The following is a 72,089-nucleotide window of genomic DNA, read 5'->3' on the forward strand; positions in this document are numbered from 1 at the left end:
GGTGGGCCTGTTTTGAGTCTATTTCTTACACTTGCTGTTTTGCCATGGGAAATGAAGAGATTCACTGTATGAAAATTCCAACCATTATTCATAGAAAGTCTTAGATGGCAATAAAATGAATTTAAACTACTGTAACAAATACTTTACTACAACACATATCCATTAATATGACTATAAGGGAACAAAGCTTCTACATTTAAAAATTTTTCTGGGGAATATTGATGGGATCCAAATTCATAATTAGGGCAGAAACAGACTATTTATGAGAAATTGCTGATGATACATCATCAAATATAATGCTACATCAGCAAAGGAATCTTGTACCACATTTCCATTTTTTAAAATATATTTTCCTTTAATGTTTAGTATCAGTGTCAACCATTTTTGTTCCTAGTAAACCTAGAGCAAGTTTTTCTATATCATTGCTGTGGAATGCTTGGCAACTCACATCTTGACATTATTGTAATTCTTTTTTAAGGCAGGGATTGTGAATTTCAGCCTCAGGGGTATTATAAGGATGAATCAGTTTATATAACAAATATTTTATGTATACATCTTTCAGTCATAAAATACATTGCAAAGTTGAACTGTGCATGAATAAAATTTGCTCTTTTTCTTTTCTCCAACTATATGGTGGCATAATAGCTATTTTACAGATATGGTGGGGAGTTATGCAACAACAATCAGGAGAAAAAAAACTACTCTCTAATAGCCTGGCCAAGCAGACTTATGTAGCTTCTAAGAAACTTCCTTTTTTTAGTTTCCTCTTCCCATAACTCCACCACAAGAATCGCACACAGTAGAAAGTCTAAGACTGTACAAACTAGTTTTATGGTGATATGGAGAAATCTTTGTTCACTGAAAAATACTGATGGCAGATCAAACGTTGCGTAGGGAGATGTCATATCATTTCAAACATGTTCTACTGGAGCTCAATCACTTCTTAATCTAGATTGAGAATATCAAATCATTGAGCTGCTCTTTGAGATGATAAATTCTTAAACCTACTTAAATATTTTTGATGACCCCATACATTTTTCTGTCTCCGTTCCACAAATTATCTAATAACATGATATTAAAGATTGTTTCCTCTCATTTGAATGTGACCATTTCTATGATCAACTGAAGAGATTTACTTCCATGTTTTTAGGTGCACAGTGGCATTACCATTTGATCTCCTGGTTTTAGAGACATAACTTTGCTTTCTTTTTAATGGTACCCAAAGAGCTATGTATGCTCAATCTGAATGCTCTTAATACATGATTTATCTGTGGTCCTCATTCCTTTTACACTCTCTATTTTTATAGTCTGCTTTCTTTCTAAAAATGTATTTGTAAATTACATTGATCAACTTCTAAAAACAGAAAGTTTGGACAGAAATATTTCAAAGAACTTTCTTCCACCTTTTATCCTCCAATGTGGTTGGTCTATGTCTGGCTAGAAAGTTCTCCAATATATTTGGAAGCTCCCAGGTTCTAAACGATAGATATAAATGAAGAAGGAAATTAACCATTCTCAATTCTTATTTTATTACCTCATTTTTCTTCCTTCTTTCTTTCTTTCTTTCTTTCTTTCTTTCTTTCTTTCTTTCTTTCTTTCTTTCTTCTTTCCTTCCTTCCTTCCTTCCTTCCTTTCTTTTTCTTTCTTTCTTTTTCTTTCTTACTTTCTTAGTTTGTCAAACATGTACAAGATAGCAGGTATGAATATGAACATGGACATGGACATGAACAAAGGAAATGAATACAAATAAATGGGGATAGTAGGACAGGGACGGTAGGCACGCTGGTGCGCTTATGCACGCCCCCTTTACGGACCTCTTAGGAATGGGGTGAGGTCCATGGTAGACAGTTTAAGGTTGAAGCTGTGAGGGTTTCAGAATGTAACAACAGAGTTGGGTAGAGCATTCCAGGCATTGACCACTCTGTTGCTGAAGTCATATGTTCTGCAATCGAGTTTGGAGCGGTTTACCTTGAGTTTGCATTGATTGTTTGCCTGTGTATTATTGAGGTTGAAGCTGAAGAAGTCATTGACAGGTAAGACGTAGCAGACAATTTTGTGTACTATGCTTAGATCAGACTGCAGCTGGTGCAGTTCCAGATTGTCCAAGCCCAAAATTTCAAGCCTGATGGCATAAGGGATTCTATTCTGAGTAGAGGAGTGGAGTAGTCTTCTCGTGAAATACCTCTGGACCCGTTCAATGGTATTAATGTCTGATATACAGTGTGGATTCCAGGCAGATGAGTTGTATTCAAGAATTGGTCTGGCAAGGGTTTTGTATGCCCTAGTTAGCAATACAATACTTTGTTTTTTACTTCCTCCTTTCTGGTAATACTTTCTGTTCTTCTACTAGATCTACTGTTTTTCTCTTTTCTTTTATATATACATTTGTTTTGAAATCTTTTTTTTTTATTCATGGTGAACATTTTATTCTTGGTGTATTCAAAATGTGGACACATTTTGTACATTTCTCCATGCTCTCCTGTAGCACAAAACTATTTCTTATTCCTATCATTCAAAATCTTTCCCTGCCAGTCTTGCACTCCGCTTTTAAGGCAAAAAGTCTTCAGTCAAATAAGCATAAACAATAGTGCATAAATTGTAAATAACACGTAAGTAATTGGGAATGACATAGCAGGAGCCACTGGAATAAAAGGCATCCATCAGTGGAATGGAGACAGAGCAATTTCCAGTTCTAGCTTATGTTAACGCTGCCCATCCTTGCAACCCATATTCCTATCACTATGATCTACAAGGTTGGAATGACGAAGTTCAGGATGAATTTAGGAGAAAAGATAGATCACTAATTATGACTTCCCAAAATGTTGAGAAAAATATACCTTCTACTCATAGGACACTGTTTACATACATATTTTATTGAAATATTTTTGTTCAAACTAATTTCAGAATTGTGCCATTACATGTGCAGCAAAAAAAGCAGCTGTGTAAGACTTTCTAGAAGACAGATATAAATGAAGAGGCCAATACAGAGTTCTGGGGATAGCTCCTTGAAATAGCATAAATCTTCCTAGGATAAGGATCCATCTTTCCCATTCTAGTACTTTCGTTTCCTATAAAAAAATGCTAGTGTAGCCCTATGTTTAGTTATTTTCATATATAAACTACTACTTCTCCCAAGTCTGCATAAATATAGGAAAGGCATGTGTATAATAATACTCCATGAAAGAATGCAATGTAGGCATACAGCAGTAAAATTGTGAAAACAAGAAAAAAAAAAAGGATGGTGGGAAAGACCCAAGGAAGTGACAGTCTGAAGTGTAAGTTCTTTAAAGTAGCAGGTGAAATGTATGGTGGAAATCCAGTTCCTTATTAATAGAATTTGTGCCAGTAGCTGTCACATCTTTTTTGAAAACATGTGACATTGCTTCTTTTTTATGATTTTAATTGAAGAGGTGAATATATATATATATATATATATATATATATATATATATATATATATATATATTGATGCTTTTAGGAATTTGAGAAATTGTTCTCTCTCTCCCTCCCTCCCTCCCTCCCTCCCCCCCCCCCCTCTCTCTCTCTCTCCTCCCTCCCTCCCTCCCTCCCTCTCTCTACCTGCATGCAAATGCACAATAAACATTTCAGTTTATTGTTAAGTAGAGGCATGTATGGTTATAAAATATGTCCAGGTATGCCCATATTTCCCCTTTTGGATCTGTACAGTATTGCATGGGGAGACCAAAATGAAAATTAAAGAAATCAAAAATGAATGGTGAGTGAAAGGCAACACTTCCATTTTTTGGAAAAGCAATTTATTTGGAAGTACTTGTCATTGCTGATCTTTAGTCTAGGATTATCTTATTATCTAAAAATATCTCCCCAGGACCCTGAATTGTTATCGTGGGTTATTTGGTCCTTTTCTCCATATAAGCAATTTCCTATAGTTCCCTGTAAGTTAAAAGAAAAGGCCCAGGAACGCATAAAACTGAGAATGGAAACATTGAAAAGAAAAAGCAGTAAGGAAAGTAATGGTGCAAGCTATTTGTTGGAATGAAGAAAAATAACTTTGCCACATGACATTAAATGGTCTCTTTCTTTTTTGTGCATGCAAGATTTATTATTCCATTTATTCTTAAAACAAACCAACCATAGGCATTTACGGTTGGAATTTTAAGTTGTAGAGTTTAACAGAAGTCTGGCTGGCTGGTTTCACAAGGCATCAGTCACACTTTCCCAGTGTTTGCTGATATAAATATAAAAGCTTCAAATTTAAAGGATAAATAAAGCAACACTATTATCTAAACAGGGTAAAATATAACATCCTTGTGGTTTGTGGAAATTTTTGATGTGCCTGCTGGCTTTTCAATAAAAATCAATTATGCCTTAAATGTGAGCGGTAGTCAACATACTACAGACTATAAATTCAATTTCATACTCAGAAATATGGATTAGCTGAACTAGATGCCCTTCCATTGATTTCGGAAAGCAAAAGCTGATAAGGTAAATAATAGTAAGAAGCTCTCTGACACTCCACATCAAGTTCCAGATTTCCATATTATTTTTTGTAAGAACTTTCCAGTCACCATAATATCCTCCTTGTGAAATATGTATGATGAATGAATATTATACGGATTGCTGATTCATCTCTATTTACAGAATGGATATTTAGTTTTTGTAATGCAAGGTGGGAACGGGATCAGAAATGAATATACTTATTTCCTCTCACACAGTGGAAGGCATGTTTCATCCCATCTGAATAAAGCCATGGGTAATTACAGAACATTCTGATTAAGCTCGTGTTATTTAGACTACACTCTCCTATAAATAAAGGCTCTGGAGAATAGCACTGCAAAACAGCCCCACTCGCTACAATATAAATTAGAAGGAAAAGAGCATAGCGTGCAGTAAATTCAACACACAATCACCTCTGCACTTTATACTGAATGTCTTAAGAAGGAAAAAAGAGAAATGTTGTGGTTTCAACGAGAACAACTATAACATATAGCCACTTAGAAAGCGGTTTTTCTACATCCAGAAAACATTTCACATAAAGAGATGGAAAAGAGAAATGGAAGCTTGGTAGGAAGGAGAATTAAGAATTATGAAATCCCAGGGTTACCAGAACAATAGTTTTAAAGAAGAAGATCACATTGATAAAAATATTTCTCCAAAGAGCTCCTGAGTAGCTTACATTCTCCTCAGAAAGACCTGTGAGCTTGCTTGCATCCTTATTTATTTATTTAACACCCTACCACAATCAAAATTACTCTCAGTGCTTTACAAGGAATATAAAGATAACAACATCCATGGTCACACTGGAGAGCTAGTTTGGTGTTTTTAGTTAAGGCATCAAACTAGAAAGCAGTAGACAGTGTGTTCTAGTCCAGCCTTAGCCACAAAGTCATCGGGGTCACCTTGGGCCAGTGAGTCTCTCTCCGCCTTAGAAAGCAAGCAATGGCAAACCACTTTCAAAAGCTTGCTAAGAAAATTGCAGTTGCCAGGAGTCAACCGACACAAATTGTCACATTTAAAACATACAGAAACATAACAAAATAATAGCCACAAAGGCTGCAATGAGTCAAAAACAGCAATAAAAATAAAGGATGCACCATATATAAGGCAGGGGAAAATATTCCCAAACTATTCTATTTTCAACAGTTCATTTTAAAAAAATCAGTAAGAGAAGGGCTAGGCCAGTGATGGCTAACCTTTTTGTCCTTGAGTGCCAAAACCGCACACGTGTGCACTACAGCACACATGTGCATGCCCACAACCATAATACAATGTGCCCATGACACCCCCTCTGCGCATGCGCGCGTGATACACACCCCCTCCCCATTTTAGGCCTAGCAGGCCTTCCTGAAGCCTCCTGGGACAAAAAATGGGGCACGGAGGGCATGCTGCACCCTCTGCGCTTCCCCCCCTGCCCCCCCCGCATGCCTATGCTGTTACAGGTGTTATGTCCGCCTTGTACGCAGCTTTATTCCTCTCTAGCACTCATCCCCATTGTTCAGTGATACGTTTCCTGCCTCTCTAAGATTTACCTCTATTTGCTCCTGTGAGGCACTTCCTGTTCCTGTTGGATGTATATAGTTATATTCTTGATGGCTTGTATAGTGTTTTAACTGCATTTTGATTAAAGAACACTGCTGCAGAGACCCGAAAATCAGCTGGCCGGCAGGAGGTGCAGAGCTCAGCTGGGGCAAAGGCATGCCATAAGTTCGCCATCATGGGGCTAGGCTGATCTACCCTAAGTAGCTTTTCCATTGCATTGGTGCTGTCACAGAAAAGCAGTACCCTCTCATTCTAGCTGTCCCTCCCCCCCCAAAAAAAATCCCAATCCTCTCAAATATATAGGATTACAGAAGTTTCTCTCTCGTTGTTGTAATATTTGGGATGGTCCTGGTGGGAGTAAGTGGTCCTGCAGGTGCCAAGCCACGAAAGGCTTTATCTGTTAAAACCAGCATGTTAAATCATATTTGGAAACCAACTGGCAAAAAGTTCAGGGTCCAGAAAATTGGATTGCAGCTTGCACATATTTAGAAGTGCTCCTTATGGTTACCACAACAGTAATTATCACTTTTTTGAGCCACTGCAGAAATATCAGAGATCCTTAATAAGATATCTAGGTGGAGATTATGCAAGTGGAACAAACACAGAGCATAATACAGGAAGAAGAAATTGCTCAGGGATCACTTGAGATACATGAGCCAAGTACCAATTCTTATTCAGGTAGGAAGGCATAATGAGAATAATAATGATTAGATTTTTAGGATTACTCTGCAAACAAGTGGTGTAAGGATCAGAAACTATTGTACATTGTTAAAACATTATTTGAGTGATTAATAATTGTTTAAATTCCGGTTCAGATGATAATGCGATACTTATAATATGTCATTAATTTGTTGCTAAATATGAAGGTATGTTAGACAGATGGCTTTCATTAATTAATTTTTCCTTGTAAATTAATGTCTAGAATGCTCTGTGCGGAATTAAGAGACCTTTAGTGCACTTAATGAATAAACCAAGCAAAAGCCTTTCACATTGTGTGTTACACTGTAACTAATTCATTTTGCAGAAAACTACAAAGCATTGTTTATAGAAAAATCATTCATATAGGCTACACTTAGAAATTTGCAAACATTTGTAAACAGCTCTCACTCTCAAGGAAAGAGGAAAAATGCTATTAAGCAGGTGTTAGAATTTAAATGACATCTCATTAGTGTTTCTTTCTATGCATAGAGACAAAAAGAAAACATAAACTCAATCCCCAACCCTTTATCTAAAGGCTATCCATGTGATATCAATTTCTTTCCTCTCTCTCTTTCTGTGTATACAAACACATGCATGCACACACACACATACAGAGAGAACATTTAGTACATTAGTACATTTCCAATATTTAATTTTTTTAAAAAAAATTAAATAATTAGGCAATTCAAAAGTACACTGAAATTAAAATCCCAGAGCTTAATAGTTGATTGCTGCTTCTTATATATGAATGAGGGAACAGATTCTAAAGCAAATGTTGGCATAATGCCCAACATATGTTTTGGACTATAGTTCCAAAAATTGTCTAACCAATTTTCAGGTTGTTTTATAAGATAGATAGATAGATGATAGATAGATAGATAGATAGATAGATAGATAGATAGATAGATAGATAGATAGATAGATAGGACAGACAGACAGACAGACAGACAGACAGACAGACAGACATCACAAAGTACACTATGCATGGAATTTAAGCCTTTAATAGTATTTTTAAATTAATGTAAGAGGTTCTAAACCAATTGCTTTAAGAATCCATATCCTCTCTTTTAGATAATTTGAAAACTGTGGGATTTGTAATCTTAGATTTTTCCTACTTTGTTGATGTTCTAAAACTGCTTCCTATTATCTCAATTGTTGTCATTTTCTCTACCTGTAACATATCTGGGCATGAAAAAGTTGACTGTGGTAGACAACAAAAATGGCATACACAATCAAACTGAATACAACCTTGCTTACAGGAATGAGCACACTTAGAAGATTGTTGCAATTAGCTTGTTTGGAAGGCTGCATTACATGGAATAATTAAGTAGATTGTGATATTTAGAATTAAATACACAGGAAACGTGTAGTATCTGAATGACAAAAACCTATTGAACTAAATGTATGGATTATCTCTCACTTTTTTTTTAGAAGGTGTATGAAACATTAGCTTCATAAATCTCAGTCTTGCCTTTTAATAAACACCTTGACTCTATGTGCTTGTTTGTGTACAAGACTTTTGGCTTGTATCGTTTTTATTATCTCAGCACCTTTTCATTGCAAACATTGAAATACCAAAGAATATATTGGCTCTTTGAAGGGAGATTATTATTAGCTGTACCCATAGTTTATAAACATCCCATTTGAAGTTTTACTTTGCATCAACACACAGCCCCTAGCACCTTGGCATGTCCCCCTGCTATGTACATTGATACCTTGACACAGTTTGTATTTTAGCTTCTTCCATGACAATCACTCTAGTATCACTCAACACTGTTTTATTTAACATAACGCTACTGTAGTGTTCATAAGTACCAGAGAAAACCAGCTATATACAATAGAAAAGATATTCAAGAAAGGCACATTGCCAAGACCTCTCTCTCTCCCTCTCTCCCTCTCTCTCTCTCTCTCTCTCTCTCTCTCTCTCTCTCTCTCTCTCTCCCTCCCTCCCTCTCCCTCTCCCCCTCCCTCCTCCACTCTCTCTTCCCCCTCTCTCCCTCCCTCCCTCCCTCTCTCTGTCAGCCCTCTAGGGTAGCCCAGATAAGAAGCACATTCAAGACTTCTAGTGCTATGCCCATATTATAAGGCTACATTAATAGAATCTTGAAAATCTGAAAGTACTTCTCTCCCCCTTGCCACTTTTTCAGTCCAAAGAACTAGACAGAGTCCTGTATGAGATGATTACCACACCTCTATTCCTTCTGTGTTTCTCAACTGCCTCTTATTTGACCACTCTTCAGCTCTTCTTCCTGTCTCCCAAGATCATTCCCACATACTATTATAACTCTAGAACCTGAAACTCTAGTGAATTAATTTGCAAAAGTTCTCATTTGGTCAGTTTTTTATGCTTAGCTATTGTTATATAGAGCAAGATCTGATGTGTATGGAAAGAATCTGCCAGTTAAGCTCTCTATTTGTGATGGCAAACCTATGGCACGCATGCCAAAGATGGCACACAGCACCATCTCTGATGGCACGCAAGCTGTCGCCCCAGTTCAGCTCTGCCACGTATGCGTGCGTGCAGTTGTGGGATTCAAGTAATTTAACAACCGGTTCTCTACCCTAATAATTTCTTCCAACAACCAGTTTGCCAAACTGCTCGAAAAGTTAACAACCAAAGTGGTGTGAACTGGCTGAATCCCACCACTGCATGCGCGCCTCCCACTGGCCAGCTGGCCTTCAAGATTCTGCTGTGTATGCGTGGGGGGTGGAGTGCATGGGGAGGCCACGTGTGCATGCGCGTGGGGCAGGGCACACAGGGGTCACGCATGCAGGTGGGGGGGCAGGTTACATGTGGGGGCATCATGTGCGCATGATGGAGAATGGGGTGCATCCAAGGTGGTTGCATGTGCATGCAGGGGGCAGGGGCGTGCGGTGAGGGCACGCGTACATGTGCAGGGGGTGGGGCGCTTGCGGGGAGGTACGCATTTCATTTTGGGAGTTCAGGCATACACGCTTCGGGCACTCGGTCCAGAAAAGGTTAGCCATCACTGCTCTATACAGTAGGTACTTTAATGTAGGGAAAATATGGAAAAAGAAATTCTAATGTAACATGTATCTCTTATGGGACGAATGTCATAAAAAATCAGGCTAGCTGCAGTTTGTAACATGAACCACCAGTTACTATGGTGATGAGTCCATTAAGCAATGTTAAAAACACTTTTAGATCTTGAAAGAAAACAAACAGGCATTAAGTTTTAAGCCTTGTGAATTATCCCCTCCGGAGCTGAACCACCTCAAATAGAGGAGGGAAGAATGACACAGAAATCAGTAGTGGGAGATGACCAATGGCGCAACATAGTAAGAGTATCTGGGATTCTTCAGTTTGGTTGCTCTCCTTGTCCTTGTGACTGTATTGATTCTTGAATCATGTTCTCCAGCACTGCTAATTTAAGATAGATACGTAAGAAAAATTGTTAGTATGAAAGAATTTGGTCTCTGGGCAATTAGAAAATAAATATGTATGTCTCCACCATCATATAAAAAATAAAAAACCCACAACAAAGTAATTTCAGTCACTGAACCTGGCAACTTCTCTACTAAAGCAAAAGTCCATTCAGAATTGCATTCCAACTTCCCATACTTGGGGATTTTGTCTTCCTGCTCTCTCCTGATCAGGTACAATGCCTCCAATCCATTAAAGTTCAGTACCAGGTCAGCTTTTCCTGATCTGATGAACATTGTTCATCAAAACAGTATCTTCATGATTATATGATACTGAAGTTTCTGGGAAAGCTCCACATGTTGTAATAAGTATTAATAATATTTCTTGATGAAAACATACATTGTTTCAATATCCTGTTAATCTACATCAGGGGTGTCAAACTCAAGGCCCAGGGGCCCACGGGATGCTTAGATCTGGCCCACAGGACTGCCCTGGAAACAGCAAAGGACTGATCCGCGTTGTCTCTGCCAGCGAAAATGGAGCTCGGCAGCCCATTTTCTCTGGCAGAGTGCTCAGGCCATCACAGGCGCCTCCGACATGAGTGGCAGCAAGCTGGCCATGCCCACCCTGGCCACACCCACTCTAGCCCTCTGTGGTCAAACACAATCCTGATGTGGCCCTCAATGAAATCGAGTTTGACACCTCTGATCTACATACACCAACTGCAGTGTAGTTTATTCATAACATTGATTTGTCTCTGTACATTAAAAATTTAAATTGCATACACACCCAGTTATGTGCACTGCCCATAGTTTCTTAAAGGGAGAAAGGGTGGAAGAAAAAACTGGCCCAAAATGCCCCATGACCAAGTGCCCTTATGACAGAGAAGAGGCTATCAACAGAATATGAAATTTGTTACTGATTTGGGATAACATTCACCTTGTTGGCAGCGCTTCTTAGATGATTTACAAATAATCCTTATGGTGAATCCATTTTTAACTTTCACCTTAAGTAAAGGGTTTAACTCTCTTTGTCCATTAGAACTGTGATTGTTTCTTTAAAACGGGATATGATGAAAAACATGTTCTTGGTAAATTTATGTTTACTTGAAAAACAAGGCCACATCAAAACAAAATCAAAGGGAAGGGCTCAGAACAGAGATTCATCTCAGATTCCCTGGTGGCACTGAATCAGTCCAGACACATGAAGTAAAAGAAGAAAAACATCATACCAAAAAAAAAAAAAGAGAGAGAGAGAGAGCGAGACACTCGTTTTTCAAGAGTTCTAAATCTCTCTCGGGCTGTCACAGTCCTTGTCTGACCCTCAGCATTACAATGTCTCAAAGTTCCCTGGTGTCACTGGGCTCTGCCTCTTGATGTTGGATGGATATCTGTCAATTATACTCTTCAGAATACTTTGATGTGGCCAGGTGTGACCTAGCTCATTACCATACCTGGCATGAAAGCATCCTTTGTATTAACATTTTGATAATAAGGTTTATTCTTATCACATGCACTCTTGCTTTTGCTGGGCTCCTGCATGCTCCATGCTTAATTTAATTCCATATTGCACTGCCTACGTTTTATTTTGAATTCTTTACAGCTGCTGTTAGCAATTATCCTTTCCATATACCTCAGAGAGCATTAAGTTCATTTTTTTTTGCAGGGGGTAGCTTTTTCTTAGCACCCAGCATAAATTATCTTTCACATACTAGGATTCTTTCCTAAAACGGTGTCCAAAACATATAAAAGATGTTTTCACTAATTCAGCAGTGTGGCTACATTTTGTAAGTATCACACATACAGTACATACCCTCCCACACATGCCCAAAAACCTACACCAAGGGCCCCAAGCTTTTTGTACAGAAAGGTACCACATTTATTTTCTTCACAAGTAGCCCAGAAACTCACTTCCGCTAAATGTAATATCATAACAGTAATAAATTTGCTCAAAGCAGAACACAGCAAAATATAAAGCTTAGAAGTCATCCAAAACACCCTTCTCTCGGTTTTGAATAAATATAATGTGTTTCACAGTGCTACTCACAGGTTCTGAGTCCAAATGTCACAAGATTAAAGGCAGTTTCTAACAACTCTCTAAAGCATGTCTCATTCGGGCGGCATTTTCTTCAAAGCAGCTTGCTAAAGAGTCTTTAGTGACAAAGTAGCCCGCTCTGAACTTCCTACTGAGAATTCAGCATCTGTTACCACCTGTCTGAAAACAACTACACTATGCTTGACAAAAAGTGCCAGATTTTGTTGTTGCTGTTGTTTCTTATACACCTCCTAACTATCTAAGGATCACATCTAATCTCTGTTGTACCTTGGATCCTTGCCCTATTTAGAATCTAGCAAGGAGAAGGAGTTTGAGCAATCTGGTTTCAAGTTCCAGACCAGAGCCAGAGGCAGCCAGGTTTAAACCCATTGCTCCGTTATCTGTAGCCAAAATTTTCAAGGGGAAAAAGGCTGAACCAACTTGCCAATTGTGTCATGAGAAAAACTCAAATGAGATAAAGATGACAGAGCATGCTCCATGACAAAACTCTCTTAAACGATGAATTGTTGCTCTATGTATGGTTTGCCAAAAACAAAACTTTCTGATAAACAGTGTGCATAGATAGTTAATGATAGATAGATAGATACAGTAGATAGATAGATAGATAGATAGATAGATAGATAGATAGATAGATAGATAGATAGATAGATAGATAGACAGACAGACAGATAGATAGATAGATGATAGACAGGCAGGCAGAGACTATCTTCAAAATTCATTTGAAAAGGATGCCCACATTATACTAATATAATGTACTAACTATACTAACATTATACTAATATGAAATTCAAGTGAGTGAGAATTAAAAAAAACTATCTTGAGTCACTACTATCCATGGCATATGGAGACCAAACTTGTCTAATTCAATTTTTTATTATTATTGATATTAGATTACTTGATACCTGTACTACTATACAAACCAACAATAGTTAATGACAAATAACTCCAAAGAGCATTCACTGCTGGTGCTCAAGTAGTAGAATTTGCTCATCATTGGCATGTTCTGAGCCATAATGCCAGGTATTGCATCAGAAGGGCTCTCAAGCCCTTTGGAAATTTAATTTAGAGATAGCTAAAGATACATTTAGGAAGGAAGGAGCAAGCAAATAGTAAAAGTGTTAATATTGAGGTCTTGGCTAGACAAGACCTCAATATTAACACTTTTACTATTTGCTTGCTCCTTCCTTCCTTCCTTCCTTCCCTCCCTCCCTTTTTTTCCTATTTTGTTTTATAATCCAGTTAACTAGCTATGCATTAATGAAACTATATTTGTATCCTGTCTTGACAAATAGGGCCAGGTGGGGCTTTCTCTTTCTTTCTTTCTTTTTTTTATATTTTTGTGTTATAATTTTATTCAGGCATAAAATCTGACATTTATAATACAGTTGGGATACCTAAGTGCTAAGACTGGGTGAACTGTATCCATTTTAGAGATTTTTTTTTTTTTATTTGATTTATATGCCGCCCTTCTCCGAAGACTCAGGGCGGCTTACAATGTGCTCAGCAATAGCCTTCATCCTTTTGTATATTTATACAAAGTCAGCTTATTGCCCCCACAACTGGGTCCTCATTTAACCTACCTTAGAAAGGATGGAAGGCTGAGTCAACCTTGAGCCTTGGCGAGATTCGAACCCTGCAATAATTGCAGGCAGCTGGTCTTAATAAGCTTAATAACAGGGTGCCTTAAACCCCTGTACTACCAAGGCTCTTCTATTTTTAAAGATGATTTCCATGTGCTCAAACCTTGGTGCATAAAGAGGGATTCTGGTCCTCAAATAATATTTTACAGAATGAGTGATAATATAATATATTAATTATAGCAATGATGGTATGTTGGTCAGCGACTAGAATCTTAATGGACTCAGGAAGTATATAAAGTTAAATAAATAAATAAATCTCCATAAGGAAACAACATTTTGGCCAGGGTGTTGAAATGAGCCAAGATAAATCAACCTTAAAATAATTTGCAATCTAAGATCACTAGACTAATAGAGCTATGGATGCCAAACTGTGACACATTGTTTGGCAGGAAAGAGTTGGCCATTCTCCCATACATTAACATTATCCTAGATTCCAGAAAATGCATTGCTTTTGTATGGCTAGGGAGCTATATTTCAATTACAATGATGCTTTCAGCTAGCATCCGATAAAGCAAGAATCCTGATGTCAAGGACAGACGTGACATTTAGTTTCCCAACCTTTGAAACCCATTGGTCAAGGAATACTGTTATGGGGGCTTGGTAAGCTACACTAAAGGCAAAAACCTGTTAATGATATCCTCCAGCCCATATATTTTGTAAATGGACCATATTTGTCAAGACGGGATACAAATATAGTTTCATTAATGCATAGCTAGTTAACTGGATCACGCATTCTGCTGTTAATCTGTAAGATATAGGGTTAATATTCAAGAACAAGGGATCTTGGGACCTATGAACAATCATAACCCATAAATTCAGAGTCATCAATAAACCCACTGAGTACACTTACACAGATGAGTAGTTTAACCATGCGGTAAACTCCTTTAAAGGAACAATATTCATTCCATTATTAATTGTGGTCAACAATGGATTTTTGTGAGCAACCTTATCTAATACTTTTGCTGAAATCAGAGTTTTCTTCTGCACCTAGAAAAAGCACATTCATGCTTAAATCTGAAGATGATGCAACATGTTATTTGTACAGAAAGGGAAAAAATCTTTAGGTAAAGGTAAAAGTTCCCCTTGTACATATGTGCTAGTCGTTCCCAACTCTAGGGGGCGGTGCTCATCTCCGTTTCAAAGCCGAAGAGCCAGTGCTGTCCGAAGACATCTCCGTGATCATGAGGCCAGCATGACTAAATGCCAAAGGCGCACAGAATGCTGTTATCTTCCCACCAAAGGTGGTTCCTATTTTTCTACTTGCATTTTTATGTGCTTTCGAACTGCTAGGTTGGCAGAAGCTGGGACAAGTAACGGGAGCTCACCCCATTACACGGCACTAGGGATTCGAACCGCTGAACTGCCAACCTTTCAATCAACAAGCTCAGCATCTTAGCCCCTGAGCCACCACGTCCCTTTTAAAAGAATCTTTAAAGAGTAGTAAATGAGATCAAATTCCACTAGAGGGTTGATCCCCCATCAGACAATTGGAAGGAACCAATAGGAATTGTAATACAATACAGTATTACACTAGAGCAGAGGTCCCTAAGCCACAGTCTGCAGACTGGCACTAGTATGGAGCCTGCCAGGAACTCATCCATGCAGAGCAAGTGAAGCCCCATCCACGCGCATGCAGGATTTTTATTTATTTATTTATTTGTTTCCATTTCTATACCACCCTTCTCCAAATAGGACTCAGGGCAGTGAACAGCCAAAGTAAAAAAACAGAGCGTACAAAATTTAAAAAACAGTATTAAAATAATTAAATATTTTGGCCGTAAATTAAAACAACCCAATTTAAAATCAATTTAAAATTTAACTCAAGCCAGCCCAGCTAGTTGAAATAAATAGGTTTTCAGGGCCCGACGAAAAATCCGGAGGTCTGTTATTGTACGTAACTCTGGGGGGAGGTTCCAGAGGGTGGGCGCCGTCACAGAGAAGGCTCTCCCCCTGGGGGTCACCAGCCGACATTGTCTGGCAGACGGCACCCTGAGGAGGCCCACTCTGTGCGAGCGTACTGGCCGGTGGGAGGCTATTGGTGGCAGAAGGCGGTCTCGTAAGTACCCCGGCCCTAAGCCATAGAGCGCTTTAAAGGTGGTCACCAACACCTTGAAGCGCACCCGGAAGACCACCGGGAACCAGTGCAGCTCACACAGGAGAGGTGTCACATGGGAGCGCCTCATCGCCCCCATAATCCCCCACGCGGCCGCGTTCTGGACCAGCTGGAGCCTCCGGGTGCACCCCAGGGGGAGCCCCATGTAGAGAGCATTGCAGTAGTCCAGGCAGGAAGTGACTAGTGCCTGAGTGACTGTGTGTAGAGAGTCCCGATCTAGAAAGGGGCGCAACTGGCGTATCAGGCGAACCTGATAAAAAGACCCCCTGGCCATGGCCGTCAAATGATCTTCTAAAGACAGCCGTGCGTCCAGGAGGACGCCCAAGTTACGAGCCCTCTCCGTGGGGGCGAATGATTTTCCCCCAATAGCCAGCGATGGCGTCAGCTGGCTATATCGGGACGCTGGAAGCCACAGCCACTCGGTCTTGGAAGGGTTGAGTCGGAGCCTGTTTCTCCCCATCCAGGCCCGCACGGCCTCCAGGCACTGGGACAATAACTTCAAGGGCATTGTTGGGGTGGCCTGGGGTGGAGATGTACAGGATGCAGTCAATGCGTGAAACCATGCCCCCCCCAGTCCACAGAATCGGTCCATAGTGCCCAAAAGGTTAGGGGCTTCTGGATTAGAGGACACATTATGAATAGATGAAAATACCCACAGCATAAAAGGGAATAATAGAAACATAGATAAAGGAGGGGTCCTTGGTGCTCTCTGTGCTTGATTGTTTTCTTGCAGATATTTCATTACCCTAACTAGTAACATCATCAGTGCTAGTGACAGGGCCTTTCCCACTTCACCTTTGCTTTAACTGGTCATTATCCCATGAATAAAACAGACTTAGAAGAGTCTGACAAATGGAACAAGGAATTTCATTGCAACATTGATTTCTACTGTGTGGGGAAAGAACTCAGCTTCAACTGGTTCTTCCCCCAGCCATTGGGTAGGGTGAGATTGTAGCATGATAGATTTGCAGACTGCTAACTCTGCAACCGCGTGAAGTTACAACAACCCAGATCTAAAGTTCTGATGGTTACGCTCCCTCTCCCCCCCACCACAATCATGTGTCCCCACTTTGGGTGCTCAACAACATGGCCACATTTATGGCTGTTTGTTTCCCATGGTCCCATGACCATGTTTTATGACATTTTTGCCAAACCATTTTCAGCAAAATTATGTCATAGCGAACAATGGGTTTGTTTAATAACCATAAGTGTGACTAATAACCATAGTCACACTTACAATGCCCTGATTTAATGACTACAAACAACATCATAAAATTGAGTTGGTCCCAAAGTGGCCCATTTTATGATTGTTACAAATTTATGATCGAAATGGACAGATTCCATTATCGTTGAAATTTGAGGACTAACTACAATATACATAAACCTATGGGGAAATACCCAGAGAGAAGCAACCTATAAAATCTCATGAAAGTATGATTCCAAGGTTTGCTAAGAATCAGCAAATGAATATTATGACATCATTACATTAGAGAGGGTCCAGAGATGTTTTATTAGGAGAGTTCGCAAATCTTCTGCTCGAAATAAAATTCCCTATACCACCAGGCTTGAAATCTTAGATCTACAAAGCCTCGAACTACGTCGTCTATGTTTCAGCCTATGCTTAGTTCATAAGATTATTTACCAAAACGTTCTACCTGTAAATGAATTCTTTAATTTCAATCATAATAATACAAGGGCCAGCAATAGATTTAAACTCAATGTAATTCACTCTAATCTTAATTGTAGGAAATATGACTTCTGTATAGAGTAGTAAATGTCTGGAACAATCTACCTGATCCTGTTGTTAGTCTCTCTAATCCCCATACCTTTTACCGTAAACTGTCTACCGTGGATCTTTCATGTTTCTTAAGAGGTCCTTAAGAGGGCGTGCATAAGCGCACCAGTGTGCCTACCATCCCTGTCCTACTGTTCCCAATTATATGTAATCATTCTATGTGTTTATGGCTATGTTTTGCCAATTTATATCCTTTTTTTTTTTGTGCCAAAAATTTTTCATGTATCCATGTCTGTGCCTACTTTGTTATTTGTTTTCTTATTTGTTGATAAATAAATAAATAAATAAATAAATAAATAAATATTATTTATTTATTTATTTATTTATTTATTTATTTGTTTGTTTAAATTTCTATACCGCCCTTCTCCAAATAGGACTCAGGGCGGTGCACAGCCTAAGTAAAAACAAAGCATACAAAATTTAAAAAACAGTATTAAAATAATTAGATATTCTGGCCGTAAATTAAAACAACCCAATTTAAAATCAATTTAAAATTTAGCTCAAGCCAGCCCAGCTAGTTGAAATAAATAAGTTTTCAGGGCCCGACGAAAAATCCGGAGGTCTGTTATTATACGTAACTCTGGGGGAAGGTTATTCCAGAGGGTGGGTGCCGTCACAGAGAAGGCTCTCCCCCTGGGGGTCGCCAGCCGACATTGTCTGGCGGACGGCACCCTGAGGAGGCCCACTCTGTGCGAGCGTACTGGCCGGTGGGAGGCTATTGGTGGCAGTAGGCGGTCTCGTAAGTACCCCGGCCCTAAGCCATAGAGCGCTTTAAAGGTGGTCACCAACACCTTGAAGCGCACCCGGAAGACCACCGGGAGCCAGTGCAGCTCGCGCAGGAGAGGTGTCACATGGGAGCGCCTCGTCGCCCCCATAATCCCCCGCGCGGCCGCGTTCTGGACCAGCTGGAGCCTCCGGGTGCACCCCAGGGGGAGCCCCATGTAGAGAGCGTTGCAGTAGTCCAGACGGGAAGTGACTAGTGCCTGAGTGACTGTGCGTAGAGAGTCCCGATCTAGAAAGGGGCGCAACTGGCGTATCAGGCGAACCTGATAAAAGGCCCCCTGGCCACGGCCGTCAAATGGTCTTCTAGAGACAGCCGTGCGTCCAGGAGGACGCCCAAGTTGCGAGCCCTCTCCGTGGGGGCGAGTGATTCGTCCCCAATAGCCAGCGATGGCGTCAGCTGGCTATATCGGGACGCTGGAAGCCACAGCCACTCGGTCTTGGAGGGGTTGAGTCGGAGCCTGTTTCTCCCCATCCAGGCCCGCACGGCCTCCAGGCACTGGGACATCACTTCAAGGGCATCGTTGGGGTGGCCTGGGGTGGAGATGTACAGCTGGGTGTCATCAGCGTACTGATGGAACTCCACCCCGAAGCCACGGATGATCTCACCCAGCGGCTTTACATAAATGTTGAACAGAAGGGGCGAGAGGACCGACCCTTGTGGCACCCCACAAGCAAGGTGCCTCGGGGTCGACCGCTGCCCCCCCGTCAACACAGATTGCGACCGGTCAGAGAGGTAAGAGGAGAACCACCGCAGAACGGTGCCCCCCACCCCCAACCCCGCCAACCGGTGCAACATGATACCATGGTCGATGGTATCAAAAGCCGCTGAGAGGTCTAACAGGACCAGGATAGAGGAGCAACCCCTATCCCGAGCCCTCCAGAGATCATCCACCAACGCGACCAATGCCATTTCCGTGCTGTGCCCAGGTCGGAAGCCGGACTGGAGCGGGTCCAGATAGACAGTTTCATCCAGGTACCGGGGAAGCTGTTGTGCTACCACACTCTCAACAACATTCGCAACGAAGCGAAGGTTGGAGACTGGACGATAGTTAGCCAAAACAGCCGGATCCAGAGAGGGCTTCTTGAGGAGGGGCCTCACAACCGCTTCTTTCAAAGCGGCCGGCAGGACCCCCTCACTCAAAGAAGTGTTAACAATCTTCTGGAACCAGCCTCGTGTCACCTCCCGGGAAGCCAGTACCAACCAGGAGGGACACAGGTCCAATAAACATGTGGTTGCATTCAGCCGTCCCAGGACCCTGTCCATGTCCTCGGGAGCTACAGGATCGAACTCCCCCCAGATAACACTCTCAAGACCTGCCTCAGTCATCCCGTCCGGACATACCCAGTCAGAGGCCAGCCCTTCCCGAATCTGAGCGATTTTGTCATACAGATACTGCACAAAGTCCTCAGCTCGGCCCTGCAAGGGGTCATTCCGCGCTTCCAGATGGAGGAGGGAGCGGGTCACCCTAAACAGCCTAAAATTTTTCATGTATCCATGTCTGTGCCTACTTTGTTATTTGTTTTCTTATTTGTTGATAAATAAATAAATAAATAAATAAATAAATAAATAAATAAATAAATAAATAAATAAATAAATAAATATTACTTTCACGCAGCTCTGAAAGAAACTCTACTGCCACTGTCTTTTCCAGCAGCATACAAATTATTAAACATTGTGTGTGTGTGGAAACACACACACAGATACATGAGAAGTACAATTAATAAACCTTTCAAAAATGTTCTTTACAACTCAGCAAAATGTCACATACCCTCATATTCAATGCCTACAGACTGGCAGCGAAAATCGCAGATGGGAGATTTTAAGCTAGAGAATGAGTAACTATGATTACTGCCTCTCAAAAGAAAAAGAGCAGGCCTTAGGTATACAGATCAAACTAACATAGTTTACTTCCACAGTGTTCATGTATTTATTATATGTCATGGTTATAGACTGTATATGATGTATGTCACATCAAGGTTGTTAAAGGAATAGCCATAATAATGCAGGTTTAGAAAACAGTTATAGCCCATCTTCCCCCTCCTAAACAATCTTATTTTGAGATGTTACAGTACTTTCAATTATGTAATGGTAAGGCAATTGAGAATATACAAGTTAACAAAGATCTGCTTGGAATTCACAATTTCAAGTTTCAATTTCATTTTGAGACTCAAGATTCAGAAGCAATGAAAACTTTTATTCAAGTTCAGATTCAAGATTCTGTCTGGTAAAAGATCTGCGTATAAGCTATAATGAGCTAGTATTAAAATGCCTACAGCTACTTCAATTGTTGGCTAAATGAGATGAAAATAGTTGGATTGGTAGCCACTTTAGAAGACATTTACTCTAAAAAGTTTCAGCTGAGTAGCTTCAAGTATTTCACTACATTTTTTTTAAAAAAGTACTCCTCCTGCACTTAGGCAGAAATAGGAATAACTAAAGGATAGAACAGCAAGTCTCCAAACTGCCCAGCAAAGTACTTGTGAAGAACAATGCAAAAAGTGTTCTTTTCCAACTGAAACATAAAAACTTTCAAGAAATTTTTAAAAACTTTCAAGAACTATTTAAAGTTGACTATAGAAAATGGGATAAAGTCTTATTCTAAAGGATTCAGGAAGAAAATGCCATCTGTCATCAGAGCAGGCAATTGGGAAAAGAGGTGCTAAGCCTATGAAAATAAATGTTAAAAAAACCAAACAGATAGAAAATTCCCTTCTCAAGTGACTTGTAAAGAGAGAAAGGGGAAGTTTAGCCCCTGTCTTCTGCTTTCTTTCACAGGAAGCGTAAGGAGATGGGTGTCCTTATGGGCTGGCTCAAATTCACACAAATAGCCTCATAATCAGAGACTGAGTTGGAGATAAAGCAATCTGGGGCCATTTTAGAGCTAGATGTAGATTAGAACTGGGGTTTTCTTTTATGGAAAATGACTCGAGATGTTGTATGTAACTCACACTTATTCAATATTATGGAGGGCTCATTTATCAAGTCTCACTCATTCAATATTAAAAAGAAAAGCAAGGGATGGAAAGGACACCATTTTAATAAATAAATAAATAAATAAATAAATAAATAAATAAATAAATAAATAAATAAATAAATAAATAAATAAAGGTGGAAAGAATGAAATGTCTGAATGGAAGAAATGCAGGCTTCCGGGACACAAACTACCAGAGACTATATCACAAGTAAAAAGTTTAAAGATAAAAAAGTGTAAACTGAAGAAAAAGTAGAAGAAAGTACAAAAAACTGATCTGAATACGTTCCTTTTCTTCCTTATGAATTTGCTTAAATCGGCAGAAAATGAGACAAACACCAAAGTAAAATATTCCCTCAAATATTCTGATAGGCTGAGATAATATTCTTCATTGACTTACTGTTCATAGTATCAGACAGCACATTACATCACTCAGTGTCCCCCCCCCCTCCTTCTTTGTCTGTACAGCGTATGGAAAGTTGTGCCAGCATTTTGAGGCTTTGCAAAGCCATAAAGTCCATTAATGCTCCTAATCGCCTTTGAGTTTGTCTGAAGTGATTCATAGATCCATAGTACTAGGAAAGGCCCTTTAGAATGAACCCAACCTATTGGTCATGGAGTAATCCAGATTAAAGCAAAATTACTTCCCCGCCTCCTTTTGAAAACATCAAGTAAAGAAGAGCTCATTGATTCCCTGGTAATTAATGCCTCTGTTCAACTGCTGTTACTGTTAGGAAATTTTTCTTAACCTTCAAATAGAAATTGTTGTCCAGGAACATAAATCCAGTATTTCATATTTATCTTTTGGGATAGAGAGGAATTCTTGGCCTTCTTCTATGTAACATTCTTTCACATTGATGGATGCTGTCATATTGCTCTACTCATCTTTCTTCTTAAGGCTAAACATCCTTATTTCTTTCAACCTTTGTTCATAAATCTTAGTTTCTATCATCTAAGCATCTTTATTGACTTTATCAGTTGGCCCAAAACTTTGGATCCGGTATTCAAGGTTTCTTTCTCCTTTTCTCTCCTCTATTGAAATTGTTTGCAATTATGAACAAGCACTTTTATAAAAGACTGGCAATCCCTAATGGATTCTTTGTTGAAAATGAAGAAAAAATGAATTAGTGATTCTTCTCATTGATTGTTCCTATCACCCATCTCCTCCCACTTATGACTGTATGACTGTAACCTTGTTGCTGGTATCCTTAAGATTTATATTGATTGTTTCCTTATGACTATCATTAAGTGTTGTACCTTATGATTCTTGATGAATGTATCTTTTCTTTTATGTACACCGAGAGCGTATGCACCAAGACAAATTCCTTGTGTGTCCAGTCACACTTGGCCAATAAAGAATTCTATTCTATTCTATTATGGATTTGCTGATTGCAAAGGGTTGAATATGGGAAGAATCATATTGTAAACTTAAAGAGGGAGGAGAGATAATGAATTTGTTTGTAATTGCAGTAAAGAGTGGAAGAATGCACACTATTTTATATAACTTTTCTTTTTTTACAAGCACTGTCTTTTCTATTTCTTCTTTTATCTATGATTTTTTAAATTTCACTCTCTATGATTTCATGCTTGTCTTATGTGAAAATTTTATTAAAAATTATTTTCAAAAAGGAAGTTTTTGGAATGATGCTTTTAATATTTTCTTTTTATGTACTCTTCCTTGGCTTGGACTCTTTTTCCCTATTAATGCCTCTTGTCATGGAGTACTCATTATTATTCTTAAATTCATTAAAATCATGTTCTTCAACTACAGCTAGGCTTAACTTTAGTGTCTCCTGCATTATTTTTCTGTCATCAAGTAAATCTTCCCTACCGGTTAGCATCAACTCAAGATATCTGATCCTCTCTTGTGTTCCTCCATTTTCTCAAAGAGAAAGCTTTGAAGAATTTTTAGCAAGACCTAATAAATTGTGTAATATAATTTCTCAGACATTAGGGTAAAACTGTCCCATCACTGCTGCTTAATGGATGTTTAAGAGATCTGCAATTTTCTTGTGAAAAAATGATCCACATTTTTTCCATAGCATCTGATTTGATTCAAAGATACCTGATTCAATTCGATAGTAGGGATTAATCTGGAGATCTAATTCAAAGGAGTGATTCAAATATATTTAAAATTTGTTTGACCTTTTAATACCTCCTACAACAACACTAATAAATAGTTTCCAAACTTACTTTCAATTCTTTAAAATTCAAGTGTTGATATAGGTTAGATTAAAATATGGCGACTGGTTCAAATGTCTACCATATTAATTTTCTGACTAGTAGAGTTCAAGACTGTTAGATCCAGATGGCAGAAGTGGATCAGCCAATCCTCCTATGATGTGTAAGCTTTATACTAGCTGCATGGACCTCATAGATTCAAGTTTTCCTAATGGCTTCCATTTGGCTGCTGTCCTGTTGGTCTTATATAGCTCAATCTCCAGAAAGGAAAATTACAGCTATTGTATCTACTCTTAAATGTTACAATTATGGGTGCACATTATATAAGGGATGAACCATTGGGAAGAGAGGGAAAAAGGAAGAGAAGATGAGATGTAAAACAAGAGGGATTGGAAACAGTGTGAATAGATAGCTGAGGAATATATTGGTGTGTGAGGAAGAACAGAGGAATAGAGGAGAGAAAGGATGAAATAATATAATCAAATTTTAAAAAAGAGCATCATCAGCCATTCAGTCGCGTCTGACCCTCAGCCACTCTATGGATAAGCCCTCTCCATGCCCCTCTGTCTCACACAGCCTCCTTCAGATCCGCCATGGTCATCGGAGAACAAACAAAAAAGAACAGTAAGAGAGAAATGATAATGAAGATGGTGAAGATGATAAAGAAGTTGAAAAGAAAGAGTTCTATGATAAAGGTAGCTAATGTCAGCTCCAATTCCAACATAACTGTTAAATTATACATCCTGACACAAGTGAATAAATGCATTCAAAATATCATGAAAAAAGAAATCAATGTCAGTATCTTTCCATTACTTGTTTAAACAAACAAGAAAAGTAATTTGGTAGTATTTGTTTGGTATAAACTGTTAAGACACAAACTTCCTATTTTTTACCAGACAGAACAATCGTTCTTCAAATGTTCGCAACAGTTTGGATTTCTAAGCAGAAGTTCAGACTTGCACTATTGCATTAAAGCATTTTGCAATTCAACTCGAAGCTCAAATTAAGCTCTGCCTAATTTCAAGCGCAAAAAATATCACCCTAACTGTTTACGATGAAATTATACTAGAATGTTTGCCGGTGTTATTCATGTGCCAATTTAGTAGAATAGTTTGGTGGAGGAGGCGGTTTGGTAGCTTTTTGCTATAAACAAAATAGCCTTTTAAACAGGCTAATGTTGTTTCCATCACATAAGCTGGCTCTGTTTTCCAGCTTCAAAGATTTTTCCAATGAAAATTCTACCATCACTGCAGAATATTACAAGGGCAACTTTCCCCATACCAGAACAGTAGGAACATCTTTCTGAGCAAGTCCTTCAGCACTTCACCTCTGGGGTTATTCTCACTAACATTTGGTTTTTTAAAACAGCTTAGCGTGCAATTCCAGCTTCTTGTTCCCAACCCAACTCTTGGTTCACCTTTCAGCCCTGGTCGCTCCTGTGCTCAGACTAATAGAAATATTGTCACTCACTGCCATTCAAATCGGCAGAGACGTCTCCCCTGCCACCCCTCCCCTCCTATTATTTTTAAGAAAGGGCAAACTGGTTTATATCGAGAACCATCTGGGAGGCTGTCTCTCTAGGCCATCAAACTCTCCCATCCATTACAGAGAGCCTCTCCTTACCTCCTCTGCATGACAGCACAATAAAGATGACATACTAATTCAATGACTTGTAATTTCACTTGAGCAAAGACAAGTGCTGTGGCTTTTTCTTTTGTATTTTGCTACCATATCAGCGAAGCCAGCTATGCAAACACAGCACCGGGAAGGTTTTATGACAACTACTGAATGAGAGGGGGCGGGGAGAGGGTAGGTGGCTCCTGATTGTTGTTGGCTTTTGGGTTTTGTTTTAAGAGTTCTTGGCTCTGTCATTTTGGCTCTGTGCTACTAGCCATCGCCACTGTGACTGGATTTGATGTCAGTAGCAGCTAATTGTTCCAAATAATCTTTATCATAGGGATACACCAGGGAGCTGTATATGTGGAGATAAGCTGCAGAGTGATAATACACCCTATCTTACTGATCTCTAGACCAAGTGTTTTTGCTTCTTGCCAAAGACCTCTTTAGGTTTCCCTAAAAGAATAAAAAAATAAAAAAATAAAAAACAGCTTAATCATTGTGCCAACAATAGCATCTAAGGGGATGTAATCAGCTTCCTACGATAATCTTAGCAACACTTGAAAGACATGCGCAAAAAAAGCAGTAATTGAAGCAGTTGGTTCATTCTACCACCTGCTGTCGAAGTCACAGATTAATCTAAATGAGGTTCCCCCTTCCTATGAAGAAGGATGCCGGGTACTTTGCAAACTACAAAGAAGGTATATTATACAAATGTGTACAAAATAATAAAAGAAACAGTTCATTAAATGGCAGAAGGAATATTTGGTCTCTAGGGCTTACTCAGCATTTTTTTTAAAACATGACTACACTCAGGGTATCAATGACTCAATGACTTCTACCCAAGCTTTATTTCTGATTTAAACATACCTGAAAAAGAAGGGATGGTATTGAAAAGTTTTAATATAAAAACCTAACAGTAGAGTTAGTACTTTGATTCTCTCTCCCTCTCTCTCCCTCTCCCTCTCTCTCTCTCTCTCTCTCTCTCTCTCTCTCTCTCTCTCTCTCTCTCTCTCTCCCTCCCTCCCTCCATCACTGGCATCCCAGTCACGTACACTGATCCTGACTCTAGGAGGGGTCTACATAAGTATCGAATACCATTTCTGGGACATCGTTGTCACATTGATTAGCATGATGCACTCCAAAGCATCTTCTTGATGCTGCAATCCCTCCACGTCATATTTCTTTGATATGGTTTCAGTATCCTGCTGGGTAAAATGTATTTCATTGTTGTGAGGACATTTCAGGCAATAGGTACTCGAAAGCAAGGTGCTTTGAAATAGGCAAGGTGGAAATGAACAGGTGTGGTAGAAGAAATATTCTGACAGGTCAAATTTCCCTTTCCCCCTTTTTTAAAAATCTGTGAAGCTTTGAGGCCTCCTACCTTAGGTGACTGGTAGGGAGATAGAATGGACTCGGTGGTGATTAAACTGGAACCAGCTAAGGGGACAGTATTGACAGAATTACGCTAGATGAGTTTCCATTGGCCTGATATCATATGTGGTCCCACTGCTTACTAGGAAAGAGACATATTTAAGAACCACATATTATGTTCTCATTGTTTCTTTATCCTCAATCCCCAATGCTGATTTTATACCTGGGTATTATCTCTGTATTACACTCTAGTACTGGGAATCAATTTACAACCACAATTGACACCAGAATTTCCATTGCTAAACAATGCAGTCATAAAGTGAAATGTCATGTCTTAGTGATTGCAATCCAGGTTTCTGCAGTTAACTGACAATTATGGTTCATTGAGCAGAGGGAGTCCCAGGAAAGGACTGTGTTGTGCATAGACGTGCTACATAGGAGTGAAGGAAGAGCTGGAAGACTCAGCACAGGCAATGCATGAGTTGGGGAGCTTCAGTGTGCTGCATAGCTGCAGCTGTCCCTGAAAGTCTCAGCCTTCCCACCCGAATCATTAGCACTTATAACCACAGGGTGCTGCAACTCTCCCCACCTGCCTACCTCCATCCTTTTGGCCATCCTGCACTTGATGGTTCTGCTCCACCAAGATGACTTTATTTTATTCCTACTGCTGATGAAGTATGCCTGGCTGGACCCTACAGTATGCCATTCAGCTGCTGGCTGCCTATGCCTTCTTCACTCATGCCATTCCTATCCCAAATCACACACCCCATTCTGAAAATTCTTCAGAACCTTGTGGTCTTCCCCAGATAATGCAAGAACAGATGCACTACCTGGAAAAGATGCATTTGGAGAATTGGATTAAATTCTTTGCATTGGGTAGAGGAAGAGTAATTTGGTGCATTAGCAGCAGGGGTGAAATGCTCCCGGTTCGGACCGGCTCAGGCGAGTAAGTAACAATGGCGGTGGACAGTTTGGAGAACTGGTAGCAAAAATCCCTGCTCCCGCCCCCCATGCCCAGCTGAGCCACGTGATCATCAGAGGCTTTTTTTCTTTTACATGCCTCTGACGAGCCAAGCTTTGACGATCCAAGCTCTGACGATCCAAGCTCTGACAATCCCAGGTGAGTTGCCTGCTGATCAGGCAATTCAGCTTGGATCGTCAGAGCCATTTAAAAGAAAAAAAGTTTTTTCTTTTAAATGGCTCTGACAATCCAAGCTCTGAAGATCCTGGGATTGTCAGAGCCTTTTGAAAGCATTTTTTTACATGGTTTTACATGTAAAAAATAGTTTTAAAAGTAAAAAAAAATTGGCCACGCAAACCCAGTCACATTACCCCCCCCACCAAGCCACGTCCACAGAACCGGTAGTAATAAATTTTAGATTTCACCACTGATTAGCAGGTTTTAAGATTAATAAACAGAAGACTAAAAGGTTAACAAATATGAAAATTGAAGATCAAACAGAACTGATAAATAACACGGATTTTAAGATTGAGAAGAAGGTAAAATATTTGAATACATTGTGACATACAATATGAACTGTATGTTATTTCCAAATAACTTATGTTAAGATATGGAATGAATTTTAAAAAGATATGTTAAGATGGGAGAAATTACAACTGTCATGATTAGAGAGAATATTTGTGATAAAAATGAATGTCTTCCTTAGAATGATGTTTTTGTTACAGAAAATGTTTGTTTTGACAACTGATGGACCATTTAAACAAAGGCAAAAGGATAAATTAAATTTCTGTGGTGGGAGAAAAGAACAAGTTAAATATAATATGCTACAAGATGCAAAGAAGAGAGGAGGATTGACTTCACCTGATGCGAAATACTATTTTGCAGCTTGCGCTTTGGCTTAGGTGAAAGAATTGGTGCTGCTGAGAAATAGAAGGCTTTTGGAGTTAGAAAGACATGACTTGAGGACTGGGTGGCATAGATATTTATGCTATGATGACATCAAGGTCAATGTGGATTTTCATTATGTTTGATGTGTCATACTGAAAATATGGAATGGATGAAATCCTCTGAAGTCTGGTACCGGTTCTGTGAGTCTGCTACCAAGCGTGCGCTACACCTGAGGCGCCTGTGCAGCGCTAAAAAAGGAACATTTAGAAGCCTTCCGAGTCTGCAAAGGTAAGTAGAACAGCAAGGGGGGGGATCCACTGTGCCACGTGATTTAGATTAGCTAGAAGGCAGGAAGTCCAACGATTCTAGCTAATATAAATTGAATGTCACAGCTGATCGTCACCCAGCTGATCATTGGAAATACCTGTTCACCCGAAATGGTAGCATTTTTTACTACCAATTCAGGAGAACCGGTCCAAACCAGTAGCATTTCACCCCTGGAATGGATACAAATCCAGTTTGTGCCTGAAAAGACCTCTGCTGCTCTCAGAACAAGAAGCATTTTACAGAGGAGAAATAATAAGTAAACACTAACTTCTTGTGAGATATCAGAATTTTGTCAAGGGGACTCTAAAATAAAATCAAGAGAAGAACAGAGTGACATAGTTATCAATGGTCCTCTTAATTACAGTTATTAAAAACATTTAAAGTACTCAACATTTATGTTTTTGATTATTCTGAATCTGAATTAGAACTGTATACAAATGAAGAACATGCAATTGATAAAATGTGTAAATTTTTATTGAAATTTGAAACAGAAAAACACATGAAAATGGACTAAAATCTGGGTTATAATATATAGATGGAACAATGGGAAAATATGTGGCTAAAAGGATTGAAACTTACAATATGTTACAATCAGTGGTGGGATTCAAATAATTTAACAACCGGTTCTCTGCCCTAATGATTTCTTCCAACAGCCAGTTTACCAAACTGCTCAGAAAGTTAACAACTGGTTCTCCCGAAGTGGTGCGAACTGGCTGAATCCCACCACTGGTTACAATCTAAAAGAGAAACAGAAAAAAATGAACTTGTGATTATGCAGAGAACACCAAGGAAAGAAGCGAGCTGTTTTGTAATCATAGCATAATTGTACTTATAATATCTGTAAGAAAATCAGAAGTTACTTTTTTGTATCTTTTTTTATTTCTATTCTATTCTCCCTTACTCTTTTCCCTTTCTTGCTCTTTTAGCTTTCTCTTTGATTCCTTTCATTTTCTCTTACTTTCTCTTGGTTTGTGTTAGTTTTTAATTTCATTATACATAAAAACTTTGACTTAGTATATGGTACAGTGGTACGATTTAAATATATTTTTAAACAAAATAAATGTCACAAAACCTGAAAAAGAAATGTAACGTCGTGATGAAACAATTTCCATTCTGATCACTCTTCAATAATAAACATCTGAAAGTTAACAGAACTAGCAAATAGAAAATCAAAAGTCATCTTTTTTGCATAAAGGAGGGACTGAAGTTTTAGGAAGTTTCTCAGTGAAATTTTCTTACATAGAACAGATGAGGAGATGAAGTCACAATTCAAATAGCTACACGTTTTCTGTCCTATACTATGAATACTACATAGTACAAAAGATGTACCTGAAACCCAATGTTTTACCAGAAATAGCACCATTTTCATAAATATCACCTGGAATATTATTATTAATATTATTGTTTTATTTTATTTATTTATTATCAAATTTATATACCGCCCTTCTCCCGAAGGACTCAGGGCGGTGTACAGCCAAAGTATAAAACATAGATACAAACATTAAAATACAGTTAAAAAGATATATATGTGTTTGGCCCCATAATTAAAAGAACAATAACAGACCTATTAAAAACATTTTAAAAAGTGTTAAGCCAGCCCGGCTTGCTGAAAAAGAAAGGTCTTCAGGGCACGGCAGAAGGCACCGAGGTCATGAATTCTTCATATCTCTGGGGGCAGTTGATTCCAGAGGGCAGGTGCCCCCACAGAGAAGGCCCTCCCCCTGGGGGCCACCAGTCTACATTGCTTGGCCGATGGCACCCTAAGGAGGCCCTCTCTGTGGGATCGCACAGGTCGGTGGGAGGCCATTGGTAGCAGCAGGCGGTCTCAAAGATATCCAGGTCCTATGCCATGGAGCGCTTTAAAGGTGATAACCAACACCTTGAAGCGCACCCAGAAGACCACTGGGAGCCAGTGCAGCTCACGCAGGAGTGGTGTTATGTGGGAGCGCCATGCAGCTCCCGTAACTACCCGCGCGGCTGCATTCTGGACCAGTTGGAGTCTCCGGGTGCTCTTCAAGGGGAGCCCCATGTAGAGAGCATTATCGTAGTCCAGGCGAGAAGTGACGAGGGCATGAGTGACTGTGCACAAGGAATCCCGATCTAGGAAGGGCCGCAACTGGCGGATCAGGTGAACCTGATAAAAGGTCCCCCTGGCTATAGCTGTCAGATGTTCCTCCAAGGACAGCTGCGTATCCAGGAGGACGCCCAAATTGCGAGCTCTCTCCGTGGAGGCCAAGGACTTGCCCCCAATAGTCAGTGATGGAGTCAACTGACTATATCGGGATGCCGGAAACCACAGCCACTCAGTCTTGGATGGGTTGAGCCTGAGCATGTTCCTCCCCATCCAGATCCGCATGGCCTCCAGCACCGGGACATCACTTCAAGGGCATCATTGGGGTGGCCCGGGGTGGAGATGTACAGCTGGGTGTCGTCAGCGTACTGGTGATACTTCACCCGAAGCCACGGATGATCTCACCCAGCGGCTTCACATAGATGTTGAACAAAAGGGGCGAGAGAACTGACCCCTGAGGCACCCCACATATGAGGCGTCTCGAGGTTGACCTCTGCCGCCCTGCCAACACAAATTGCGACCGATCTGAGAGAAAGGAGGAGAACCACCGTAACACGGTGCCCCCACATCCCCAACTCTTCCAACCGGCACAGCATGGTACCATGATCAATGGTATCAAAAGCCGTTGAGAGGTCTAACAGGACCAGAACAGAGGAGCAACCCCTATCCCGAGCCCTCCAGAGATCATCTACCAATGCGACCAATGCCATTTCCGTTCTGTACCCGGGCCTGAAGCCCGACTGGAATGGATCTAGATAAGATGTTTCCTCCAGGTATTGTGGAAACTGTCATGCGACCACACTCTCAACAACCTTTGCCACAAAGCGAAGGTTGGAGATGGGATGGTAGTTGGCTAATACTGCCGGGTCCAGGGAAGGCTTTTTGAGGAGAGGGCTCACCACCGCCTCTTTCAAGGCCACAGGGAGGTAACCCTCACTCAGTGAAGCGTTGATAATTCCCTGGAGCCAGCCTCGTGTAACCTCCCAGGAAGCCAGTACTATTATTTAATATTATTTAATATTAAAACTGAATTAATAAGACCCTGTCTTATATTTTTTTTTGAACCTCAAAATAAGCACTTGGCCTTATTTTTGGGGAGTTCTTACTATTTTGGGGCATGAGGAGGAAACCAGAGAAAATGGCGGGGACTGGCTGTACAAAATATTTTCGGGGAGGGCTTATTTTCAGGGGGGCTTATTTTAATGCATGCACTCAAAAGCCCAATTGGGCTTATTATCAGGGGATGTCTTATTTTTGGGGAAACAGTGTATTATTTAGTTCCATGTGTGAAACTGAAATTGTGTGGGCTGGTTCAGTACTGCCAAAATCAGTGGGAGTTAAACTGTGGCCCACACACTTCACTGATTTCAATGGACTTGATGCATTTTCCTTGTTATTTGGAAGTTTGTTTTTAATCCTTATGAATATCATTTGAATGTTACTCCCTTTCCCTTCCATCATGTCCAGGTTGACTACCTGGACTAGTCCCTGCAGTTTTCTTGGCAAGGCTTTTCAGAAGTAGTTTGTCCTATCCTACTTCCTAAAATTGAGAAAGAATAACTGATCTGAGATTACCCAGTGGGCTTTGTGTCTGAAGTGGTACTAGGCCTCCCCAATTTCCTGGTTGCCAGCCTGGTGCCTTAACGACTACACTAGATGACTGTCAAATTAGCTCTAACTATGAAATTATTACTGTACAGGTAGTCCTTGATGATTACAACAGATCTCCCAAAATGTACATATGACCTAGATTTGAAGTTCCCCACACAGTCACGTGATTGCATTTTGGGCACTTAGCAATTGGCCCACATTTACAGCCATTCGCAGCATCCTGTGAACAATGAGTTTCCTTAATGACCACAGATTTGCCACAGAAAACATCCTAAAATTAGTTCAGTCACACTTAATAAACCAAAATGATTTACCCAAAGGTGCTCTTTCAAGAGGCAACTGGACTTTCACTTCTCATCAAAAAAGCTTCTTCTTCTCTGACTGAATGGTAGGGAATGGAAATATGTATACCTCTTGCAGCTGGTCATTTACATTCTTTTGCACTACTCAGGTGACCCTGATGTCACAGACAAACATCCAAGTGGCCTCAACTACTCTCTAAAAAAATGCAAATCACAAACAAAAGGTATTTGTGTTGAGTTGTACTGAGCTAAATAATATCCCAGTATAGCATGATTAAATTCTTAATATAGATTTGAAGAGAGATATCTCTATAACCTCGATATGCTGTGTTACTCATCTTTGAACATCGTTTTACAATGTAACAAGATCTGCAGCTCTGCTAAATTCAAGCAGTAGCTATTAAACAATCTAATATGTAAACAATCATTTACGTCCACTGCAATCCTATTCCTGTCTACTCTCAGGTAATAGTTGTCGTGTTCAACAGGACTTATTCTTATTCTTGAATACAGCTCATATGTCTGGAACCCGCACTGCATATCAGACATAAATACAATCGAGAGAGTCCAGAGATATTTTACGAGAAGAGTCCTCCATTCCTCTAACCACAATAAAATACCTTATGCCACCAAACTCAAAATTTTGGGCTTAGACAATTTAGAACTACGCTGACTTCAGTCTGACCTAAGCATAGTACATAAAATTATCTGCCACAATGTCCTTCCTGTCAATGACTACTTCAGCTTCAACCACAACAATACATGAGCAAATAATAGATACAAACTCAAGGTAAACCATTCCAAACTCGATTGCAGAAAATATGACTTCAGTAACAGAGTGGTCAATACCTGGAATGTACTACCTGACTCTGTAGTTTCTTCCTCAAACCCGCAAAACTTTAACCTTAGTTTGTCTACTGTTGACCTCACCCCATTCCTAAGAGGTCTGTAAGGGGTGTGCATAAGTGTACCAGCATGCCTACCATCCCTGTCCTAATATTCCTTTTTACTTACTCTTTTCATGTATTCAAATTATGTTTATACTTTTACCTGTAATCTTATATATGTTTGACAAATAAATAAACTTAATGTCAGGTTTCGATGCTATCTCAAAATAAATGTATTTCCAAACTGCCGATCTTTGAGGAAATTTTCTCTTTATTGAGCACAGCGATCTGATCCTGGCTCTTTCGCGGTCAGTACTGACCTTTATCCCCCAATCCCTCCCTTTCCGATCTCCAATTCTCTGCTTCTCATTGGCTATCTTCCAAGCCACTTTCCTCATCTCTTCTTCGTCAGATCACAGGAATGTCTCCCCCCCTCCCATCTCCGAGGAGACAGAATCTTCAAAGGGACTTAGTAGGCAAAAGTTCAAGCTTCTCCTCTCTTTATATATGTCAGTGCTGGGATGCTGACACTTAAACATAAACTACAGGATATCTACATTATAAGATTCCAAAAAACATATGCCTGATACCTCTTTTAAGGTGAGAAAGATGGATGGATTCATAAAAGATCATATATCTTTTGACTCTTGGCTATTCCCTTACATCTGCCCCACAGAATTTCTGAATCATACCAAACAACTTGCAGTTGCATAAAAGTGCAAGAATATCCTGTCCTCTTTTTACTTGTAGTCATTCACAAAAGAGAAGTTCAGTGACTACGTTCAGGATTGTCTACATTATTCACGATCACCTCTAGGCTTACTGCCTGTTTAAGAGCAACTAAGATTTTTACTGTTTCAAAAACAGGAGCTTGGGTTGATTTCTAGCAGCAACTCATTCAAACTACTGTACTTCTCCATTACATCAGCTATAGATTCAAGCACTTTATTTTATTTTAATTTTTAAACTTTTATTAATTTAAGAAACCACATAATACATTTATAAATGCAAGTAAAACAATTTACAACAAGCATCATCTTAATGGCATCTATCTATAATATCTGAATTGTTACAATATCAATATCCTGTATTCTTCAGTATACATTATTTCTCTCACCTTATATAATGATATTATTTTATTCAGGCACTTTATTTTTATGCAATTTTTATTTCTTGTGGACTTTAAATTGTCTTTGGTGTTGTATTCAAATGAACTTTGAGTTCTCTGCATCATCCAGAGATGCTTTGCACAAAAGGGTTATATAACTATGTTAAATTAAGACAATAAATATGAAAACAGATTTTAAAAGTACGGGTCACATTTCCCTTCCAAAATGAGTCCCTAAATGCGGCAATAATCAATATATTGATAACAAAGGAAACAAATATAGCTGCAACCAAACTGTTTGTTTTTCAAAAAGCAGATTCACCAAAAACATGTTACCAGACTATATAATTAAATCACATTTAAGGAATAAAATAGCCAAAAGCAGATTAAAAGCACCAGTTTGGTTCAATGGTTAAGGCATCAGGCTACAAATCGGGAGACCATGAGTTCTAATCCCACTTCAGGCATGGAAGCCAGCTGGATGACTTTGAGTCAGTCACTTTCTCAACTCACCTCACAAGGTGATTGTTGTGGAGAAAATAGGAGGGGAAAGGAGAACTAGGAATGTTTACTGTCTTGAGTTATTTATAAAAATAAAAGTGGGATAATTAACTAGCCATGTCTGCCAAAGCAGACTGTTCGGTGACCTGAGTGATACCCTCCAGAGCAGGGGTCTCCAACCTTGGCAACTTTAAGACTTGTGGACTTCAACTCCCAGATTTCCTCAGCCAGCAAAGCTGAACTCTGGGAGTTGAAGTCCACAAGTCTTAAAGTTCCAGAGGCCTTTCAAGCCTGATACAATCGGTCAAGATTGAATTCTATAAGCATCCAAGACAAAATCTTGGGAATGATCACAGGCATTTTTCACCCTCATTTATTAATGAGTTCATGGAGTCCATTGGAATATTTTGAAGTGTTTCTTTCCAGGTTATTTGCCATCTGGATTTATTAGTTGCCATTTATGAGAATAGGTACCAAAAGACCTCATTTCCTACCTTTTGATTGTTAACATCTAACATTGCTCTCCCAGACACTACAACCTCTCACAAAGCCTTTTCGTGTATGCCTGCCAGTCATAGCTCAGATTGGACAGAAATATGGAGCAAAATCTTAATAAATTCTATGAAGATATGAATATGATTGTCATAAAGGTCACACTAGTCCTTTTTGTTCAGAAACAAGGAAAAAGCCTATGACTTGCAGACATAGCATCTGAAGATCGTAGTGTAGGTACTGCATTTTGCACAGACCGACCGACCATACACTTTTCCAAGGCTGGCCTGAGAAAAGGAATTATAGAAGTCAATTTTGTAATGTAAGTTGGTGGCAGATGTTCCTTACTATTTCATAGTATTTACACTTTAAAATAAAATAGATTTTAATCTAGAGATGGAATCCTGATCAAAAATCCGATTTACAGAATCATAAATTAAAAGAGTTCCCATCAAGAGCAACGATTCATGCTATTCTCAACGTCCATCTGATAAAGATTCACATTTGCTGTTAAGGTGAAAGTCTTGCACCAAGTCCAGGCTAGTGCCAATATGGCTCAATGCTGCTTCTTAAAACACTTGATCCAGAGAAAGAAATACGTTTTTGGAGTTAAAAAAATAAATGTGCAATTTATGTAGCAAAAAGCATGAATGGAAGCAGAAATAACACATATGGTTTGCGATAACGTTTTTAAAAATCATTCTGAGTATTTCATAATTTATTAAATATTCTCAATTAAACTGTTCAAGAATGCAAACTCACCAGAGTTAATAACTTCACAGCTCCAAACCTATTGCTCTAAAATTACTTTTCAGCATAAGTTGCTGAAAAGAAAAGCATTTGATCCCTCTACCCCCAGGCTCTGCGTTCATGCGGGAAAAGTGGTTGAATTACGTAGAGGATTATTGTCCAAAGAGCTTCTGCTTCCTCTTTTCTTTTTTCTTTTTTTTTTTTTTTTTGCACCTTGCAATAAAAGTATCTTTTTGTCTGTAGACTGCCACTGACTGGGACCAAGCCAGGATTCATGTAGAGAAACAATCCACTTGGCATCATGTTAACATGTATAAAACAACGCTCTGCCGACAGGCTGCACATTAGTGGCTGAATATTTTTGGCAAAAAGGAAAACTCCCTCCTGGGCAGTATGGCAGTAACAGCCAAGCAGTATTCATTCATGCCTTTACTCTAACTGCACAATAGTAATTAAAAGATTATTGCAATGACATACATCCAACAAGTGCAAAAAAAAAAAAAAAAAAAAGTGCACGCATTGGAATGATTTTTTTTTTAATGAATGAAAAGAACACTCTGCTAATTTAACCATTCAAGATCCTGTGTTGTGAGCAATCGTCATATGGATCTGTGTCCCCATCCAACCCTTGTCTGCTGAGGTTTATAGGATATTTTATGTTAATATTAGTAATAGCAGCTGCCAGCACACGGAACTGCGGAAGAGCCACTATAATGATGCCTTTACCAATGTAAGTATGAAGCTGCTGGCAGCCAGAAGGCTCCAGCAGAGGGCACTGCCATTCTCAGTCTCTGCCCAAGCAGGACTCTGATTGATTTGTTTAACTGTAGAATAGTTATGGCTCATTTAATGAAGCCAATGGGCAGGATATTCTGGACAAGAAAAAAGAACAACCTATTGCTACTTATGTGTTTCTGGATCCTACTGCCCCAAGATGGGAGCTTAGATGGCTATGAAAGGAAGATGAAATGAATTCATAGGTGATTTGTTTATTAATATCTATGAATTACAGCGCCTCCATCTGCCTTGATGGAACAAGAACTTAAGGAAATTGAAATGGGGAAGGGCTTCAATCATGCCCTGTAAGAATTCTCAAGAGAGACTGAATCTCAATTTAGGAAGATATTCACCGCATTTCTATAGTAGTGGTTAAAAAGCTCTAATTTTTTGTTTATGATGTTAAAATGTTATGTGATGTTATGTTAAGATGTTTATGATGATAATGGTATTATTCTTTCAGTTGAGTCCAACTCTTGGCAATTCTATGGGTCAGGTCTCTCCATATCTTCCAATATTGCATTATTTCTTTGAGTTTTTCTATGGTCTGGCTGGTATCAGCTTTGATAGTGTCCAGCCACTGTGTTCTTTGATGGCCTGGTTTCCTTTTACCGCTAACTCTTCCAAACATAATTGCTTTCTCCACTGAATTCCCTCTGCATGACATGGCCAAAGTAAGTGAGGCACAGTTTTGTGATTTTGAAGTTTTCATAGAGAACCAGTTTTGTGCAGCGATTATGGCACCAGGCTAGAAAGCAGATGACTGAGAGTTCTAGTCCTGCTAGTAACCTTGGGCCTGTCACTCTTTCTCAGCCCTAGGAAGGAGGCAATGGCTAAACACTTCTGAAAAAAAACTTGTAGTTATGTACAGACAATTTAAACAATGGATTTGGTTCTCAGAGAAACATTTTGCAGAAAGGAAGGAAGGAAGGAAGGAAGGAAGGAAGGAAGGAAGGAACTTCAAGACAGTCACAAATACATATCAATGCATCTTCATATGCAAGCATCAATATACACACACCTCATTTCCTCTTTAGTTTAGAGCAGAGGTCTTCAAACTTGGCAGCTTTAAAACTTGTGGACTTTAACTCTATGCTGGCTGGAGAATTCTGGGAGTTGAAGTCCACAAGTCTTAAAGCTGCGAAGTTTGAAGACCTCTAGTTTAGAGGATAATATGTTAAGGCTTTGCCTTTCCAGTTTATTCTGTCTGTCTTGTCTCGGAGGAAAACAGAAGAAAAGGAAAGGCTTGAAATTCCTCTTCAGGGCTCAGAAATACTTAAAGGGAAGCATCTTCAAAGGGTGCGGCATATTATAATTGTTTCTCCCTATTTGTCAGAGATATATTGAAAATTAATAAGTCCCCCTTTTTCTCAATGTCATGGTAGTGTTTTAATCTTTTTGGTGCTGATAAAAATATTTGTACTGCAGCTGAGAAAACTTGTAAGACAAGACATTAAAATGATTGGTGACTAAAATAAGTCAAATATAATATGAATGTACAACGAGAGTTCGAATGTCACCCTAAATATCCAGGTCTATCACTAGCATTCTTATATCTGCAGAAGTGAGTGATTAAGCCAGAATTAATGGTGATGACAATAATAAGGATACGATGCTTTAAATACTTTTAGCTGTAATAATTGCCACAGCAAATAGCCCATGTTCTATAGGACTAAGTGCACTATTGAAAATAAATGCCCCACCTGCAAGTTATCTAAATGAAAGGTATTGTGCTTCAGTTTTGCTTATTGTTCTTCAGATTTATGTTTAAAAGCTGGCCAGTCATAAAAGTTTGCTAACTGCTCTAAATAAGAGGTTATCCCGTTTTCCCTTTCTCCCTTGGTATCCCTGGTAGCTTACGGCAGAAGTCAGTTCGCCCTGAAAAAGGACAGAGGAAGGCTACTGCAATGTAGTGCTATTAAGGATCTCCTGGGATCTCCTAAATCAATTGCCAACAAAATTGATGTTTATACTGGGCAAAGTCTTCAACCAGATTATGAAGCAGCATGTATGTGACCACTTGGATAGGAAAAATTAATAGGAGCCAGCATGAGTTTATCACAAATAAATCATACCAAACTCCTTCTTTGATATAGTTCTGACTTAATACCTTAGGGGAGTGCCATAAACATAGTGTCTATGATTATCTCTTTCATAGAACTACATTCATGATAATCCCCTTAATTAAGTGATAACAAATAGGTTAGCTGAACTAACAGATAGCTGAATGATCACACCCAAAGAATACTCATTAATGCCTCACTTCTGCTAACTTCTGCTCATTTCATGTGGACTACCACGGAGCTATATCCTGGGCCACAAGAGTATCCAACATGTTTATCAATAACTTGGAAGGAGTTGAGGAGATAATTTTAAGTGTATGGATGACAAGTGAGATATCTTTGGCTAATTTGAGATATATGACCTGAAATATGTGGTTAATAATTTACACCAGGGGTGAAATCCAGCAGGTTCTGACAGGTTCTGGAGAACCGGTAGTGGAAATTTTGAGTAGTTTGGAGAACCAGCAAATACCACCTCTGGCTGGCCCCAGAGTGGGGTGGGAATGGAAATTTTGCAATATCCTTCCTCTGCCACGCCCACCAAGCCACACCATGCCCACCAAGCCATGCCCACAGAACTGGTAGTAAAAAAAATAATTTCACCACTAGTTCACATGAAAGTGAGATTTAAAAAGAATTAGACAAGTTTGAATAATGGATGGAAATGAAGGGATGGAATAATAGGGACAACATAGCATGCACCTAAAAAAGTAAAGATTTTCCTGTCAGTCATGTCTGACTGTAGGGCACAGTGCTCATCTCCGTTTCTTGACCAAGAGAGCATGTGTTGTCCGAAGACAATTTCTGTGATCATGTGATCAGGTTGGCTATATGCCAAAGGCAAACAAAACACTGTTACTTTCCACCAATGTGATCAGTGGTGTGTTGCCCCTGGTTCACACCAGTTCTATAGAACCGGTAGTAAAACTGGCGGGAGGCTCTGCCCACCGACCCCGACATCATCAAAATGCTTCTGCGCATGCACGCAGCCCCGTTGCAAACCAGTAATAAAGGTAAGTGGACCCCACCCCTGAATGTGATACATACTAATCTACTTGCATTTGCATGGTTTCAAACTACTAGGTGGGCAGGAGTTCACCCCACTGCGTGGAGCTCAGGTCTCAAACTGCTGAGGCATTGCGCCCCAACATGCATCTAAGTAGCTGCCTTGGGATGCAGTAGAATATACTGTTCTGATTTAGTTTGTCCTGGTCAGTCTCCATTTGGAGAATTGTGTCTAGTTCTAGAAATCACAATTCAAAAAGGATTGAATTGGAGCAAATTCAGAGCACAGCTGAGGCGAAGGATCTAAAATCTAAGCTGCAAGGGGAATGGTTAAAGACTCTTGATAAGCTTGAGAGAAAATATTACAGGATATCAGAAAAATTGCCACACAGATAAAGGAGTAAATTTATTCTCCTTATTCCAGAGAATACAACCAGAACAATGGGTTGAAAATATAAAGAGTAAGGTTTAGGCTAGACAGCAGCCAGTGGACGAAGCTGTAGTGTTCTACTTCATGAGTAGCTAGATAATCATCCATTTCAGAAGCTTTTGTGGATGCTACACTGAACCTGGGGTTGGACTAGATGGCCTCCAATATCTAAATTCTATCATACTATATTTGGTGACATTGTTTTATATTTCTACCCACAAGGCTTTTCCTGCAATTAAAAAGCTTTCATTACCAGAAAGATTCCTGCTTATTTTCAAGTTTGAATCAAATTTTGCCCAGTATATAAAAGCACAGTTATCTACTGTAATATGTAAATTTTGTGTATGTTCAAATTAGGTCAAATTTAAACAGAGATTGGGGGGGTGGGGGTGGGGACAATGTATCTACCAGACTATGCACAGTTGTGAGATGTGTAAATAAGGTGATTAAGTATTTCAGAATTTGGAATGAAGGAAAGCATTTAGGTCTGTATACTGAGGCATCTCTTTTCTTTTAGCAGTGAAGTATATCTCTACATCTTCAGAACATATGTAGTATGCTCAGTGATTGAGTATTTAAGAGATTAATTAGAACTTTCTGATTTTAATTATCTGTTTTAAATCTTTGCATCAACAGTTCCTCAAAATGTTCAATTATTTTCTCTTTGCTCTTCATTCCACACACTGGGACTATGTATGTTAAGCTACATTGGAAGACTAAAAGAAATAATCATCTATTATAAAAATGGATATTGCTCCAGCACTTCAGATAAATGAAAACAATTTGCTTGTCAAGATTCAGTATCCGGGGCATCTGTTTGTGGATTTTAACCCTTTACTGGGTCTTTAAAAACTGTTATGAGATCCTCCCCCCTCCTCCCCTTAACAAGCTAATTCATAGCTGCATCAGCAAAAAAGAAGAAGAAACCATTAGGAGGAATGCAAAATGTCTTCTCCAGGAATTATTTAGAAATGGCAAAGACACTTTAATATCTGGCTTTTTTTCCTTGTATTGATGCATCATCATTTTTTTCTCATGGAAATATTTTAGCATGGATTCTGTTTTCCTTTAATATTCTGAAATTCTCCACATCTGAAGTTGTCAACTAGATCAAAATATTGATATCCAGCATGAGGAATACTGCTCAAAAAAGGTACTAATGTGGCATTTAGGGATATAAGGAACACATTCACCTTTAAATATTTTTCCTTATTATTCTCACAGAGATGGATTTCCTCCTAACAATGTAATTTTGTCCTCCTAACAATAATGTAATGAAGTGCTAAGGGTCCCCCACCCCATTCGATTGTGTCCAGTTCTCAGAGACTGCCTGGGCAAGTCCCTGCAGTTTCCTTGGCAGTTTTTTGTTTGTTTGTTTGCATTGTCTCCTTCCTAGGACTGAGAGAGTGTGACTGACCCATGGTCGCCCAGCTGGCTTGGGCCTAAGGTGGGACTAGAACTCCCAATCTTCTGGCTTTTAGCCTGGTACTTTAATCACCACACCAAACCATCTTTCACACTAGGGTTGTAATACAATGGGCTTTAAAACACTGTGAGATTTAGCACAATGTCACTGAGACACAGGGTTTCTTATAATAACCATATTGTTACAAGCAAGCTTATAAATGAACATGTAAAGGAACACTGTCCCACCTTCCTGATCTTCCATAAGGGCCTGAAAACCTGGTTTGCCAATGGGGCAGTGCCACACTGGAGATGATTGATAGACTAATATTTATTGCTTTTGACTTTGCAAGCCACCCAGAGTTGCCTTGTGGCAGGATGAGCAGCAAACAAATTTAATAAATAAATAACAATAACTATTCATCTACACATTGAGAGGACAGTCGTTGTACTGTTAAAATATTGCTGTTGTTTTCTGACCATCAGTCAGATGTCATTTTGCTCATTTTGGTATCAAGCGCATTAAAAACATCATAGTTACTGGCTGAGCAATGCCACACATTAATTTGGATGTTGAAGCATTCTGGCTTTACCTAACCATTCCAGTTGTATTTTCTCTGAAACTTGAAGCAATGTGGGTTGCACAATGTTATTCGGGTTATGGTGAATCTGAAAGGGGTGCTTTGTTTCAGCTAAGCTTTGTTTGAAGGGCCCCTGAAGTGCCTTCTTGTGGCAGAACAGCTCTCCACTGTGAAGAATCAGATCAGAGTGGCTGCATTGCTTTAGTTCGATGGATAAAACATGGCCAATCGAGTGAGATCGACCTTGTCAGAATAGGATGGCTTACATCATCAAGATAGAGTGACACTTCTCTGTCAGGCAAAATATTTCACCAAGGTGGGTCATTGCCAATCCAGACACTCATAATTTTTGCCAATATTTTGAAGTGCATTAACTGCTGGTATCAAGGACTACATCTTAAGGATCTGATATTTTATTTAAATCAAGGCAATTTTTAATAATCTGGACCAGATAAATGTGTACTAATTGCCCAATAAACATATAATTCATAGGAAACTACCTATTCTTAACATGTTATATAAGTACCCTTCATGATGTTGGTGGTGGGGTGTTCCTGGGAGAGTGAAGAAATCCAGGAGTGAGTGACATAAGATGTGAAAGTCGTCCCAGCTGCCCAGTTAAAGCAGTTATTGCTATTGACCAACAGTGATATAGGAAGATGCTGAAGCAGATAATCACTTTCATGACTATGGCAAAGGCGTTATTTTCAGGAGAAAACAATGGTAAACTACACCTGCATTTTACCAAAAAAACCCACATGGATTAACAAATTAAAGCACCCAAAATTAATCTAAATTTTCCTTTGAGTCTTGGGATAGTGGGGCAATGGGGGACAGTTTTCTGAAAGCCTCCAACCTGACCCAAAGGGGGATGTTGAAGCTTTGATAGGGTGGAAATGAGCCATATATCCCGCTGTAGGAAGGTACCTTAGGACTGTATTATACCTCAGCCATTTTGAAGAATACTGACAAGTCTCTATCAATTCAAAGAGCCTAACAATAATTTCATACTTTGTTTTATCTTTATTGCTTTGTAGTGGTTAAGATGCTAGTTTAGAAACTAGGAGACCATGAACTGTAGTCCTGCTTTAGGCATGAAAACCAGCTGGGTGACTCTGGGCCAGTCACTTTCTCTCAGCCCACCTACCCAACAGGATTGTGGTTGTGGGGAAAATAGACAGGCAGAAGCATTATGTGAATGCTGTCTTGAGTTATCCAAACAAAGGCAGGGTATAATTCTAATAATAAAATAAAAATAGATTCTTTTTATACCATTCATCCTCTTGAAAGAATCCTTAAACTAGAACACAAATTAACTAGTCAGAGACATATGCACACATTTATGTTTCTCTCCCTTTTGATCTTTTGTAACTAAAAATGTTAGCAATAATTTCTCAAATCCTGCAAAATGATCTATTTTCTCTATATTTTCAATATGAATTTACATCATACCTTGTATTGGCAGTGTTAAGAGAAATCAGGTGACAACAAAGTTCCATTTGGTAGAAATAAAATCACAAGTTTAAAAAGCACTCTTCTCTTATTTAGTGCATTATCTAATTTCCATAGATTAAAATAATTAGCAGCAGCTAAAAGCAAACATCTTTTATGCAGAGTATTTCAACTTCTCCATTTCAACATTTCTTTGTTCTTCTCAAATAGATGGCACTATTAAAAGTGCCATGCTTAACAAGGTTGAAAAATGCAAGCTCAAGACTTCCTTTTATTAATTTCTATAAAGTAATTGATGCAAATGCTGTTTTTAACAAAGTGGATAATAGTTTGATATATCTGTACACTATAATGAACTCCTAGTTTCTAGGAAATGGCATTTCAAGGCACGTGCACTAACCCACAAGCACAGATATTTTCCTGAGAAAAATTCAATGAAAACACAGACTCATTTTTTTACCTTTTACCAAAATAGTTTACTTCCGGAAAATGAAGTAAATCCAAGTGTGGGTGCTTTGCTGCCTTCTATTTATTACAGAAATCAAAACAAATATTATTAATAAACTTACCCATCGAACAAACTATACTACAAACTACATAAAAAAATCTACACTACTAATTTGCTACGTTACACAGGATATAGGAAGTGGATTTTCAAAAGGAAAAACCAGATGATTGGCAGAAGCATTTTCTGCACGGCTAATTTCTATAAAATCATACACTAAGAGACAATGATTTAAAAAAACCCAAACCTATATATTTATTAAGACTTCTGGCATGTAAATAGTATCAGTGTTAGTATCAGGAGAAGTTGATACATAGCCAGTTATATGTGATCTTCATACATCCTTCTCTGTGCATTTATAAACCTGCACCCATGTGCCCCAGCAATCATTGGAACACTGAATTGAGCAAGAATCTCCCCCCCGCCCCAATTTAGAATAATAAATTACAGTATATTATTAGATTTTTTTAAAAAAAAAAGAGTTTGGAAACAATAAGGACTTAGTTTAATTCTATTGAGATAATTAGGGAGAGGATGGGAAACTATTAAAAAAATGTAAAAGTGTTTTAGACATCAGCTGCACACATTTTGGGGAGAGGAGAGCCATTGAAGTGATAGAATTCAGATAGAAACACATGAACCCAAATTGAGCTGTAGACTACAATGTAAATAACAACCTTGGAGTCGTTATTTACTGCTTGAAAAAGGAAGAGAGAAAAACAAGGAAACTGCTTGAAAGAAAAGCACAGAGAAAAGTGCAAATGTCAGTATTTCAAAATTAAATGAAGCAAGCATGGCCAAATCAAATATTTCTTCTTGAGCTAGCATTGGTCAGTGCTACAAATTATGATCAGGAAGCAATCAACGTTCTGATAACTAGGTAATCTTTCTCACTGGGCATATCTAACATGGGCTGAGAAGCCAGTGGAGACATAGGGTCCCAAATACTATAGAATTTGAAATGAAACAAGAACCTGGTTTCTTCTTCAAATCCCAAATTAGAAATTAATGAAAATAGAGGTTATGAGAAAAGGAGAGGCACAGGCCATTTCCAGCTTTTGAAAACATTTACCACAATTATTATTTTTTTTTAAAAAAAAATATGACATACAATGGACCCTCACCGGTTGAGCTTAAAGTCCAAACCAGTAGCTGTCAAATTCGCTCTCTGATTGGCTCTAGGTCATCTCCTTTTCAAAATAGGATAAATTTGCTGTGAATCCTTAGTGATAAATTGAGTGAAGCCCAGAGGTGGTATTCAGCAGGTTCTTACCAGTTCTGGAGAACCGGTAGCGGAAATTTTGAGTTGTTTGGAGAACCGGTAAATACCACCTCTGACTGGCCCTGCCCCCATCTATTCTTTGCCTCCCGAGTCCCAGCTGATCGGAAGGGAATGGGGATTTTACAGTAACCTTCTGCTGGATTGGGGAGGGAATGAAGATTTTACAGTATCCTTTCCCTGGAGTGGGGTGGGAATGGAGATTTTGCAGTATTCTTCCCCTGCCATGCCCACAAAGCCACGCCCACAAAGCCACACCCAGAGAACCGATAGTAAAAAAATTTGAATCCCACCACTGGTGAAGCCCCACCTACAATTGCAGGAGAAGGATTAATAATTTTTAGGAGAAGGAGGAGGCTTTCCTTAAGATCATCGTCCACCCACATTTTTGTTTCTAAGCAAGCATGCAGAGTGTAAATACAATTAAAGACCAATGATTACAGACTCCGAGCAGTGAAACAGAAGAATATAAAGCAATAGTCCAAGAGTAATTGTGAACATATCCCTGTGAACTTGAAGAATAATTTACAAGTTCCTGACTGACAAACTTAGCCACTATAATTCCCAGGAGGCAGGAAATATATTATTTAAAGGTGCAGAGAATCTATAGCTAATATAGTTACAAATAATTAGAACGTCACTTAAAAGTCTGTCCAGCAAAATGATTTTAAAGCTTTCTTAAAGGCCACTAAAAATGTTAAGTCCTCTTATCTCAGTAGGGAGCACAATCATTCGCATACATATTGTATTTTTTTTTTAAAAAAAAAGCATTGATGGTTACAAGCCAGGTTTTTGGTTTTAGAAGAATTTTTTAAATGCAAGATTCATTGTAATTTTATATTAATTTATCATCTAGATAAAAAGCCAGAAATAATATTGCATCATCAAAGTAGTTTTCTATAAATAAAAATAAGGGTTTTTTCATCTCTGTATGAGCATATTAATCCATTATTCAGATGGAGAGCTTCCCTGTCCTTTGTAATACATTTTACTACCAAGTATCATGTTTAGCTAACAACACAAAAAAAGCAAGGTAAGAAAAATAGAAAAGAAAATGAATAATTTGAATGAATGAATAAAAATCTATTATTCATTCATTCATTCCAATTTATTAACTTCCCAACTCCAAAGGATTCATATATATGCTCATGTGCTCATCTTTTATACGTAGAAAGTGATCATTCAAAGTGGTATAATATTTGAAAAAATAATATTGCTTTTTAGGTTGTGATTTCAAAAAAAAAACAAAAACAAGACATTTATTTTTTTGAAGTCGATGTTTGATGGAATAGAAACTATGTAACTAAAATTGTACCATGAGTACTAATAGGTGGAAGGAGAGCAAGAGATTTTCAAATTAAAAATTCTAATAAAATAATTGTTCTAGGTTCCGTGATGGCGAACCTATGGCACGCATGCCGTAGGTGGCATGCAATAACCTCTCTGTGGGCATGCAAGCCGTCACCCCAGTTCAGCTCCGCCACGCATGCGCGCATGCCTCCCGCTGCCCAGTTGGTCATCGAGTCCCTGCTGCACATGCGCAGGGGGCAGGGCGCATGCGGGGGGCTGCGAAAGCATGCACAGGGTGGGGCATGTGCAGAGAGCCATGTGTGTATGCACAGGGGTGGGGCGAGTGCAGAAGCAGTACACACATTGCATTTTGGGAGTTTGGGCATGCACACGCACTTTCATGCACTCACACGCTTTAGGCATTCGGTCTAGAAAAGGTTAGCCATCACTGTTCTAGTTTAATAGCTAGTGTAAGAATTGGAGACATTTTTGTCTAGACAAACATTACATTACTGATTCAATTATCATGGCTTTTGTAACAGTGATTACATTTGTTTTCCACAATGTATTTTGTTTAAAAAAATTCAGAGTTTATGATCCTTACTCAGTTTTGGGCATAGTCATTAAATATTCCTCATTGATTTCACTGGGGAAAGAATTGAGCAAATATTTAATAGCTACAAAATTCTTACTTTGGCAGAAATATGCCATTGGTTGTTTGCCAATATTATAACTTTTGATTAATTACAAGAAATGATTCCTGCAGGGAGCATTACACACCTTTGCACTGATCTGTACATGGAAACAGATTTAATTACAAATGTCTGTATTGGCTGCATTGCAATATGTTTCCATATGGCCTAGATTTAACAATAAATTTAAGGATTCAATTAATGTGATGTGAATATTATATACTTTTCCCCCTTAATTTTTTTTCAATTTTGTTTATTTTCATCACTGCAATGTATCTACTTTTTATTATAATATTACTGACCTGTTATTGTCTCAATAATTTTAAAAAAAGGATGCCACCAAAGGAAGTGGCATGCAAAGGGGAAAGATTTCACTGATCATTCATATATATGTCTTTTTTACCGGAACTAATTTCAGGCACACCAACTAAACAAATAGTTTATCAGAAATATCAACACCAAAACCATATGAAAATAATGGAGAGTCATCCAAGGGACATCAGCAATATAAGCCATCTTTTAATAAGACTAGACCATTAACTTTATTCTCTCCAGGACTGGAATATATTGGCAACAATCAATATTATAGCCAGCCATGTTCTGATACCATATCATATTACAATTATGTTTAGGGTTGACTACTTCTGTTGTTTAAAAATGCAGCAGCCCAACATCTTGCTGTGGAAATATACCCAGACAGGTTTAAAACATGCAGGATAGAAAGTGCTGGTTGATACCAAACAATATGGAGGTGTTTAGTAGAGAAGCAGAAAAGTTAGTGGGGAGCTTCTCTGGCAGTAGAAGAGCCGTAGGAACTGTGATAACTTATGGAATGGTTGATCTTAAAATCTGAAGTACCGTATTTTTTGGACTATAAGATACAGTTCTCCCCCCCCAAAAAAAGTGGGTGGAAATGGTGCATCTTATAGACCGAATAAGGCCCTGTTTTTGGCCTCACAACCCCCCCCCCCCGGCACGTCCCATTTTTGCCAACAACAGGCCCGTTTTTCGCAAAAATAGGTCACACAGAGGGTTTGGGAGGCCTGCAGAGTGCTCCTGGGGGCTGGGGAGGGCAAAAACATGGGGGGTTGCGTGGGGGGTTCGGGAGGCCAAAAACAGGCCCATTTCACAAAAATGGGACACGGAGAGAGTTTGGGAGGCCTGCAGAGTGTTCCTGGGGGCCGGGAAAGGCAAAAACCTCATCCACAGAGGCCAAAACCTTTTTTTTTTCTTGTTTTCCTCTTCAAAATTTACATTTTATACTCTGGTGCATCTTATAGTCTGAAAAATATGGTTATCTATGATGCTTCTGGTGAGGAATGTATAGTAGATTAGATATCTGTATCAAACTATACAATTTTATTATAAAAAAAACTAAGTTATATTATTGTTGCTGCTTTATTGTTGTACTGTATAAACATCATAGTTAACATTGTGATATAAATTTTAATTATAATTCAAAATAAATTTTGGAGGGAAAAAGACTTTAGTTGTGCAGTTTTTCCTTACTTTAAATCATAAGAATGCTAGGCCGTTCACAGGTATTAAAGATAATAAATCAACAAGAATAAATAGGAACAAGCATGTACAATTCCTTATTATACTAATGCATTAATTGATATAGTCACTAATGGGTTAACAACTAATTCTTTTAGATCTTTAAACATTTTATTAGATTATAAAATAAAATACAAAAGGAAATATGAGTGGGGAGGAAAAGGGGAAAGGAAAGTGAGGGAGGGAGAAAAGAGAAAAAGAGGCATTGACTTCCGACTCCCTCTGTTGCAGTAGAATAAAGCATTAACATTGAACCTTAACTTTTTACTTTTCCATAATAATATACATCAACAACAAATCAATCTAATCAATAAAACCCAAAATCAAAGTTTCATTTTTTTTCTACCTCAAGCACAAAGCCTAGAAGCTGTCTCCATGTAGAAACAAAAGGTAAATTCTTTTCTTTGATCAAAAGGGTCAATCTAGCCATCTCTGCCAACTCCATCAACTTCTGTAACCATTCGTCCATGGTGAGAATCGAACTGTCCTTCCATTTTTGTGCATACAATAGTCTTGCTGCTGTCAACATTTATAAGATCAAAGTTCCATTTTTTCCCCAAGTCTTTTTCCATTAATCCCAAAAGAAATGTTTCTGGTTGCATCTTTATCTTCAGTTTAAGAATTTTCTGTATTAAAATATGAATCTTACTCCAAAATTTCTTTCTGCTATCACATGTCCACCAGAAGTCAGGAGAACAGGGGACCAGTCCACCTATGAGGCGTGGGAACTTGCATGATACACATGTTAAATTCTCACACTGAAGAACAAGTGTACGGTAGAAAAACAGATTTGGTTGTTCTGTTGTTCTGTCTTTGACTCTACAAGTTTCACTTGTAAAAGTCCTGGCTCAACAAATCAAAGTCAAAACAACATGATATAAACAAAATGAAAAACTTTATTTTGCGATTCTTTATTTCCTCCTTCTCACTCTACAAGGCAGCACTTATATTAAAATGTTCTAATCCTGCTTTTTTTTTTTTTAATTTGAACAAACATTGCTCAACTTGAGCTTGCTCTTAACAAAAGAATTTTTTGATTTTGCAAATAAAAAGTGTCACAGAAACCTACAAACAGCAGAAAGAAAGATATATCTTGAATTGCACATTTTCCAGCAAAGCAAGCAATTTATTGCAACACCCCACCTCCACCCCAGTTCTCAGAATTAGTGACTCATACATTTGATCAACTACTTTAAAGGTCACCCCTAAGTAACTCCAATAAAGAATTACCTGGCATTTTTCCATATGGTGACTCTTAGTCCATTTATAGAGCTTGGCAACTATCCTGTGTCGAGAAGATCTTCTTTTCTTGAAAAGCTGTCCAGTCCAAATCCATTTTGACTATAAGGATGAAAAAGAACTATCAGAAGGTAGGAATAGGGGGAAGGATGCTTGAAGGAGCCTGTCAACACTTAATCACCCAAAGAAGAGCTTATGGAGACATATCCCAGTTGCTGGAAGGTGGCTAAGCAATCCATGATGAATGATACCAAAAAGGAGCAGGATGGAATGGGCTTTTTCTTCACACCTATCCCTTTAAGTCTTAGGGTCCCTTTTAAGACAGGCACAACTAGCTCTTAGAAGCTTCAGTCTTTCAAATTAAACTGTGATCCCCCCAAGGGAGAGAACAGAAGTCAGAAAAAAAATACCAACATAAGGTTTAGAAGTCTGCTTGCATAAGATACCTGCAGGCAATCAGTAATTAGCAAACAGAGTCTGTAGGAGCCAGGTGTAGAATTCCAAGCAAGCCAACTTTCTTCTTCTGTTTGGAGATTTTGAACTATCATATTTACAAGCCAGTGTTTCCTGGAAGGGCCTAGTGATACTGAATCTTTTAGCAGGCCTTGAACAGCAGTGCCAAAGATAATAAGGTTCTCCCAGGAACTGCTGGCTCTCCAGCTTCTCTCCAAATGTCTTCCTTTATGGTTTGTGTTCAATTGATCTCTGTAGACTTTTTGACTCCCTTGACTTCACTTCCACTCTTGTACTGAGTAACTGTGACACCTGTGACATCCCGAGAGGAGACTGGTGTTTCCTCTCACCACACACAAAAGCACCTAGGCATCATTTTCTTCACTATAGAAATATGTATTTAATTTCTATTCCAGTTGCTGCACTTATTTCTACTTGGCATCTAAACCAGCAGAATTTCATTTTATGTCTACCTGTGAGTTTTTATTTTATTTTATTTTATTTTATTTTATTTTATTTTATTTTATTTTATTTTATTTTATTTTATTTTATTTTATTTTATTTTATTTTATTTTATTTTATTTTATTTTTTTATTTTATTAAATTTCTATATCGCCCTTCTCCCGAAGGACTCAGGGCGGTGTACAGCCAGAAATAAAACCATGACAATATAAAAATTAAAAGCAATTTAAAACAATTAAATAAATTGGCTGAAAACTCTAATAAAACAACCCATTAAAATAGTAAAATATTATTATTTAGGCCAGCCCTGCTTGTTGGAATAATAATGTTTTTAGGGCGCGACGAAAGGTACACAGGTCGGGAATCCTACGAATCTCCGGGGGCAGCTCATTCCAGAGGGTAGGGCCCCCCCACAGAGAATGCTCTCCCCCTGGGGGTCGTCAGCCAACATTGCCTAGCCGACAGCACCCGGAGGAGCCCCTCTCTGTGGAAGCATACCGGTCGATGGGAGGCTATCGGTGGCAGAAGGCGGTCTCGTAGATACCCAGGTCCCAAGCCATGGAGCGCTTTAAAGGTGGCAACCAGCACCTTGAATCACACCCAGAAGACTAGCAGGAGCCAGTGCAGCTTGCGCAGGAGGGTGTTATATGGGAGCGTCGAGTCACTTCCATAATTACCCGCGCGGCCGCATTCTGGACCAGTTGGAGCCTCCGGGTGCTCTTCAAGGGAAGCCCCATGTAGAGAGTGTTGATCCTCATGGCCATTTTGCCCCAGCACAAGAATGGACCAGTCAACATTTTTTTGAGGACAGGAATGCACAGTGTCATCCTGTACTTACACTCAGCCCACCAAGAAGACAACCTCCACCCATTTCCTTTTGGTATATGTCAAAAGAAAAATTATTTGGCTTGTAACACTCAAGTTCTGCTGTCCAATTCATCTGGCGATTGAACATTGTGCAGGAATGCCACCTTCTCCATCACTGGATGTTCCCCTCCACAGTCATGATTTTTTTTTTAACATTTTCACCAGTGAAACAATGGACCCAACTCTCTCTCTCTCTTTTTTTTAAAAAAAGTTCATTGATGGAACAATAAAATTATGTGTGTATGTGTGCACTCTGTCACTTTCATCTAATCCTATGAAATCCTTCCTTTTTGATGTTGTCCAGAAGTCTCTCTTAAATATGGTGCAGTTTTGAAGAAATACTTACTTTGGTCATGGACATTAAAAATCATATTTGAAGAATAGACTCAATCAACTTCGACAGATCACATGGGCACAGAGGAGTTCAAATCCAAGCTAAGAAAAGGTAGATGGCACTACTGTTTTACTAATTACTATTTTAACTACAAAACTACAGAATCTGCTGTTGTTGTTTTGTAACTAGTGGCTGTTAATTAACAGACCCTGATCTAGTGCTTCTCAATCTCTTTTCCCTGGAGTTGAAGGACTAGGTCTTCCTGTCCCATGGGGAAGCCTCCACATGAGCAGCAAAGTCAACGCTGACTAGGCAGCAAGTTGGCGCCTTGCTAAAAACTTTACCGTTTATAGTTGCATATGCATATCTTTGGATCAGAGCCACTGACTCTCATAATTAAAAAGTGTTTGCTTGTGTGGCATAAATAGCATCTTGCTATACTTTATTCCCCTTGAAAAATTATTGTCATGCCACTTAGCATTTAGACATTTCAATTGCATCTCTTTGTTTAGGTGGGAGAGAAGACCGTGAAGGAAAGCACAGTATGTCAGTGCTTTTTCTAATTGAAAATATCAACACAGTTAACACATTTCCTTTCTCCTTGTCCACTCTAATCTTATTTATTGTGCCTCTGACACCTTCCGTTGCTTTTCTCCTGGCTCATTATTTTAGCTAACATGATTCTAGCGGCTAAAAAAAAAAAAAAAAAGCAACAACTGAAAGCAATATGGTTCCTATGTCATAAGACATGAATTTCATCTGCTGTTCTGTGTCCACATTAAAGAGTGGGTCATCACTAATTATGGATTACACATTTTCATAGCAACCACCTGAAGGTGATAAAACATTTGCTTTTGTCATGGTTCTATTGAGAAACCCTGAGTTGTTAGTTGTATGACAGTTTCTAAGGGAAGGTCAAGTATATGTCAACAACTTGATTTTATTTCACACCTTATTTCCTGTTATTTGTGTAAGCTGTTAATGAAATTGTTTGATCTAAACTGTTTTATCATCCCAGCAGCCTATATTTATTCTACATTACAAAGACAGTTCTGGTTAGTATTATGTAACCTGCTAATCCTTCATTTAACCTTTCCTCTCACTAACAAACTAGTGATGCCCATAGGTATCATAATGGCATATTTAATAGATCACTTTGTTTGGTATATATGTTTTTCACCTAGTTTAAGCAGAGCTGTAAAATCAGCTCTTCCTACTGCCCATTTTTCTAGTACTATCCTAGTAATACTCCTATAGTACAATCTTTAGCAGGTATATGACAGCCAGAAATTCCACTGATGATGTCCTCTGAGAGCTCCATGTTTTGAGACATATGTTTTTTCTTCCTATGCTGTGCAGACCTTGGTGGGAACTAGAATGAACGTCTTATTTTTGAATCAGACAGAAAGTAGGCCAGAATTATTCTAAATTTGCTTTGATATGTGCTAATAGCCTATTTAAGGTAAAACTTAATGAAGCATATAAAAGTCTCTTACTATAGCCCATCTCAATAAAACTTTTTAATCTACCAATGGTTTCAGGATCTGCAGTATCTTACAGAATTGACCTCAATGTTGCATGTGTCACTGTGCTTTATTTCCCTTCCCTCTTTAACTCTGATGAATCTAAGGAGTCTACCTGAATCTCTTCAAAATACTATTTTGCTTCCCAGGATATAGGGAAAGTTTCAGCCCTCTTAGTTCATGAAAGAGTTCTTGCTTATCACCCTCAAGGTTGTCTCCATGACTCTCTAACAGTAGATGAGTCCACACTATTTCTAAATGTTCCTGTTTCCTTAATCTTTATGTTTTATTATGGGGTTGATATAGAGTTTTTTTTTGAAAAGGTCTCTTTGAAAGCTGGAAGTGGATTACTTCTTTATTAACTGCATTGAACTTATCAACATGCCTTAATATTACGGTCCATCTTTTGGGGACTATATCTCAACTGATAGGATATGGCCACTCAAATGCAAAGTATAAATGATCAGAAGCTTTAAAAACGTGTGATAACATTAGATTTTGTGGATTTACAGATCTATATGTAGGTTATGGATTGCTGTCACTTTTTAAAATCATGATCTGGATGACTGGGAATCTCCATAGACAGATTTTATTTTATTTTATTTTATTTTATTTATTTTATTATTTTATTTTATTTTATTTTACTTTATTATTATTTTATTTATTTTATTTTATTTTATTTTTATTTATTTATTTTATTTATTTACTTATTTATTTATTAGTTTGTCAAACATGTACAAGATAGCAGGTATGAATATGAACATGGTCATGAACAAAGGAAATGAATACAAATAAATGGGGACAGTAGGACAGGGACGGTAGGCACGCTGGTGTGCTTATGCACGCCCCCTTTATGGACCTCTTAGGAATGGGGTGAGGTCCACGGTAGACAGTTTAAGGTTGAAGCTGTGAGGGTTTGAGGATGTAACAACGGAGTCGGGTAAAGCATTCCAGGCATTGACCACTCTGTTGCTGAAGTCATATTTTCTGCAATCGAGTTTGGAGCGGTTTACCTTGAGTTTGTATTGATTGTTTGCCCGTGTATTATTGAGGTTGAAAGTGAAGAAGTCATTGACAGGTAAGACGTTGTAGCAGACAATTTTGTATACTATGCTTAGATCAGATCACAGGTGGCACAGTTCCAGATTGTCCAAGATATCTCAGGTCCATAGAAGAAGAAGAAGGGGTCATAGGAATCATTTTAGAAAGGATTTCCCTTTGTTTTCGAGACAGTAAAAGGAGAAGGATTGGTTGCAAGATGTTGTTAATATAAACTTACAATAAAGGTAGAACTAGTATTTATTGTTATACTTCTTTCAGGATATTTAATTGTTTCCTGAATAAGAACTTGTAGTTAAAAACCATGGCTACAGTGCAAGATGAGCTGAAGAGAAAGACCCTGGTGGAGAAAATGAGAGTCCTGAACCTATGGGTAGGAGATGCTAAAGTCACAGCAGTTATGATGACTATTGGTAGTTGGATCTAAAATCTCTCCTAATATGGAGCCACCCGTGCCAAATGTGAATGAAAAATGAAAATGTCCAGAAGGCTTCATCTGGTTCTATGAGTTGCATTTATATGTCTACAGTACATTTTGTCAGCTAGGATCAGTGGTTTCAATTTTTTTTACTACCAGTTCTGTGGGTGTGGCTTGGTGGACGTGGCTTAGTGGGTGTGGCAGGGGAAGGATACTGTAAAATCTCCATTCCCACCCCACTCCAGGGGAATGATACTGCAAAATCCCCATTTCCTCCCAATCACCTGGGACTTGGGAGGCAGAGAATAGTTGGGGGCAGGGCCAGTCAGAATTTTTATTATCAGTTCTCCGAACTACTCAAAATTTCCACTACCGGTTCTCCAGAACTGGTCAGAACCTGCTGAAACTCACCTCTGGCTAGGATGGCTATTAGACAAGGTTCCACAGTAATGAATATAGGTGTTAACAGTAGGCAAGAGAATGAAGAGCACTAAAATTAAAAAGCACTACAAATTTTTTTAAAAAAACTACATTCTAATAATAGGCATAAATTTAACCAAATAAATGCCCTCATATCTCAGTTCTAATAAGATCTTTAAGTACTGTGAATCTCCTAGACTTTTGTCTTGGATCCCATTCCTGACTATATTTCCTGTAAAAATATATATATCCCTGCTCTTTAACGAAAATAATGCTGCTATTTGATAGAAACTGACCAATTTCTATCGTCAAGCAGAACATTTCCTCTGTCACCACCACCATCACCTCCCCTGTTGTGTTCACACACTTCATATTACTTTTGAATGATTTTTGTCATGAAGGAGACTGAACCACAGACATGGAAAAATGCATGTGAAAATAGTCATGAGGATTTCATGAGGTGGTCAGGCACTAGATGACCAAATTTATCCCTACACATTCCCTTTTTTTCCCCATAATAAAATATATAACATACAGGAAACTGTTTTATGTTTATAAAAATGTAATATATTTCTTTCTCTTCTTTTTCTCCCTCACCACTACAGTAGTAATTTTACTTTGCTTTTTATATGGATTGTACTATTGTATACAAGCGTACTCATAGGCAAGGCACAATGGAGGCAACGTCTGTTATTTTCAGCAGAAGGTCATAACCTGGGTTTTATATTTTAAATAACTATTACAATGAAGATGAGGGTATAGCTACAAAAGGAATAGTTATAATTTATGCCTGACTTACTTCAGCAGAATATAGTTTATTTATAAACTGCTTATGGCAAACTCTGTATGCCCCTGTTCAATGCGCGTGCTGAACTGTCTTCTGGTAAATTATTTAAATTACACCTAGCAGTAATTCCTGAGGACTTTCATACTTCATTTTCTCTATTAATATAACAGGGAAAAGCTGCTATGCAAGGATTGCTCTAAATTCCCAGAGTGTGAGTTCCAAACTCTGTATGTGTTGCATTATGCCTGTCAAAAAACTTGTCTTCTCCTGAAATTTATTACTGAAGTCTCTCCACTAGAACTACTCATTGAAGCCTTACGGAAAGCTCATACATGATTTAAGAAGCTAACAGCACTGAAAGAAATAGGTCAGGTTAAAAAAAAAATCTGAATTTAAGCTACCTTCACTTATTACTTATGCAAGATTATGCATAATTTAGCACGCTGCTGAATATGCAAGGACAGAATAATTGTTTACAAAATATTTACTCTGCATTTGTACCTGTGTTTTAGTGAGATAAGGTGATTTCTCAGTACTTGCTAATCACATTAGGAAAAAAAGGGGGATTAAATACATTTTTTGATTGTGCTGATAACTGCATGACATTATATATAAACAAAGATCATGTACAACATTCTTAAATAAGATATTTAGTTCTTTATTCACATTGTATAGCTAAATGCAGGAGGGTGAAAACAACTCGGGGTAGAATTTTTTCCTCTGCCTTATATCATGATCCAGTCATTACCAATTGCAGGTGCTTGAATCACATGCATTTAAAGTCAGATGCTCTGAGATAATAGAGCTCTTTAAGCACCTTACGTATGTGCGATAAACTATTCTACTCACACTCATCCTTCATAAGAAGGAACAGTGGGAACTCCAATATATTAAATTCAGCACTACTAATCAACATGCATAGTGTGGGTACACATTTTAAAGAATAGACATGTGATGCCCTTCTGTACCCAAGTCGTAATCATGTCAACCCTCATATGTCACCATGACCGATGCTATCACATGAGTGCACTGTGTCCATGTGAAAGGAACTCTTGAATTTTCAAGAACTGAGTCAATTTCTTTTTAGCTCAGCTGGAAGCTGCAGTAAAGCTCATCTTTATTGTTTAATGCTGCAGCTCTACAGACCTGATCAGAGGACCATCTCTCCATTTGCATGGGGAGACGCCTTATTGTGCTTCAGGTCTTTCAAGGGGAGAAGTAGCTTGATGCCGTTTCATCTCTTTCTCATACAAACTGCTAGGATTCTTTGGGGCATACAATTAAATAAATGCACACAACATGAAGTAAGGACCTGGAGGGGAAGAGCGTATGCAATTAATTATATTTTTTTTTCCTCTTCAAAGCATGGATAAGAGGATTTTTACTACTGCAAGATCTGTACCAGCTTCCTGACCTTACCTGACAACAAAGACTTCTTGCTAATGAGAAATTCTCAGGACCATTGTTTATTTATTAAGAAAAGTAAAGATACTCATAGGGTCTTTAAAACCTCAGAATAATGTCAGACAAAATCGAAGTGATATTATTGACTTCAAATGAGGTATAATCTGCTCTCCATGACTGAGTGGGTCCCATTCAGGATTGGACAAGACTATACAGTGAGGAAGCAGTTTAAATCCAAAGCAGAACAGATTCAATCCAAAGCTTTCCATACTTGAAGGGACCTCAATTGCCTTCTTTACCAAAACGTGGAATATAAATAGCAAGCTTTAAACCAAGATAAATGGAATCTTCTGCATGATTTCCAGTGTTCTGAGAGAATGGTACCCAAGAAACTACACCTGTACATTTCACCTGGTGGACGTCTCAAGGCCTTTGGAAAATAGAGAGAAAGGAATAGAGAGAAAGAAAAACAAAAGGGCAATAGTGATGGGTTGTCAGCCCTTCAACAGGGCAACTAGAACCGCACTTTGTTGGAATAAGCTATAACAGTGTTGGCGAATCTTTTCGGCACCGAGAGCGCATGCATGCGCGTGCCGGAAACCAGAAGAGCAGCCATCTAGCACTCATGTGTGCACCAGCCAGCTGCTCTTCCGGTTTCTGGCACATGCATGAGCACCAGCCACCTGGTCTTCCAGTTTCTGGCACATATGTGCACACGAAGACCTGGTCTTCACGTGTGTGGGAGCACCAGAAACTGGAAGAGCAGCTGCCTGGTGCGTGCTGCTCTTCTGGTTTCCAGTGCATGCATGCACACTGGCCTGCTGGTCTTCATGCACGCATGTGCACCAGAACCCAGAAGAGCAATGAGCGACGGCTCGCGGTCCCGGAGATATGGCTCTGCATGCCACTTCTGTCCAGTTGCATCCATTTCTGGATCAGGACTCCATGCGCACAGTCACCCACGCCCTCGTCACTTCCCATCTGGACTATTGTAATGCTCTCTAAATGGGGCTCCCCTTGTGGAGCACCCGGAGGCTCCAACTGGTCCAGAATGCGGCCGTGCGAGTAATAATGGGGTCAACTCATCATTCCCATGTAACACCCCTCTTGCGTGAGCTGCAATGGCTCCCGGTGATCTTCTGGGTGCGTTTCAAAGTGTCGGTTACCACCTTTAAAGCGCTCCATGGCTTAGGTCCTGGTTATCTACAGGACCGCATTCTGCCACCAATTGCCTCCCACCAGTGGTGGGTTCCTCCCAGTTCGGTCTGGTTTGGCCAAGCCGGTAGCGGTGACGATATGACGTCACCGAACCGGTTCTCCCCCCCGCCCTCCCACCCCCCCCACCCCCCCACCCACGTTATTCTTACCTTTTATTTGGTCCCACCCCCAATCTATTGCTGCCTCCTGAGTCCCAGCTGACTAGAGGGAAAAAAACTGTTTAAACTCTTGCCGTGGGGCTTCAAAGGGCCGTCCTACAGCTGATCAGTGTTAAAAGCAAACAAATGAGTCGGGTCGTAAGTGCGAGGACTGGTCGTAAGTGCGAGGACCTTCCAGAAATGACTCTGACCAGCTAGCCATGCCCACCTAGTCACATGACCTCCAAGCCATACCCACAAAATAAGCCACGCCCACAGAACTGGTAGTAAAAAAATTTAGAACCCACCCCTGCCTCCCACCGACCAGTACGCTCCCACAGAGAGGGCCTCCTCAGGGTGCCGTCGGCCAAACAATGTAGGCTGGCGACCCCCAGGGGGAGTGCCTTCTCTGTGGGGCCCCGGCCCTATGGAATGAATTGCCCCTGGACATACGAAGGATCCCCAACCTCCGCACCTTCCGTCGTGCTCTGAAGACCCTATTATTCCAGCAAGCCGGTCTGACGGGATAAAGGATTTTAATTGGGTTTTGATAGGGGTTTTAAATAACAATTTTAGCTGGGTGTTTTAAATTTGGCTAGTGATTGAATTATTTTAATAAGTTTTTAAATTTTTGTCTTGTATACTGTTTTTACCATGGCTGTTCACCACCCTGAGTCCTTCAGGAGAAGGGCGGTATATAAATATAATAAAAGTAAAGTAAAGTAAAGTAAAGTAAAAGTAAAGTTCGCCATCACAGGACTATAGTTACAAACCTTACATGTCTGCTGTCTTCTCTCCTTCTCATACCCCAAAGATTCTGGGTATGGGGGGGCTAGTCTGAGTCTCTTTGTAATACCATCCCACCTCTCTGCATTTAACGCATGTTTCTTCTGCATCTGGTGTTCCTCTAGTGACTTGTAGATTCCTTCTCTAAGATCATCTCCCTGGCTCCGTACAAGGATAAATGTAACTACAAATTAGGTATATACTAAGGAGGAAAAAAAAGTTATTCAGAAATCATATAAAATACAAATACACCCAATCATTACAAAAGTGATGTCTCATTAAAGACTTTATAATACTGTTCTTTATAAGCAGATACTATTAGATAATATAGTATCCCATGTGAACATAATTATTTTATGGATTACATACAGCCCCAATTTAATAGCTTTCTTGCACTTTCAAAGTTGAAAAAACATTCTATTAATCTATTTCACACATGGAATGCCACATAATTGGTTTTCTATCAACATGCTTTTTAGTACAACCACCTTTAAATTTCAAGAGGGTTATTATAACTCTGATTCAATACATTAAACAAATATATTTACGGAAAGAAGTGCTCTATGGGGAAACAGGTTCCAGGCCCTAATATTAATAATGTAACAGATTAGAAAGGATTGGATTGGATTGGATTGGATTGGATTGGATTGGATTGGATTGGATTGGATTGGATTGGATTGGATTGGATTGGATTGGATTAGACGAGACCAGACCAGACCAGACCAGACCAGACCAGACCAGACCAGACTAGACTAAATGGAGGATTCAATGAAATCTAGAACATAAAGCAAGATATTCTTGAAAGTCATTAAATAGTTCTGAGTTAGCTGAATCTCTCCAGGTCTTATTGAACTACAACAACCATCACTATGTTTTCCAATGACAGTTCATGGCTGACAACTTGGAGAAGTCACATGTGCTATGCCTAAGGCTTTGGAAGACTCAGGAGACTACAGTGATACTCTGTTCAGACCAGGGGTGGATTCTACTTACCTTTACTACCGGTTCACAACGGGGCCATGCGCGTGTGCTCGCTTCGCTCGTGCGCGCACACGCTCTTCTGTGCATGCCCAGAAGCATTTTCATGACATCAGGATCAGTGGGCGGGGCCTCCCACCAGTTTTACTACCGGTTCTATAGAACCGGTGTGAACTGGGGGCAACCCACCACTGGTTCAGACTATCAATCATACATATCAATCATATCAGAACCATCTCATAACATAAATTAGCACCAGAACCTAATTCAACTATTTTAAAAATATTTTTGGAAAAAAATTAAAAATGACAATAGAAGTTTTGATTTACTATATCCTATCCATGGAGGAGAAAGAATAAGAGAAAGAGAAGGAGGTGAATCAAATGAAAACGAATACAAATCGAAAGCTTGTATTGAGTTTTCATCTGAACTTGCCAATAATGATTTAAAAGGAAATAAAAGATATAAGTAATTGCAATTATGGCTGAGAATTACAGCAAGCAAAACAGAAGACTATAGTCAGATATAGTTTCATCAGAGATGTTTAATTTCAACTCTTCCACTACACAAAGAGCTAGACATCTCTATGGCCTCATCAATGACAACAGTGGTGTCCTTTGACTGAATAAAATCACACTCATACTTAGTGTCACATAAATAACAGAATGAAGTTTCACCGTATATCTAGCAAAATGAACATCTGTGCTCAAAAGCCTGATCCCCTCAGATGCATGTATTGAAAATGGCATGAAATGCTTAGCTGTGTGCTACAGAAAAAATAGAGCCTTTACATCAGTTTTTATCAATCATTATCACAATAATAGATAAAGCTTCAGGAGAAAAACCATAATATATATAGTACACATAGTTCATATAGAATCAGTTTTGTCTAGTGCAGAGGTCTTCAAACTTGGCAGCTTTAAGACTTGTGGACTTCAACTCCCAGGTCTTAAAGCTGCCAAGTTTGAAGACCTCTGGTCTAGTGGTTAAGGCACCATGTTAGAAATCAGAAGACTATGAATTCTAGTCCTACTGTGGACATGAAAGCCAGCTGAGAGAAAGTCACTTTCTCTCAGCTCAGCCCACCTCACAGGATTGTTGTTGTGGGGAAAATTGGAGGAAGGAGTATTGCTTCCTTGAGGTATTTATAAAAAATAATAAAGGGAAGATAAAAGATATTTTATATCTCTATCATCTACTGTATACTAAGGGTGTCAAACTCGATTTCACTGATGGCCACATCAGGGTTGTGTTTGATCTTTGGGGGGCTGGGGTGGGCATGGCCAGCTCGACATCACTCATGTCGGGGAGCCTGGGTTGGACCGAGTACTCTGCCAGTGAAAACGGGCTCCCGAGCTTTGTTTTCAGCTGCGACGGCCTCCTGCAACCCTCTGCCAACGAAAATGGAGCTTGGGAGAGCCATATGCAGCCTTCCCAAGCTCCGTTTTCACTGGCAAAGGCATCGCAGGCCAGGCTGTCACCGTGGGCCAGTCCGTCAGATGCAGGCTGCGGGCCTTGAGTTTGACACCTCTGATCTATACCCTTCCTCCCCGCCCCTTCTCTCAATTCAATTGTCCAGGACCACAAGATCCAGAAGAGACAAGCATCAATGCCTCTTTCACGTTCCTATAAGAAAGAGTTTGTAATTTACTGGATACAAATATCACTGTTCTGCCTGTTTCCCTTAATAGCCAGGATGGGCAAGCATATAAATAATTATGTAATGTGAGGACCCAGTCAAAGAAGCAAATATCAAACTGCAACACTGACCACAGGTACTCTGGTATCTAAATAGAAAATATTGGATATATCATACAAACACTGTAAAAATCAACAGTGTTTCGGTAATATTGAGGAAATCCAGCTGAAGTCTATCTTTTACAGCAATGCCTCTCTCTCATATCAACCTGCCTCACTTTGTTGTTCTTATAGGAATAACATAAAGGGTGAATCCCATGGAAGCCCCCTTGAATGCCTGGAGAAAAGACAAACTAGCAAAGGCAAGCTTATGAAAATGAGATTTATGTGTAAGTATTGCAAATTCGTAAAGAAAACATCCATCAATTAAAAAAAAGAAAAACCTGCAATTTTCATTTCACAGTTTACAACTGATATTCTGTTCACTGATCCCTGCTAAAACAAACACTAATTACAGCATATGTTGGGTTCAAAAATACTGTAGTTTTGATGTTGTTGTTGTTGTTGGTTTTTTTTTTTAAAAAAATGCCTCCAATATTTTCTTATTTTTCAAACCAATTGCAATGAGCACTGCATTGTGCTGTAGAGAAGGAAGAGCTCTTACCACACAGGGTGGTTAAAGAGCATATGAATTAGATTCCATATAAGCAAATTTCTCTCTAAGTAATTTATATTGTATGGTAAACTTGTAGCCAGCGAGAACAGCAAATTAAAGCATTAATCACATCTGTAAAATTTAAGGCCTTCTGCATGCAGGGAAAAAAAAATAAGGAAATACATTTTGTTGTATTGCGAAAATAAATATTCCACATATGGATGCTGCTCTAATTCTTCTCATTACACTGGCAATGAAGATGTACGTTAAGCCCATATAACATTTCTTTCAGAATTAGTCGATAGCTCATTTTAGTAGGTAGCACATATTTTCAAAACCTGAAATACACAAACACACTAGCTGCCACTCCGTTTCCCTTCCATGCTTTCCATTGCTTGCAGCTAAAGCTGGTACTAGCAGCCAGTAATCCACCCCATTCCATTTGAACAACTCTGTGCTGAAAAATTCTAGACAACCTCTAGAGGGCAGCAATCAGAGGTTCTGTATGTCTTTACTACTTTCTGGAGCAAGGGCTCCTAATTATTTGGCTGCCACACCTCCCTTTAGAATAATCTTCATTTACGTACAACTCCTGAAAATCCAAACACTAACATGAACACAAATGAACAGTGAAAACAATATGAATCTTTGGGAAAGGTCTATGACAATTCCCAAAGACAACTGGAGAAGAGCCTAATGCTGGGAAAGATTGAGGGCAAAAGAAGAAGGGGATGACAGAAAACGAGGAGGCTGGATGGAGTCACTGAAGCAGTAGGCGTGAGCTTGTCCATGGGGTCGCGATGGATCGGACACGACTTCGCAACTAACAACAACAACAACAACAGTTCACTATGGAGAACTTGCCACAGCCAAGTTCGCCTGCATCAAGTTGCCATGGCCAACTTGACGCAGGACAGCTCACTGCAGGACAAAACTTACATTAACATCAAAGAAATAGTGGAATAGAATCATTAAAGAAAGGATGCAAAAGAAGGGACAGAATGAAATGTGAATGGGAAAAATTAAAATATTTTTAAAAATTTGTTTTAAATAATTAAATAGATTATTTAAATTATGTTAAATTGCCCGGCAGCGAGTTGGCCATGGCAAGTTGTTCTGCAGTCAGTTGGCTGTGCTGAGTTGGCCATGGCGAGTTGGTTGTGGTGAGTTGTCCCATTCCACTTTCGGAAAGGTGGATTTATTGTAACAAGGCAAGTAAAAGGTTCCTCTAGACTTCCTCTAGAGTCTGCTGCACCTTCGCAACGGAGATACACCTCACAGTTTGGGAAATCTTGCTCTAGTGGTTATCTGGGTATTTATAGGCCAAATTCCACATTATGTGGCGATGGTAGGGAAAAGCAATAATAATCACACCCTCTTCCAGCTTTGATTGGCAAAAGGACTGTAGAGAAGCAAAGGGTAAAATTGTCATCAATGTAGCACACTCATTCTTTTGAGCTTTGCATGCATCGCAGCAAAGAAACTGATTCACACATTGAGTTAAACTGTAATATTATTGGTTTAATTCTATGAATGAACTCAGGCATTAAGCTTGTGAAACAAATCAAGTGATGATCTGTGAAAGAGTATTGGACAACAATTATATGTATTTGTAAATTTAATTCATTGTTCACACATTACTACTCAGTCAAGTTCCTTGGCAACTAATATAGGAAAACGGTACTTCTTGAGAATATAGTGAAATTTTGATTTAACAGATCTTCATTTAACGGACTTTGGATGCAACAAATTTACATCAAATTTGTATTTGTATTTCATCCTGAAATAACAAACAAGTCCATGTTTATGACGTCTACTGTACAATTGTTGCAATTCCATAATTACCAAGTTTACATCATATGCAATAATTTACCTCTTTCTAGTAATGACGTAATTGACATTTTACATCATCTGCACAAATGTAGGACAAATTGCACATGACACATATTTCCAAAAATGACATATATACATCAATTAAATAATTACACAAATAAGGTAAATTGTAGCAAATGACATAAAACCCTCAATTACTTTATTACATGACTGACACAAATTACATAAATTGCATCAATTACTTAAATTCTGATTTAATGGACATTTGGGTTTGACAGACACTCCTTAAATGGCTCATTAAATTAAGCTTTTTCTTTTGCATTTATTTTTGACGTTGTCTCCACCAAAGCCTTTCTGCATATGCTAACAAATATAAAGATGCAAGCTTAGATATTTCTAATATAATTTGAACAAGTCTTGTTTTGTAAAATCAGAAGCCATTTCACATTTTCTTTTGGTCGTGATTTAAATTTAAACTCTGTAAAATACAATAAAATACAATATTCAGGTTCTTTGTATCAGATGCATAATCATCAAGTTGTCTCATTATTAGACATGCAAAGAACTGGCTGCTAGCAAAACTTTGAATTCCATAGAGTTCACTTTTGAATAAAAATCATTTCGAATCTGCAAATGTCTTTCTATCCTTATGTTGTGCACACAATCATCACATAATACTTGGTAATTAAATCTCATTTGTTCCTTAAGGGGAGCGTGTTTTACATGTGCAGGTCACTATAAGGAAAGGTCATGCTGACCTTAATGATAACTTCCCCTAATATGCAAATACTGTATTTTTGGTGGGTTCTTCAAGATTTTTACTTGCACTCCAAACCCCATTGTTAACTTTGACATCATATAAATTTGGAGGAGGAGGAAAGGAGTAAACATTGGGGGGAAGGAAGAATGTTAGTGCAGCAAAGATTTGAAAAGAATCCCTTTCTCAAACAATCTGGATTTCTTTTTTTAATCAGATCACGCTGTTGTGCACGCAGAAAAATAAAAGTTGCCTCTAAAGAGTCTCTGTGAACTTAAATTCATAGGGTATAAGAGCATGTCTGGATTTCCTGCTTCCGAAATACTGTGAAGATATGGGAGCCATGAATAGTATATTATTTAAATGTCTGTATTAAGCAGAACCCTCTCTCTGCTAAAAATGGAGAAAAAACAAACAAGTCATATTCATCAAAGTAATTGTGTAGGTACTTTCAGTACCAAAATGCCTAGAATGAAAGATTGAACTGCTAACGGCAGCGGTGACAGCCATGAATCATGGGAGGCTACTTCGGGGCCTTTACCACCATAAAACAAAAGATGTAGATGAAAAATGCTGCAATTAAGTGATTTGATTCCTGCCCCCTTTTTCCTCCTGCATTCGTGCATGGCTGCACAGCAAAGATTGATGGGAAAAATTACTCTATGTGATCTCTGACAGAGCCTTGGAACAATTCTATAAGGGGGAAACATACAAATCAAACCCGCTTTTGTGTATTCAAACAAAATAATACATATAAAGCAAATACTCTACCCTATATCCAAAGCGCCCAAGATTTGCATGCACACATAAATTGTGGCAAAATGCTTCTGCTATCAAAATCTAACTCATGGATTTTCCACCTAGTTGGGTAATGGTAGTATTTGTTTTTAAATAAATATTCTATCGGTGCCACTGAGTGGCATCCTAAATATGTTTGTTCAGTGAAAAAGAACAAATTGCAGAGACAAAAAAATTGCAGACAGGAAATGGCATTATTCCATCAATATATTAATAAAAGTGTATGAAATAAGATCACTACCATAAAACTTCCTTTGCAGATTATCTGGTGCCATCGTTACTGTCACTTAAACAGACATTTTCAATGGTTTGCCAGTGACTGTATAAAGAGTGATAGAATGGAAGATTTGGCACTCGTGATACGGCAAAGCTATAATACCTTTGGTAGTGTATACTTTAAAAATAAAATCAGGGCAATGCAGAAAAAAGCATTTCTGTAAAATAAGCAAGCCCTGGAAATGCTAATAGAGAGGAATAGTCAGGCACCATCTGCTTGACTGAAGTTATGGGACTTTTATTTCAGAGAGAGAGAAGAAAAACTAACATTGAAAAGTAGTGATGGTAGTGTAGAAGGAGAATGAAAAGTGAAGAAGATGAACAGGAGAGAATTTGCTGATTTTGTTTTGAATGCATACAATGGAGTCGTTCTATTAAGGAAAATAATATTTATTGCATTATACGAACAACAAAGTTGTGCCGGAGTAGACATGCTAAGGTATTGGTAATTAGCAGAGTCCTTTTGTAAAATTATTGGCACACACTATACTCAAAGAAATTAATCTTTGAAATAATAGAAAATATTTGTAGCTCGGGTTTTAGATTTTGGCAGTGGTTTGCTCTCCAAGCTTGTTTCAATTTAGTTTCTGAACATTTCCTTACCAGACTAGGTAACATCATCAGCAGGATTGTCTTGTCCTATTCTCCTTAGCTTATAAATTATACATTTATACACTTGTAATGTTACCTAGCCTGGTAATGAAATGTTCAGAAACTAAACTGAAACAAGCTTGGAGATCAAACCACTGCGAAAATTAATCTTTGTTTATATTTCCGTATATTTCGTAAATCTTTGTTTATATTTCCTAAATTTTAAATGGCCTACATCAATCACTTCACATCTTCTATGACAAGTAGAGAAAAAAAAATCAAAATATTCACAACATTTCAGTTTATGTATTAATTTATTATGGTCCTCTATTATGCTTTTATTTAAATATTGTATCATACTTTAATGATATAATTTTAGTACTTTAGTATTTTAGTGTATGTTCATTTGTACAGAATTTCTCTTACATGTATTAAAATATTTCAATTATCTTTTTTCAGTGGTTGTGATTCTTAGTGCATATTTATTACAACTTGATCATAATAATTATTGCCTTTTAGGTAACATGTTTTGATTCATGAAGATGTTTATTTATTATCTGTCAAATAGCAAGCATGTTCTCTCTCTCATAAAAATGCTAAAATATAACTGATAAATAGCATAAACACATTTTAACAAAACCCATAATCCCATTACAGTATAAGGTTTCACATTTTCAGAATAATACTGTGGAGACTCAAATGGTTAGGAAAAACAGAAATATTCTAATACAAATAGTCCTCATTTAGCAACTACATTGGAATGCAACAGTTCACATATACAACAGGAATAAACAGTAGTAAATACATAATTTTCTGACCAATGCATGCACTTACACCCAAATTCTGGGACTGACAACAACGTGGCAGAGTGAGAGCAATGTTACAATTGTTACGTGAGAAAACTTTACCTAAACGAGGTGGCAGCAACCAGTAGTTTTCATAGTATCTTTCTCTCATAAAGTGATCATTTAGCGACCATGTTGCTTAGCAATCATTTCATTGGAGCCAACTGCAAGTTGCCAAATGAGGTTGCCTACCTATATGGCACTAAACACAAAGTAGTATAGACATTGGGCAAGCTGGTTTAGAAAGAATACAGTATAGGTGGGTGTTATAAACCCTCTCCATTTTAGTCAAATATCTAAATTCATTTGGCAAGAGTACTTAAGGAAAATCTCAAAATATACTCAAAATAAAATAAAAAAATATATACTTGTCTAGGTGCCCATAGGAGTTCTTAGTAATAATACCGTGATCTATGTTTATTTGGCTTTTAGATGCAATCATCATTGTTTTGGATTAAGTCCCAAAACACGTTGAAAGACAGTACAGCTGATAAAGCCTAGGCAATATTTAATTAGTTCCACTTAATAACTGAAATGGATTAATGGTTGGTCTGAGAGACAGTAACTGGCCCAAAGTCACCAGCTGGCTTTCATGTCTAAGGCAGGACTAGAACTCACGGTCTCCTAGATATGATGTGCAGCAAATGTTAGACTACATGAGCATTAATCTATCAAAGACTAAGATATAGGTAACTCTCGTTACCCTCCATTCTTACCTTTGAACCATGGAAAACAAAACCCTGGATAAGACATTTCTAAAAAAAATAATTTTAAGCATTGCATATCAATCTGTCCATGTAAAATTAATTATTGCTAAAAGAAGTCAAGATAGCTGAGTTCCATTTTATTGATGAAAGTCAGAGTCAGGGATCTCAGAAGAAGCATATGACTTAAATGAATTTCAGCGGGAATAGGATACTTGAGAAACATGTGTGATAAAACCAGAAGAGATAGGATTAAAAGTGAATGCGTGCTGAAAGAATGTGGATTGAATAATAAAGTGAGTGACCTGAATGCAACTATATTGAGGTGTTTCGGTCTTGTAGAAAGAAAGAAAAAAAAAACAAATGAAGATGGAATCGCGAAACAAATTTATGAAATAAGAGTGAATAGATGAAGAGGAAAGTGAAGACTGAGAAAGCTGTGACTGGATGGAGTTGATGAGATCCTGAAAACAAAGAGAAAGGTGAGAAATTTAAAGAAGAAAGGGAAATGAAAAGTGCAATGTACGGAGGTGATGGAAGCAGCAATCATTTTCAAGAATAGAAAGAAATAAATCATAGCAAACTAGCTGTAATTCCTTTTCTTTTTCTTATATGCTTTAATTTCTTTGGTTTCCTATTTTTTACCCTTTTTCGACACTTACATTGCTGATCCCAAACAAGATACAAATATATATATGCTCAAGATATACTGTAGATCTATTTACAATAATAAACTCAGTAATTTAAATAGAAGTAAATACTGTTAATCAAAATCAAGCTTGATATATCCATAAGGATAACCACATATGCACTGTAAAAGAGAGAGAATGTTTTACAGGAGGGGGAAAAAGTGCTCCTTAAATTTACCCTTGCTAACCTATACAGTATGTTCAAATGAAAATCTGGAAATAATGACTACCATTTTTCCCTAAAGAAAGCATGTCTTAACTCAAATGGGAAAACCTACAACCAATTTTTATATGGCAACTTAGTTTTTATCTCCTGTTGACCAAACTTGGACTGGTCTTTTTAAACAGAGCATGCTTTGAAATGATTCATCTTAAAATAGAAGAACAAAAAATAAAAGTTTATTTGGGATTTGTTTAGAGTTAGAGCAGGGGTGTCAAACTTGATTTCATTGAGGGCCGCATCAGGGTTGTGTTTCATCTTGGAGGGCTGGGGTGGTTGGGGCCAAGGTGGGTGTGGCCAGCTCAATGTCACTCGTGTATGGGGCACCTGTGGTGGCCCAAGGGCTCTGCCAGCTCCTGAGCTCTGTTTTTGGCTGTGACAGGCTCCTGTAACCCTCTGGCAACAAAAACTGAGCTCAGGAGGGTTGCACGCAATGCTCCTGACCTCCATTTTTGCTGGCCAGAGGCCGGTTGTTCATTGTTTCCAATGAACAACCCCACGGGGCAGGATCCGGCCCCCAGGCCTTGAGTTTGACATCCCTGGGTTAGAGCAAACAGTGCAATGAAACAGACTCATCCAATTTGTGAAAAACGTATGCTGAATATGATTTTCCAGTACTGAAAAGCTATCATGCTCCAACTCCTTGTAGATTAAGAACACAGCATTCAGAGGGTTGTACCACTCTTTCCCCCTTTTCTTCTTTCCCCCTTTTCTTCACTGTTTGTGGACTTGAAAACAAAAGTTAGCTTTCAGAACAAAATGTTAATCTACCAAACTGTGATTATAGCGGATATAATGGGTTTGCAATGTTCAACATGGGTGATTTAAAAGCAAGATTGAAAGATAAGAAGTTAATCCCGATATTATATATCATATTAGAAATGGCATTTTATCTATTTTTATGGCCCCACAGCAGAGCTAAGCACAAATGTAAAGCAGCCCTATCTGAAACCAGATAAATTATTAGGTAAGTGTCCACTAAGTTCTTAATTAACACAAAATGTTATCTGCAGCTGGAACAGAATTACACTGCTTTTTTTTTTTTAACAATGAATACAGATAGAACAGTGATAGGTGCTATGGAAATTAATATTTAATAGCATCTTTTAAAAGAATGTATATGTCTATTTTTTTTTTATTTTCCTAGGCATTACTTTTCATTAAAATTTAATTAGAAATTAAAAAGGCAATTTATATTACAGTTTTTAATAATTTTCTTTTTGCAGGGCATTTTCTTCATACTTCGGGAAGAATGATCCTCGGCAAAAACTTTGAGATCACAGAACATGAGTTATGGTGATTTTTTTTTTCTTAATCCCTTTTTTAAAAATAAAATAAAACTAATTTTGAGTGGTAGAATTAAAATCAGAAGTAACTACTCAAATCAAAGTTGAAGGAGTGAGATACCAAATACTTGATAGACCCAAGGAAGG

This window comes from Pituophis catenifer, unplaced genomic scaffold, assembly GCF_029215685.1.
Source record: "Pituophis catenifer annectens isolate HBS135680 unplaced genomic scaffold, rPitCat1.0.hap2 SCAF_1, whole genome shotgun sequence".
In the NCBI taxonomy this organism is placed as follows: domain Eukaryota; kingdom Metazoa; phylum Chordata; class Lepidosauria; order Squamata; family Colubridae; genus Pituophis; species Pituophis catenifer.